Source organism: Pseudorca crassidens, chromosome 4 (genome assembly GCF_039906515.1).
Source record: "Pseudorca crassidens isolate mPseCra1 chromosome 4, mPseCra1.hap1, whole genome shotgun sequence".
Taxonomy (NCBI): Eukaryota; Metazoa; Chordata; class Mammalia; order Artiodactyla; family Delphinidae; genus Pseudorca; species Pseudorca crassidens.
Window position 1 is genome coordinate 1,040,967 of NC_090299.1, and position 60,948 is coordinate 1,101,914.

The 60,948-nt window shown below is 61.6% G+C and overlaps 2 protein-coding genes across 15 annotated transcripts; one reads left to right on the forward strand and one right to left on the reverse strand.

Annotated features, from left to right (window-relative positions):
• The first annotated feature begins 7,211 nt into the window (after nt 1–7,211).
• Nucleotides 7,212–22,566, forward strand: FGFR3 (fibroblast growth factor receptor 3). Of its 12 annotated transcripts, none has more exons than XM_067734844.1 (18): nt 7,212–7,370; nt 7,740–7,950; nt 13,268–13,534; nt 13,678–13,731; nt 15,311–15,483; nt 15,567–15,690; nt 15,767–15,957; nt 16,746–16,896; nt 18,137–18,327; nt 18,676–18,824; nt 19,183–19,304; nt 19,382–19,492; nt 19,566–19,756; nt 19,839–19,961; nt 20,041–20,111; nt 20,323–20,460; nt 20,621–20,726; nt 20,840–22,566. In XM_067734844.1, exons 2-18 carry the CDS (start codon nt 7,839–7,841, stop codon nt 20,984–20,986), a joined length of 2,421 nt encoding a protein of 806 aa, XP_067590945.1. In that variant the 5' UTR covers nt 7,212–7,370; nt 7,740–7,838; the 3' UTR covers nt 20,987–22,566. The 12 variants fall into 12 exon arrangements, with proteins under 12 accessions (XP_067590945.1, XP_067590947.1, XP_067590950.1 ...); XM_067734846.1 differs by having other exon boundaries at nt 18,679–18,824; XM_067734849.1 differs by lacking the exon at nt 16,746–16,896 and adding an exon at nt 17,547–17,691.
• A 3,643-nt stretch (nt 22,567–26,209) lies between these two features.
• Nucleotides 26,210–59,537, reverse strand: LETM1 (leucine zipper and EF-hand containing transmembrane protein 1). Of its 3 annotated transcripts, none has more exons than XM_067734857.1 (14): nt 58,998–59,472; nt 54,760–54,820; nt 48,587–48,998; nt 44,672–44,815; nt 43,917–44,054; nt 43,067–43,270; nt 37,689–37,808; nt 35,903–36,034; nt 35,446–35,589; nt 34,901–35,032; nt 31,847–31,981; nt 30,854–31,044; nt 29,645–29,783; nt 26,210–28,707 (listed from the first exon to the last, which is right to left on the reverse strand). In XM_067734857.1, the coding sequence occupies exons 1-14, from the start codon at nt 59,455–59,457 to the stop codon at nt 28,558–28,560; spliced, it is 2,562 nt and encodes an 853-aa protein (XP_067590958.1). In that variant the 5' UTR covers nt 59,458–59,472; the 3' UTR covers nt 26,210–28,557. The 3 variants fall into 3 exon arrangements, with proteins under 3 accessions (XP_067590958.1, XP_067590957.1, XP_067590959.1); XM_067734856.1 differs by having other exon boundaries at nt 34,901–35,035; XM_067734858.1 differs by lacking the exon at nt 44,672–44,815 and having other exon boundaries at nt 34,901–35,035; nt 58,998–59,537.
• Nucleotides 59,538–60,948: the final 1,411 nt, after the last annotated feature.

Below are 60,948 nucleotides of genomic sequence, written 5' to 3' on the forward strand. Positions count from 1 at the left end.
GGACCTGTGTGGTAGGGGATGCTTCTGCCTCACTCAGGCCGCCTCCAGGCCCACCTGTGTCCTACCCTTGCGTCTCGACCTCCGGCTGTGGTCACCCACTGTGCTGCCCACCCGGTCTTCTACCTGGGGATGAACCGAACCGTGGTCCAAAGATCAAGCCCTGTGGCCCTCCACTACTGAGGTTGCAGGGTACTTCCTTGCCACACGCTCCTGGAGACCGGGACCCTACGGGGTCGTGGATTTGGGGCTAAGCCAGAGAGCCCCAGGGCCTTGGAAGGCCTCCAAAGATGTCCCGGAGGAGGGCGGGGGGAGGGAGGGGCGGGGCGGGCAGGGAGGCGGCAGGACCACTGCGGGAGCAAACAGGCCTGGGGGGCGGGGAGGGGAGGGTGGGGAACGGTGGCTGGGAAGGGAGCCCTGACCCGATAAGCCCCCTTGATCCGCGCTGAGGCAGCACAGACCCTCGTCCTGAGATAACCTCGGCCTGGGGACCCTGGGGCTCCAGCTTCTGGAGGGCTCCCCACCCCCACCCACTCTAGCCCTGGGCTGACCCTGGCCCAGAAGGTGACTGGTCCTCAGGGCAGGGACCCTGGAGGCTGGGGCGGGGTTGGCCTGAGCCAAGAGGCCGCAGGGACCCCCCGTGGGGTGGGCCTGGCAGCGGGAGGGGCGCCTGGGCTGCTCACCTGCCCACGAGGCCACCCCCACCCTGACCTCCCGGATCCAGCCCTCTCTGGCCCCGCTTCTCGCTCAGCTCCCTCCCACTTTCACCCTGAGCCTGCTGGGTGGCCCTGTGTGACCTGGGTTACAGACCAGGGTGGGCACAGGTATGGACCCGGCGACCGCGGCCTCAGTCCCTGCAGGGCAGGCCAGATGGACACCAAAGCTGTCAGCGGCCTTGGGCGCTGGGGCCGGCACGCAGGGGAGGGGGGTTTTGGGAGGCCCCTCAAAGACGTCTCTACTGGGGGGCCGCAGACCCTGCCCCGCCCGGGGCCTCCGAGAGCCTGGGGGAGTGGACCAGCGTGGGCAGAGGTGGCCCCCAGGCCCAGGGCGGACACGGGGCTCACTGGGCACCAGGGCCCCCTGTCGGCCCCTAGGAGGGCGGGCCCACCAGGCAGAGGAGCACACGGAGGCGGGGGCCTGGGTGGTGACGGGGGGTCCAGGCACCTGCTCTCCCTGCCCTGGAAGGCCTCCCTCTGAGGGGACCTCCCTCGGCACCACTCTGCCCCAGGCCCCGAGCACACCCCCGGCAGCCGGTGCTGGGACAGACCCCTCGTGAGGTGCTCCAGGACGCTGTACCTCAGTCCCCATCTGCATGACAGGGCAATGCTGACGGCTTAAATCCACATGCCGCCCCAGTGCCCACGTGCACAGGGCTTCCAGGCGTCAGGGTTTGGGGAAGCTCAGGGCCTGGGGTCCCAGAGAAGCGCCGATTTCCCGGGAGGTCAGGACGGGAGCAGCCTTCCCGCAGGAGTGCGGTCTCGGGCCATCACGATGCCCATGCTACCCGAGACCCCACGCGAACTACAGTGTCTCTCCTTAAAGCCCCCGCGGGGGAGAGCCCTGGGCTCGGGGAGAGGTCCCCAGGGAGCAGCCACCCCCATCTCTCCTTGCAGGGGCTGCAGGTGGGAGATGGGGTACCATGGGGGTCTGGGATCAGGACTGGCAGAGCCCTCCCCTCCCCCAGAGCCAAGCCCCCACTCTGGGATGCCCAGGGACCCCACGGGCCCGTATCCCCCCACGCCCTGCCCCCTCGGAGCACCTTCCCAGCACCCCTCCCTCCTCCCTGCCACCCTCGGAGCGGGCATTATTAGTGCCCCTGGACAGATGGGAGACCCAGGCCCTGGGTGAGCGGCCACTTGCCCAACACCGTAGAGCTGGGCTGCAGGGCTGCTGGGCCTGATCCAGGACTCTGCCCCAGACACCAGGCTTTGACCTTTCACCCCCAGCCCACCCCCAGGCCAAGAGCTGCTACAGCCTCCAGCCCGACTGCCCAGCGTCAGTGGTGTCCGCTGGGCCTCGGGGCAGCCTAGAGTGTCCACCGGCCGCGTTCTCCTGAGCAGAGGGCCCGAACAGTGGCGGTGGAGGGATCGTGGCTCGCGGTGGGCCTGGCTGAGGGGTGCACACGGAGAGTGGGACCCCTGACGGTGGCTGCCCGGCAAGCCAGTGGTCCCTGCCCAGTGTCAGCGAGTTCGCTCTGCAAACAGCCCCTCCTCCACACAGCTCTGCGCAGCCTGTGGGCCGGCCTCCCTACGACTGCGGGGCACCCGCCTGAGGCTGGAGGGTCTAGCCCACTCTCCGGGTGCCCTACACACTGCAGAGAACACCCACCTTTCCCAAGCTCAGCAGAAAGCTCCCCGGGACAGGGCAGCTGCACCCACCTGGGCACAGTGTCCCTGGGCGGGCCGTGTGCCTGCGTCCCCACCTGTCGAACAGGGCTGACGACGGGGCTGGTGTGAGGATCCGGCCCCTGCGGGTTCTTTGTCGGGAGCCGCCATCACCTGAAAATTCAGTCTTTCTGTTCCCAGATCCACAGGGTGTGGGTCGCCCCAACCTGAGCCTTGGGGGGGTGCCCTGGCCCCCGCCTGGGCTGGATGGTGTCTCCAGCCTCCAGCCAGTCGGCGCTGAGGCCCCCACCATCCACTGGGCCCAGCTGGCCACTCTGACCTCGCAGGCGCTGGCTGGAAGCACGGCGGAGGTTTGTCCAGGGGTGACCGGTGCAGGGGCTAGCAGGGGCAAAGCGCAGGGGCTCGAGGCCCCGGGGCGGGCATCTGAGGCTCAGGGCAGAGCTCGCTGGGGTTCCTGGAGCAGGTGACGCCCGCCTGGAAGGGTCAGCAGGACCCAGAGGAAGCGGCATCCCAAGAAGGGTAAAAGGCTGCTCAGGGGCAGGGAGGAGGGCGTGACGCGGGGTTGGCCTGGTGGCCTAGGCCTGGATTCCTGATTCAGCCGGAGCCTGTGGAGTCAGCCTTGTTTATTCTTGGCAGGAAGGTTGGTGCGGAGGGGCGGGGATGGGGGTGCGGGTAAAGCCTTTTCAAAAAATAATAATCATAAAAACGCTCATTTAGCAGGCCCCCAAGATGTGCTGAACTCCAAAAGGGTCCTGGAAAAAGTGCTGAGAAGGTTGAAGTGTAAATGGACCCAAAACACCATAATTAAATTTCCCTTAAATTTACCAGAGTTTGGGGTCAAAGAAAAAATAAAACTTAGGGAAAATACACTTGAGGTTTCAGGCAAATGCCAAGTGCTTAGGAAAATAGATTTCTGAGCTGCTCAGCGGCTACCGGCCTGGCCCCCGCCAGCCCCGGGAGTGTAGAGGCCTTAACCCCTCCCTGGCCAGCGGTGGCCGCCTCTCCACTGCCCTCATTCCCAGGCCCACCCCCTTGGGGGCCTCCCCCACACCCTGGCTGGCCCTCCCCACCCAGACTCTCCCCCTACCAGCACCTCCTGCCCTTCTGCACTGGGGAGCAGCCCTCTGTGCCAGGCTCCAGGCCGGGAGGTGGGCCCCCTGCTCCCAGCCTGGGGTGGTGCGCAGGAGAAGCCTGACCTTTCATCGCCATCTCCCCCACACCACCACTCTCCTGTGTCTACAGACAGCACTGGTCTCCTTTTTTTGCTCATCTGGGAGCAACCACATTTTCCAAACCTAAAGTCAGGATTTGAGGTCTAGCAATCTGAGTGAACCAAGGGGCAAAAAGGCCAGAATGTTTGGACTGGGGCTGTCAGAGCACATCTGAGAAGACAGGCTCCCGACAGCACATGATTCATGGTCTTGCCCTTTTTGCTCAGCCTGCCGGGAAGCTCAGAGCTAAAATTAAGGATCTTGTACAGCAGTTAGTGTTGGCCAACGGACCTTGGCATATTTTCTCTTCTCCATGTTCTTTAAAATTTCTGTTATAATGAGCAGATCAATTGTGCTTTTTCTTTTAATCCTCCTCAGATTTTCTGAGAATGAATCTAAAAAGCAGAAACTACCCACAATCCACAACAGCCATGGTGTCTCTCAAATCTGCTCATTCTTCTTTGGGGGGAGGGGGCCGCCAGCTCAGCCCAGTTCAGCCGGGGGTCCTCTTCCTCCATCCCTTGGTGACCTGTCCTGGTCCCTGGGGCCCAACCCCTGGACCCTGACAGTAGTGGGGGGCTCCAGGAAGACCAAGCAGCCCCCCACTGGGGGTCCCAAGAGCCTCCTGGAGAAGTGGACTGGGCACAGGAGACCTGAAGCCCCCTTGGGGCCTGCGTCTCCCCCATCCCTGCACGGAGCCTTGTGGCAGGGCCGAGAGAAGCTCCCACCAGCAGCCCCTCCCTGGGCCAGGCACTCCATCCTGAGTCCCTGAGGGGGGCTCAGCAGGAAGTTCTGGCCAAGGCTCCCCCTGCCCCGGTTCCCAGGCCTGGCTCTGGCCTCGATGGGCACCTATCGGGCACCGTGGCAGCCGCGGCCTGCCAGGAGTGCTGAGAATGGCAGGCGGGGTGGAGACTCCAGTCCACACCAGGAACATCCCCATTGCTGAGCGCACCACCGCCGTGATCCCAGCGTCAGCCCAGGCCTGGAAGGGGAGGTAAGGAGGGGCAGATGCAGGGCTGGCTGCTGACAGCCTGCTGTGATCCCAGCGCCCAGGGCACACAGCAGCCCGCTCACCACCACAAGCCCCAACAAGCCGGGCCGCCCAGCTCTGACTCACTGACCAGGCTGGGCTGGGCTGGGCTGCCCGTCAGACCCCCACTCTTGCGTCGCCCTCAGCCTCACCTCCGCTCCCCGCCCTGCGGTCCTTGGGAGATGGGGTGGGGACTTCGCTGGGGAGTGGGGGGCGTGTCAACACCACACCTCGGGCTCCAGTGGGCCCGAGGAGTGCCTACCGCACCGGGGTGCCAGGAGGACTGAGCCAGGCCGTTCCAGAAGGGTCTTGGGGGAAGTGCTCTGTCAAGAGGGCCATGATGAAATAGTGGCTACTAACGGCTCCTCTAGAGGCGGCTTCGCCCAGCTCTGGGGAACAGGGCGCAGGCGCACTGAACGACGGCTCGCCCCGTGTCTGGGGAAGGCCCCGCGGAACAACTGGCTCCAGCTGAACGGGCTGGCTTGGAAACAATAATTGTGAACAATAAAATTATTTTGTCAAGAATAACAAAACTGCCTTCAAGCAATTCCCTCCCCCGGTGGCGAGGGTGGGACAAAATGGGCAGCGACTCCTCCGGGGTTCGCAAGAGGCAGTGCTCAGACCCTCTGGAAGCAATCGGGCAGAGTCAGCAGCCTAGAGCCGTGCAAATGCTCCTGAACTTTGACCTAAATGCCACCAGACAGTGCCACTGGAAACAGGCCGCAGCGAAGGGACCACTTCAAACTGTGGGCGGCACCAAAGAAACCAGCCACTGTGGGGTGTAAGAAGGGCAGGATGGGGGCCTCCGAAAGGGAGATCCATGTCCTGACCCCCGGAACCTGGGAATGTGACCTCATTTGGAAAAAGAATCCTTTGCGGTCATTATGTTAAGCTCTTGAGATCAGGAGATCAGCTTGGATTACCTGGGTGGCCCTACATCCGACGACAAGTGTCATTATAAAACAGAAGAGAAGCCATGTGACTATGGGGGCAGAGATCGGGGCGACGCAGCCACAAGCCAAGGGATCCAGGAACCACAAGAGGCGGGAAGAGGCGGGAAGGATCCTCCCCTAGAGCCTGGGGCGGGGCCGGGGGGTGGGGAGCAGGTGGGAGGAATGGCCCCACCCTGATTTCAGACTGCTGGCCTCAGAACGGGGAAAGACTAAATTTCAGGCAACTGGTTTGTGGAAATTTGCGACAGCAGCCCTAGGAAAGGAATCCAGGGTGTCTAGTACCCAGGGGTCAACCGAGGCCTGTCACTGGAGGAACAGGGGGGCTCACACCCACCCTTCAGGAACAGCGGAAGTGCCCATCTCCCTCTCGTGCTGCCCATTGGCCAGACCCACACAGAAGCTGATGATGCCCCTGGCCAGTCTGGGGGACATGGGTTTGACCAGAGCAGGCAACGAGGGCAGCATACAGCAGAGGCGCTCATCTGTCGGGTGGGCACAGAGGAGTGGGACCTTCCAGGGTCCTGAGGTCTAGCCTCAGAGGCTGCACCCGGAGCTGTGGGATGGCAGGAGCAGCAGTTCACACAGGGGCTTTCATTGTCCATTTCCCTGATGAGCAAACTGAGTCCAAGAAGCCACGAGCCAGGTGGGCCAGAGGCAGTTGGCTGGGGCAGCGCAGACCCAAGCCAGGTCACCCTCTCCCCTGTCTGGCTGCTGCAGGTCCCCGCCCCCCTGGGCTTGCCTGAAAGTGAGAGAAGAGCTCTCTTCCTTGCGAAGGGGGACACAGAAGCCACAGCCACACTGGGTCCTCCTGCCCTGCAGCGCCCCAGGACCCCGCACATCCCTGGCAGCTCAGGCTCTGCCACCAGCTCCCCCCTCGGCCTTCCTCCGAGCCCTAGGGTTGGCATCCCCCACCCAGGGGATGCTCTCCATTCTGATGTCTGGCGAGTACCCCATCTCCAAACTTCTTCCTCCTGGGGTAGTGAGGGTAAGTGAGCCTCTTTGGCGAGGCACTCACGCAGCTGAGCTCCAGTCGCTTAATAAAGCGTGTGCAACAGTCGCTTAATAAACGCAGGGGCGAGCCCGCAGCTTCCGGAGTCCCCTAGCGTTTCAACCCCAGGCGGGCAGGCAGAAGTGTCCTTCGCCCCCAGGCTTTCTGTGCTGCTCACGCCTCCGGGCTCAGCCTGTGCAGCTCCTTCTCAGTGAAGCCTCCCGGACACGTTTCACCCCCAGAGACCACCCTCTCTACACCGCCCCCTCCCTCCCAGCCTTCCGGGGCCTGAGCCCCTGGTGGGCGGCCGGGTGCTAACCGGGACTGCGCGCTGTGCAAATAGAAGCCTGCGCTCGGGCTCTCTGTGCGCCCGCCCCGCGCGGGGCCGCCCTCAGCGCAGGGCCCAGCGGTGCGACTGGGGGCCTCGCCGCGGAGCCGGGCTCCCACGCCCTCCGAGACCGCCGGGCGCCCCCGCCCCGCCCCGCCCCCTCTAATCCCCTCCGCGGGCAGAGGCGAGGCAAGCCGCGGCCCCGCCTCCGGACCGCCCCAGGGGAGGGGCGTGTCCCCGCGCCCGAGCGGGCCAGAGCGGGCGTGGCCGGGGCGGGGCGGGGCGGGCGCAGGCCGGCCTCCACTGGCTGCCGCGCGCCGGGCAGCCCGGGCTCAGTGCGCGGTGGCGGCGGCGGCGGCGGCGGCGCGGGCAGCTGGCGCCGCGCGGTCCAGCTCGGCCGGGCGCACGGACGCACCGCCGAGCCGACGGCCGGTGGGACGGGGCGCAGGCGCTGGGCCGGCGGGCAGCGAGCGCGAGCCAGAGCCGCGCTCAGTGAGTCGGGCGCCCGCTGCTGCCAGGTTGGTGCGTGGGGACCCGGCGGGCGCGAGGGGACCAGGCGGGCGCGCGGCAGGTCCAGAGCGCGCGGCGGGCTCGGATCCCGAGCGGTCTCTGCGGCGGGGCCCGGCTGGGGCGCGGGCTTCCAGCTCTGGAAAGTTTGCAGCCGCCGCCGCCGCCGCCCTGGGAGGGCTCTGCAGCAGCCAGGGAGGGAAGGGGGAGGGAGGGACCGCGGCGGGGAGGCGGCGGCCGGCGCCAGGCGGCCCGGGAGCCCTGGGCGGCGGCGGCGGGCGGGGCGGACGGGGATCGGAGGGGCCGGGGCGCAGGAGCCCTGCCACCGCCGCCTTCGCCCCTGCGCGCCCGAGTAACGAGTTGCCTGCCTCCTCCAACAGACTCCCGAGTGGCGCCCTCCCGCCGGTGCCAGAACCGGGCCATGGGGGGCAGCATGCTGGCGCGCGCCGCCTGAGGACGTCGTAACACCCTCCCCAGCTATGGGCGCCCCGGCTTGCGCCCTCGCGTTCTTTGTGGCCGTGGCAGTCGTGATGACCGGCGCCGTCTCCGGGTCCCCGGGCATGGAGCAGCGCGTCGTGCGGAGAGCAGCAGGTACGGAAGGACCCGACGGGTACTGGGGAGGGGCACTGGGCCCCGGCAGGCAGAAGCGTCGGGGCCGGGGAACGGGCGCCTGGGTGGGTGTGGGGCGCCGGAGATCAGAGTGGGCCCCAGGGCTTGCTCTGGGCTGGCATAGCGGGGCCAGCGTCCGGGTTTCTGCCGCCCTCCCTCCCCGGGGATCGGGGCCAGAGCTGGCGCGGCAGTTTGTGGGGCGCCTGGAGCCGCAGGGCTGCCACCCAAGTGCGAGGCTGCGGCGGCGAGCCGGGCACCGCGGTGGCGTCCGCAACCCCCGCCCCCAGCGGTTCCCCAGTGGGGCGCAGCCTGCTCCCGGGCGCTGTCGGGAGGGCTTGGGGACTGCGTTTCCACGATTCCCATTGTTCCGCGGGTTCTGCACTGACGGACAGTTTCTGCTGTTGGTGCCTCTCCCCCCAGCCCCCTTCGGGCCCCAGTTCGTGGCCAGCGTCAGCCAAAGCGAGAGGTTGGACTTTGGAGGGAGGGTATGAGAGTGCGTCAGCCCGGCCCAGCCCCTCAGTGGCCTGCATGACCAGGTGACACCTAGTGCCTCCGTTTCCCCCCACCCAGCTCTCATGACCTGTGAGTTAAGATGACTGCCCCCAGGGGTGTGCAGCGAACGCCAGGCGGGGGCCGGGAGGTGAGAGGGCGGATGTCCGAGCGATGTGGAGTCGCGGAACCCCGCTGGCGGTCAAGGTCCAGGGGGACGTCGAGGGTCTGCGAGGAGGGCCCGTAGAGCGTAGAGCCTGGGCAGGGGCGGGGCGGGAGCGCGTCTTGGCACCGGGCCCTGACCCGCACACGCACAAGGCCCTCGAGGTGCAGCGCGCGCTGACCCACGCTGCGCCCGGCCGAGCGCTCCGGGTGCCCACGCCCCGCACACGCGCTGCCAGGCCCCGGCAGAGAGGGGAGGCCGTAGGGAGCCCGCCCCCTGGAGACCAACAACTCCGGGGCGCTGGCGAGGACCGGCGCGGGCGAGGGGGCTGCGCGCACCGCTGTCCCCAGCCCGGCGGCGGCGCGGAGGGAGACCTTCGCCCGGTGAGCTCACGCCCCACCCGGGCGAGACCCGAACAGCCGCTCCTTTGTACCTCGGCGCGGCCACAGACCGCGCATTGATGGCGGCCGGGCCTCGCGGGGAGGTGTGAGTCGAGCGGCTGCGGGCGCGCAGTGCCAGGGAGGCGGCGGCCGCGGGCTGGACGGAGGCAGATGGCGGCCCGCCCCTCCCTGCGTCCCCCGCGCCCCTTCCTCCGGCGGCGGCTGCGGCCTCCCGGAACAATGTCATTTTTTTATGAATGAAAGTGGGCTCGGCGCTTGAATGTGCGTGTCATTCAGCGGCGTGACAGAGGCCGTCGGGAGGTCAGGGCGCGCTTTTAGCGCTTGCTAGGGCGGCCCCCGCTTCCAGGGGCGCAGAATAGGCGGCCGCGGGGGGAGCCCCGAATTAGCATTCGCATTCAGATAAAGATATTACTCCCTACGGCCGGGGAATGTCAAATAGCCCCGGGGGAGGGGGCGGTGGGCGGAGCTCCAGACCTCCCGGACCCCCTGCGGCGCGGAGGTGGGGCAGTGGCCCCCTCCTTCCCCGCCTCGGGAAACTGGCAGCGCCCCCACCAGATGCGGGCCTGGGGTAGAGCGTCCTGAGGACCCCCCCAGGGGCTGGGGTGCCCGCGCACCGGGGCCCCTGTCCCCGCAGTAAAGTTGGTGAAACAGGTAGTGAGTTGATAGGTCAATAAACCTAATCCGGTTCCTGAAGGAGCTGGGCCACGAGCCAGGCAGTAAAAATACAAAGGCCTCGTGAAATTTACAAAGGTCCCAGCCTGGCACTTCCCGGGGAACATAAATTACGGAGCCGGAGCTGGCAGGGGTCACGGACACTGGGGAAGGTGTCCGCCGCTGGACTGCCCTGGCCACCCCAGGCCCCGCCAGGGCGGCCTCCATCTCCGCACGAAGCCACTGGCGGGGGCCCCCGCCAGGCAGGAAGGTTGATGGGTGCCCCCCCCCCCGGCCAGGAGGGGCCTCGGGGGGTGAGGGTACTTCCCAGGAAGGCGCTGGCGGCACCCTCCCCCACCTGCTCCTCCTCAGGGCTGGACTTTGAGCCCCGCGGGCCTCCGGGTGGTTCATTAACCTGCGCTGAGCCTGAGGCTGGACCTCTGGCCTCTGAGCCCCTGCACTGAGCCAAAGGTGCCCCCGCCCCCCCAGGCCCTCAAGTCCCACCTGGGGCCCTATCTGGGGCCTGGTGCGCCCCATTTTACAGTTGAACCTAGAGGGGAGCTAGAGGTCTCCTTGAGAAGGTAGGCGGGGCGTCTGCCCAGGTACCGGTTTGGGGGAGCGGGTGGCCAGGCCGGCCTGAGTGATTTACAAGTGAATGAAAGGTGAGGAGCCTCTTCAGGCTGGGGGACCGGGGGGGGGCTCCCTGACCCCAGGCCCTGCTGGGCCCGAGGCTGCTGGCTGCCCACCCTGGTTCTGGTTGCTTTCCTGCAGCCTCAGTTTCCTCGCCTGTGCGGGATAACGGAAGGGTTGCTGGAGGATTAGGCTGGATAATCCTGTAAGCCCTCATTAGCCCGCCAGGCCTCTGGATCCCACCCCTTTCTTTTCCTCACTTTGTTACGAAACTTTTCATATTGTTTCCGGGTGGGGAGGGGACTGGGGAGGCAGGAAGGCCATGACTTCACGGTCCCTTTGGGGCGCGCCTCCTGGCTATTTAAAGCATGTACCTGGCATCAGAGACCTTCACCCACATCCAGAGCCAGAGGGCTTTGCTCTTCCTCCGTCGTCAGCTCCAGGCGCCTCCTCTGAATCGGGTCTGGATTTGATGCTTGTTCCCTGGGGTCTCCTCCAGGCCCCTCTCACGGAGGGTGGCCCGACCCCTGCACACCCCACATGCATTGAGTGGGTCTCAACTGTAGTGACCCCAAACCGGGAGCGAGTTCCGCCAGCAGGGCTCGCGGCCCTCTGGAGCAGGCTGGCACCACTCCGGCTGCGGCCTGGTGGACATCAATCCTGGGGTGTAGCCCTGGGGCAGGGGGGTCTCGCGCTCCCTATTTTCACCGGCTCCAGTGCTTTAACTGCTTGTGGTGGCCTCCCTGGCCTGCCAGTGGGGGAAACTGAGTCACAGGGCCCGTGAGTGGCAGATTCAGGAGGATTCTGGGCCTGGGAGACGTGCCCGAAGGCCCGGCTTGGCCCCTCCAGGACACAGTACCCCTTGGCGGCCCCCTCACCGAGCTCAGGCCTTTGGCGGGGGTGCAGGCTGGAACAGGTGCTGTGGGACCCACGGGGGCGGACGTTCCACCTCTGCCCACCCCCGCATGGCACGTGGGCACCCACCATGGCACAGAGGACATTTGTCTTCCCACGTGTGTGGCGCCAGTGCCTGTGTGGGTGTGGACGGGCCCCCTTTTGTTGATCAAGAAAGCCTCCTTCCTGAGGCCATTGTGGTGGGAGCTGAGGAGCCCACAGCCCCTAGGCAGAGTGCCCCCTCGGGCCCTGCCTGTCACTCTGTGTCCCCCCGCCTGACACCACCGCCGCCCCCGCCTTGGCGTTGCCTGGTCTCCCCCGGGTCCTCTGTGGCGCGGAGTGGATTGGATCTGCAGGAAGTGGAGGTGCTACTGCCGTCCCTGCCCTGGTCCGGAGGTCCCCGGCCTCTACGGCCACCTAGTGGAGCAGGGTCCTGGGCAGGTCCGGGGCTGGCCCTCGGCGGAGTGCTGGGTCCTCCCAGCCCCCTGCTGGACCAGGTTGAAGCGAATACTTGTGCGGATGGCTTGACCTGCCTTTGCCACCCAGACCAAACCGGAACCAACCACTGTTGCCCTTGGGCCAGGGCCTGGGGCTGAGGCAGCCGCAGCCAGCCTGTTCTCGGCCTTCTGGGGGGCCTCAGCCGGCTCCCGGCACTGGGTGGTCCCCACATAACACTGTGGCCGGGACTGGGGGTCTGAAAGTCAAGCCAGGAGCCCCCTGACTGTGGGGACCCTGGGAATGCAGACCCCATGGGCACTTCAGGGACCCTTCTGGTGGGCGCCGAGCTTGTGGAACCTCCTGAGGTGGGGGGCAGAACGGGGCCCGTCGGAGGAGCCAGGGACTGGCGTGGCCAGAACGGGCAGCTGGGCCCTCGAATCTAGGCCGTGCGTCGGCAGAATGACAAGTAACGGTGTGACCGACCCAGCTGGGTCTGCGTGGTGGGACCACCCAGCCCTGTCCCGGGCCCAGAGCCCAGGCTGCCTGCCTGCGCTATGCATTGCCCAGCTCTGGCAGGGAGGCCTGGGGGGGCTGGTCAGCCCCTGGGTCCCAGGCCTTGTTGGCCCCTTGGGATCTGGACAGCCACTGGTCGGGGAGGGGCGCAGGGGCCACAGTGGACATGCGCCCTCGGCAAGGACCCTCCACCCCGACTTCTCGGCACCTGCGGGGAGAGGTGGGCCGGGCCTCCTCAGCCTGGCCTGGCGGTGCCTGCTCTGGCCTCGCCGCCAGCCGAGTCTGCAGTCTTCCTCCCCTCGCCTGTGTCCATCTGTAAGATGAGGGGTCCTAGGTCCCCTCACCCCACTGGCCACAACTGGTACCACGTCTGTGTATCTCTAGCCTCCTTCTGGGTATGTGTTCTCTCTGATTTACTGCGGAGGTGTAGTCTGAGTCGGGGTTCAGGCTGTCCATGCTCCTGAGAGCCTCCACTCTGGGCTGGCCTTGCCGGCATCAGCTTGGGGCTCTTCTGGAAGGCTTGGGGGTGTTGTCTGACTGCGGCGCTCCCTTCTGGGGCTGGGCAGGTCCCGAACTGGTTTTGAAGCCAAGATGAGGGGTGGGGGGCACCAGGTGGGCACCCCCTCCTGGGATGAATTGTCTTGTCACTACCCCGCTCGTCCCCACCTCCGAGCCTCTGTTTTAGCTGAGGTCGGCCAAACACAGCACGCCCACCTCCTGCTTCGCTGCTGCCCGTGAGGTCGGAGCGGATGCTGCATTTCTAAATCACTGAAAAGAATCAAAGGAAAATTGGACGCTCTGAAACTGGAGTGTTCCGTGTCTACAGACAGTGCTGGACTGGAGCGGCCCCTCCCGCTTCCTCGCGTGTCCTCTACATAAGCGCTACCACAGCAGGGTCGTCCTCGGGACGGAGACCTGGTGGCACTACGAACAGTGCCCGCGCCCGGCCCTGTGGGACAGTCGGCAGGACCACAGGCTCTTCCGTCTCCTGGGCCCACCTCAGCCCCCACAGGCCCCAGCCTCCCCCCGGCGCGTGCGGTGCCACAGTGTGGGGTGCGGAGCCCCCCGGCGCCCCTGGTTTGGGGGGCGCCTGCCTCATGGGCCCCCATCTTGCCCGCAGAGGTCCCGGGCCCTGAGCCTGGCCAGCAGGAGCTGGTCTTTGGCAGCGGGGACACCGTGGAGCTGAGCTGCCACTGGCCCGCGGGGGCTCCCTCAGGGCCCACGGTCTGGGTGAAGGACGGCGTGGGGCTGGCGCCCTCAGACCGCATCCTGGTGGGGCCGCAGCGGCTGCAGGTGCTCAACGTCTCCCATGAGGACGCCGGGGCCTACAGCTGCCGCCAGCGCCTCACGCAGAGTGTCCTGTGCCACTTCACCGTGCGCGTGACAGGTAGGGCCTGCTGGGGCCCACGACGCTCCCGAGGGTCCTGGTGGCCTTGGGGGAGGGGAGGCCCCCGGAGGCGCCGTCGGAGTGAGGGGCCCCTGCCTGGTTGCAGGGCCACCTCCCACATTTCCCTCTCGCCTGCGCTACAGATGCTCCGTCCTCAGGAGACGATGAAGATGGGGAAGACGAAGCTGAAGACACAGGTGAGGCCGGGTTCCAGGCGCGCGGGGCTGCCCAGGGCTGGGGACCGACCTCCCACTGGGGCCCTGCTCACCAGGCAGGGGAGAGACCGAGGTCTGGGGGCCACCTCCGTGGGGGCCCCTTAGTGTGGGGTGGCGGCGATGCGTGCCCAGCTCTGGGCTCCGGGTGGCAGGTGACGGGTGTGATGGGGCACCGTGCTGCTGGGAGGGGACTGGGGCCCGGGGCTCCAGGAGCAGCCAGGGGGCCGGTGTGGCCGGGGCCGGGGCAGTGAGGCCTGTGGGCGAGGTGGCCCGTCCCACGTGTGACTGAGACAGGGCAGGCGGCAGCGGACAGAGGGGTTAGGGCCGGTGGGGGGCGACTGAGACAGTGCGGGTGGGGGGGGGGTGGCGCTGAGCAGCAGGGACAGCAGGTCCCGGCATATCACTGTGAAGGGGCTGCGCGGTGCTTTCCGGTGACAGGCTGAGGTGACAGCGCCTGGAACAGTGAGCAGCAAGGGCTTTGCCCAGCGGGCGGGGGCCGGCTCAGGGAGGTGGCGTCTGGTTTTGGAGGAGCTGAGTTTGAGATGGCCCGAGATGCGGGACGGGGGTGAGGGCCCGGCGGGCGCCCCGCCGCCTCCCGCCTGTCCCCTGTGTGTCCCGCTCGCCCTGGCCGTCCCAGGCAGGGGGTTGGCGTTCTTCTTCCTGAGTGGGCTCAGGGCCACGCAGCAGGGCTGCTGGCAGAGCTGCCTTCCTGAAGGCATCGCGGTCTCCAGTCTCAGGGAACGGCCCCTCCCTGCCGGGCTCCCCGGGCCACCCTGGGGTGTCTGACACCGGCCCCCAGAGCTCTGGAGGCGCCACCCCCGGCGCCTGCCCACACTGCTCCCCACCCGGGCTTCGGCACCCTCTCGGAGGTGGCTGCACGGATGGCAGCAGGGTCGCAGGGAAAGGCTCCCTCCCTCCTGGGGACACCCACCCAGCCTCCCCGTGGTGGGAATGCAGCCTCACCCCAGCCCCAAGGGAGAAAAGCCAGTTGGGCTGTGAGGGTGGGGGTGGGACGGTCCTGGAAAACAGGATGGGGGAGCAGGGCCTCCCAGACACCCTTTCACCGCGTCCCCACGTGGCGCCCATGGTGTGGAGAGTGGCTCCTGGCCGGTCTCAAGGCTCCGGGTTCTGCGGGTGGCTGGGTCTTGCCTCCTGGTGAGCTCCCGAGGCCTGGCCCTGCCCGTGCATGCAGCCGGGCTTCCTAGCCCGCTGTGACCTGGTCCCTCTGCGGGCTGCGTCTCCCCTCTGGTGGGCCTGCCTGGGTGGGTGGGTGCTCCCCTGGGAGGACACCTTTGCGTCGTGAAGGCTCCTGGGCCGTGGTGTGGCGCCCGGGGTCCTCTCGGCTGGAGGAGGTGCTTGAGGGAAGTGGACGGGAAGGGAGGGGACCTGGCTTTTGAATGCCAGGAGGTGGCCACCTGAGGCCACTGAAGGCTCGTCCAGCCCAAGCAGGGGTCTTCAAAAGGCCGACCTTTCCTACACAGGAGGGGAGACTGAGGCTGGCGCGGGGCAGGCAGGCCTCTACTCCCACCCTGGTCACAGCCTTCCCGCGCCCTTCTGCCAGCAGGGGCCCCTTACTGGACACGGCCCGAGCGGATGGACAAGAAGCTGCTGGCGGTGCCGGCGGCCAACACGGTTCGCTTCCGCTGCCCAGCCGCCGGCAACCCCACCCCGTCCATCTCCTGGCTGAAGAATGGCAAGGAGTTCCGAGGCGAGCACCGCATCGGGGGCATCAAGGTGGGCCCGGCGGGGGGCGCTGGGGCCTCGGTGCCGGCCAGCAGGGCACAGCCCGCCGTCCGCTCACCCGTGTCCACCTGCAGCTGCGGCACCAGCAGTGGAGCCTGGTCATGGAGAGCGTGGTGCCTTCGGACCGCGGCAACTACACGTGCGTCGTGGAGAACAAGTTCGGCAGCATCCGGCAGACGTACACTCTGGACGTGCTGGGTGAGGCCCGGGCTGGCGGGTGCGGGCGGCAAGCGGGCGCGGGTCAGGCAGCCTCTGAGCGCCCCCTGTCCCGCAGAGCGCTCCCCGCACCGGCCCATCCTGCAGGCGGGGCTGCCCGCCAACCAGACGGCGGTGCTGGGCAGCGACGTGGAATTCCACTGCAAGGTGTACAGCGACGCGCAGCCCCACATCCAGTGGCTCAAGCACGTGGAGGTGAACGGCAGCAAAGTGGGGCCCGACGGCACACCCTATGTCACGGTGCTCAAGGTGGGCCCCGCCGCGCCGCTGGCTGGGTGGGGCAGGCGGGCTGGGGGCGGGGGACTCCTTGCAGGTGAGCCATCAGGCCCGGCCCCGCGGGGGCCCCTTTCGCCGGGGACAGGGAGGGCATCCCAGGCAGGAGGCCTGTCGTGTTTAAGGGACGGGGGTCGGGGCACAGGCTTTGGACCTGCGGGGAGAAGCAGCGGGGGGGTCGGCTCGGGAGGTGGGGCCCGGCCCAGCACGCCAGGACCTACAGTGAGCCCTGTGTCCTTGCGCCCTTGTGTGCCTTCAGACGGCCACCCGCCCACCTCACTGGGCCCTCAGGGCAGGACCGCCTGAGCTTTGTTCCCACGGCCCCGGGGGTGGGGGCCCCCCGAGTTGGGGTGATTGTGACACTTGCAGCCCAAAGAGAAACATCTGTTTAGAGACGAGATGGGCCTGCGGGGCGGGAGCAGGGGTCCAGACTAGCCGCGGGGCGGTGCCGGGTGCTCTCGGCCCAGCCGTGTGGCAGCCGGGGCCCCCGCGGTGGGCAGCTCCAGTGCCCTGGGAGGGCCTCTCTGAGCGCCACCAGCCAGGGCTGCGCTCCGGGCTGTTGGGGTGGATGAGGGGAAGGTGCATCCGCGGAGACGACAGCCGCCTCCAGGCAGCCTTCCTAGCTGGCACAGCCTAGTCCGCCCATCCGTTCCTTGGGGGTCTCAGAGCCTCAGAGCCTGGGGTCTAGACAGGCCCGCTCCTGCGCGGCCACTTCCATGCCCGGCGGGGCTTCCGCGCCTGAGCCGGGTCTCTTGTCCCTGCAGTCGTGGATCAGTGAGAGTGTGGAGGCCGACGCGCGCCTCCGCCTGGCCAATGTGTCCGAGCGCGACGGGGGCGAGTACCTCTGTCGAGCCTCCAATTTCATAGGCGTGGCTGAGAAGGCCTTTTGGCTGCGTGTTCACGGGCCCCAAGCAGGTAACAACTCTGTCCCACGCCTGCCTGGCACGCCGAGCTCCAGCTCCGACGCCCTGGCCCTGCGCCCACCCGCACGCCCCGCCGCTCGTGCCCCGTCCCCGGCTCACACTCTGCTCCTGGCGTGGCCACATCTGCGCCGCCGCCTCTCTGGCCTCCGCCGTGACCGCCTGCTTTGAGCCCCCGTGGCCTGTGCCGACCCGCCTGCACCCCCGTGCGCACTCCTCCCCCCACCCCCCTGCCCGGAGGACCTCAGCCCCGAGGCCGGGCCGGAGCCCATCTTCCGCTGCTCTGGCTCTCGCGCTCTCCCTCCATCCCTCTCTCTGGCCCCTGCTCCCGCTGCTGCTCACTTCCTGCCCGTCTCTGTCGCCTGCCCGCCGGCCTCCCCTCCTGGTGCGCGCTAACCCCTCCTGCTGTGCAGCCGGTCGCACGCCTGGCTCACCTGGGACAGAGGACTTGCCGGTGGAGGGACTGGCTTCAGGCTCGGTGTGGACGCACGAGGCAGGGGGCCCTCGGCCGCCGTGGCCGTGGCCGTGGTGGTGGTGGCGGCGTTTTCCTTGCAGCCTGGCTGGATCGTCGCCGCGTGGACTCTGGCTGTGGTGCCCGCGGGAGGTGCTGGCGCTCTCCTATCGCGCTCTGTTCTTTCTTTGTAGACGGCGGGCGCTAACACCACCGACAAGGAGCTAGAGGTTCTGTCCTTGCGCAATGTCACCTTTGAGGACGCGGGGGAGTACACGTGTCTGGCGGGCAATTCTATCGGGTTTTCCCATCACTCTGCGTGGCTGGTGGTGCTGCCAGGTACCAGCTCCTGCTGCGCTCGCTCTGCGCCTGTCCTCTCGGGGCTGCAGCTCGGGACACGCCAACGCCATCGGGGACAGGCAGGGGACCGCAGAGCCCTCGAGCCAGGCCCTGTGCCCGGTATGGGGACAGAGCCCACACGGCCCTGTCTTGGCCCAGAGGGCCTCCCTCGAGCGCCCCATCCCAACGGGGTCCCCCGCAGCCGATACGGTGGCTTTGGTGTCTCCCGGGTGGCGGGTGAGGGTGCCGCTGGCTCCGCTGGGCTCTTTCTGTCCTGGGTCTGCCCCTCCTGGCCCAGGCATTTCTGGCTGCTGGACCTTCAACGAGTAGGCCCTTCAGGCCTCAGCACTCGCACCAGGGGAGCTGAGCCCCCGGCCCGGCCCAGGGCGGCCCGCGGGGGCTCCTGAGAGGCTGGGCCAGGCCCCCAACGCCCGTGTCTTTGCAGCTGAGGAGGAGCTGGTGGAGGCTGGTGAGGCTGGCAGTGTGTACGCAGGTGTCCTCAGCTACGGGGTGGGCTTCCTCCTCTTCATCCTGGTGGTGGCCGCTGTGACCCTCTGCCGCCTGCGCAGCCCCCCCAAGAAGGGCCTGGGCTCGCCCGCCGTGCACAAGGTCTCCCGCTTCCCGCTCAAGCGACAGGTAACAGAAAGTAGATACCAGGTTCCGAGCTGCCCGTGCCCCTGCCCCTGCCTCCCGGGCTCCCACGCTCAGTCCCCTTCCTAGTGTCAAGGCCTGGGGCCTGGGGCCTGCCCGGGGACAGCCCTTCTGCTGTGGGGGGTGCCAAGCCCTCAGTGGTCTCTGTGGTCACCGCACAGAGCCGGGTCACTCTGGGCACAGAACATTTTAGAAGTCTTCGCTCAGTGCTGTGCAGGAGTCAGGCAGCCATCCCAGGCCTGGCCTCGGCCTACGGTCCGAGGGGGCCGCACCCTCGCCCCCGTGCCCCGGCCGTGCGGCCCCGCAGCACCAACCTGCCCCTGCTGACCCAAGCAGGTGTCCTTGGAGTCCAGCTCGTCCATGAGCTCCAACACGCCGCTGGTGCGGATCGCCCGGCTGTCCTCGGGGGAGGGCCCCGCGCTGGCCAACGTCTCTGAGCTCGAGCTGCCCGCCGACCCCAAGTGGGAGCTGTCCCGGGCCCGGTCAGTGGTGTGCGAAGGCCTGGGGCCCTGGCCCGGGGGGGCGGGGGGCGCACACACGGTGGGGGCCGGTGGTGGGGAGGGGCCCCACTCAGACCCGGCTGCATTCAGATGGGAATCAGGTAGGCCACTGCCGGAGATGGGGCTGGGGCGTGGCGGGGAGGACCCGCCCCAGGAAGTGCTCTCACCGGCCCAGAGGCCGGGGTGGGGGGGTGGGGGCAAGGTCCTCCACCAGCACGAGCACGGTCGCCGGGGCGAGGGTGGTGGGCTTCCTGGAGGCGGTGGCACTGCACCTCAGGCTGCCTGGGACAGTGCCTCGAGCGGGCGGGCGTGCTCATCGCTTCTCTGCTTTTGCCGCCAGGCTGACTCTGGGCAAGCCTCTCGGGGAGGGCTGCTTCGGCCAGGTGGTCATGGCAGAGGCTATCGGCATCGACAAGGACCGGGCTGCCAAGCCCGTCACGGTGGCGGTGAAGATGCTGAAAGGTGAGGGAGGGACGTGGCGAGGGGAGCCTGGACAAGGCTGGGGCGGCCCAGCCTGACAAAACCCCCTCCCCGCACAGATGACGCCACAGATAAGGACCTGTCGGACCTGGTGTCCGAGATGGAGATGATGAAGATGATCGGGAAACACAAGAACATCATCAACCTGCTGGGCGCCTGCACGCAGGGCGGTGGGTGCTGGGCCCGTGGCGGGCGGCGGGCGGCCCCCAGGTGCAGCCCCCTCTGAGACCCCGGTGCTCGCAGGGCCCCTGTACGTGCTGGTGGAGTACGCGGCCAAGGGCAACCTGCGGGAGTACCTGCGGGCGCGGCGGCCCCCGGGCACGGACTACTCCTTCGACACTTGCCGGCTGCCCGAGGAGCAGCTCACCTTCAAGGACCTGGTTTCCTGCGCCTACCAGGTGGCGCGGGGCATGGAGTACCTCGCCTCGCAGAAGGTGAGCACCGGCGGGGCCGGGCCGGCCGGGGGGCGGAGGGAGCAGCCGGTGGCGACCGCCTCAACCCCGGTCCTGTCCCCAGTGCATCCACAGGGACCTGGCCGCCCGCAACGTGCTGGTGACCGAGGACAATGTGATGAAGATCGCGGACTTTGGCCTGGCCCGCGACGTGCACAACCTCGACTACTACAAGAAGACCACCAATGTGAGCCCGGCCTGGGGAGGGTGGGGGACTCAAGCCGGGAGGGCGCCTGGCGGTCAACAAGCCCCGTTCCTCCTCCCAGGGCCGCCTGCCCGTGAAGTGGATGGCGCCCGAGGCCTTGTTTGACCGCGTCTACACCCACCAGAGTGACGTGTATGTGGCCCCCAGACCCGGGCGGGGGTGGGGTGGGGAGCCGGGCGGGGCACAGGCCACACCAGGGCAGGGGCCGGGGAGCTGTGGGGCAGAGCCGGCCACCATCGGTAGCCCCCTGCACCCCACTGCGGTCTGTCCTGGGGCTTCCGCATGCACGGGGGACCGCGGGCGGCAGGGTGGGCTGACGGTGCCGCGCCCCCGCCGCCCACAGCTGGTCCTTCGGTGTCCTGCTCTGGGAGATCTTCACGCTGGGGGGCTCGCCGTACCCCGGCATCCCCGTGGAGGAGCTCTTCAAGCTGCTGAAGGAAGGCCACCGCATGGACAAGCCGGCCAACTGCACACATGATCTGTGAGCGCACGCACCTGCCTGTCACCTCGGGACCCCGCTGGGCCCCCACTGAGCCCCGCCCCCGGGCAGGGGGAGGGCCGGCCTCGAGGCTGTTCCCAAGGGAGGGGGACTGGCGCGGTGTGCGGGCGCAGGGAAGGGCCCACCTGAGTGCCGCCTGCAGGTACATGATCATGCGTGAGTGCTGGCACGCCGTGCCCTCCCAGAGGCCCACCTTCAAGCAGCTGGTGGAAGACCTGGACCGCGTGCTCACTGTTACATCCACCGACGTGAGTTCGGGCCCCAGTGCCGCCCCCCGCCCACCCCCCGCCCCGGGCCTGGACAGCTCGGGCGTTGGAGGTGGCGTAGCACTGACCGCAACCCCACCCCGGCCCGCCTGCAGGAGTACCTCGACCTGTCGGTGCCCTTCGAGCAGTACTCGCCGGGCGGCCAGGACACCCCCAGCTCCGGCTCCTCAGGGGACGACTCCGTGTTCGCCCATGACCTGCTGCCCCCGGCCCCGCCAGGCAGCGGGGGCTCGCGGACGTGAAGGGCCGCGGCCTGCGGGCCAAGCCCCCATCAACGTGAGAGCGGACCCCAGCCTGCCGTGCTGCCACTGGTGTGCCGTGACCAACGGGTCTCACCGGCCTGGGCTCAAGACCTGGAACAGGTGGACAGATGGACAGACAACTTCCACATGTGTGCATGTGTGCACTCGTGTGTGCTCGGGGTCCCCGGCGTGCCCGCCCTGCTGTATGGTGACCTCCTGGCCACCTGGGCCGGCAGCACCGGTGGACCGGACGTAGAATGTAAGGGGCTTCTCCCGTGGGGTCCCTCAGGGCAGGGAGCCGGGCCCCTCCCCAGGCTCCCCTGACCCCCGCTGCCACCCCACAGGGAGCATCGGGGTGGGCCGGGCTCCAGTGTCCAGAGTGGGCTGAGGCCCCCCCTCCAAGTGCCCAAGCTGAGCCTACAGGGAAGCCCCCGTGTGGCACACCTCCCACCCAAGTGGCACCTTGCGCCTGGGGTGAGTGTTAGCGGCTCCCCACCTCCAGGCCTCCCCACTTCCCACCTTGACCCTCAGAGACTGAAATTACGGGTACTTGAAGGCGGGAGCCTTTAACTTCTATCCGAAAGGTGTATTCCAGAAATGAGTGTACATTTATATAAATAGATGCTGTGTATATGATATACACATACATATATATATAAATATCTATATGGAAGAGGCAGGCTGGTACAACTGAGGCACGGGGCCCTGAGGGTGCAGGGGCCGGGGTGCCCTAGTCGAGCGGGGCGCCCTGGGGGCTCGCTGTTGAGACGCAAAAACCAGCAGAGGTTGGAGGGGCTTTTCTGGCACCGCAGTTTTGTTTTAAAAATTGTTCCTGGACCTGTATGTTTGTAAAGCTATTTATCGACCCCCAGAGCCTGTGTCCCCGTCACTCCCCAGGCTCCTGGCGTTCAGCCAGCTGCACGGCAGAGGCTTAAGTTTTAACTTATTAACAGTGAGATGGGTTATGCTTTGTTTAGGGGCATTGCTGAGGGTGTGTCCAGCCCACACCCCAAGGCCAGAGCCAGCCCCCGGCACCCTAAAGGGTCGTTAACAGTTCGAGATGATTCCGAGGGGACGTTTTCTTCCCTTTGGCCCTCTTTTGCAGAAGTAGACTTCTATAGGAGTTTTCTTCAGGAGATTTATGTTTTTAGACTTCAAAGCAAGCTGGTATTTTCACACAGGTTCTTCTAATTGCCACGTGTTCCAGGCAGGGAGGCAGTTTCGGGGCGGGGGGGCAGCCCTGCACGCAGGTTCAGATGTTAGATGTTACCAGTTTATATATATCTATATATATAATTTATTGAGTTTTTACAAGATGTAGATTTAACACTTCTTACGCAACGCTTCTAGACTTTTGTAGCCCGGACTGCTACCTTTCAAAGCTTGGGAGAGAAAGCCACAAATTCAGTTTTGTTACTTTTTGTACTGTTAATGGCCCTGAGTTTGGGCGGCTGTTCTCTGCTTGTCAGCGGGCTCAGGGTGGTCTCGGTTCTCAGGGCCCCCAGCCTTGTGGGGGCCAAAGGTGTTGGCCCAAACCAGCAGACGTGCTTTCCAAAAAATAAACAGACAACTGGTTCAGATCCATGCTTTCTTGTCTCCTGTCCTGGAGTCCCGGGCAGCTCCCGGGTACTCACTGCCCACCTGGGGCAAGTCCTGTCATCTGTCCCCCGAGGAGGGAGGGGTCACTAGTTGCTGCTGGAGCAACAGCTGCGGGGGTGGGGGCCCCAGACTAGACTGGCTGCCTGGGTCTTGCGCTCTCCAAGGCTTTCCAGCCCAGGTCTTTGGCTCAGAGACGATGTGTCCTGGGCAGAGCTAGGGTGAGGGTGATCCGGTGTGCCCAGCTGCACAGGGGCCTGACGCTGGCAGGGCGGAACCTCAGGGTCACCAGTGGTCTTCACTGCCTTGGTCGGGGGTCTCCAAGGGCAGGGAATGCAAGTGATGTGTTTGTGGGAGAAGGCAATGGGGAAATCCTCTGGGCCTGCCCATCCCCTATCTGCCCCCAGCTCGTGGAGTTCAGGGGCCCTGAGGGTCACATCCAGGTAACTGTTGCTGGTTCCAAGGCCTCCCTCTCCTCACCCTGCCCCTGGTGTCTGCCTACCCTGTCAGCTGGGGGAGGGGGACGTTTTTAGGTGGGTCCCCCCCATGGAGCCCCACGTAAACCAAGCCCTCACCTGGCGCCCTGAGTCAGCCGTCTGCACTCCTGGCCACACTCCTGCTCCTGGCTGGCTTCCCACCCCCTCCCGGGCCTGGCATCCGCCTTGGGCCCCACCATTGTCCCCTGCGCTCCGCCACCGCCACTCCTTCAACTTTGGGCAGGTGCTGCACGCTGATGCTCAGCTCGTTGGGGTGCTGAGGACCCAGTGACAGCATCTGGGCCCGTCTACTGCACAGTTCACAGCCTGAGGGAGAGGGAAGACCGAGCAGGGCACCCAGCCAGCAGTGGTGGGAGTAAGTCTGGGAAGGCTTCGTGGAGGAGGCAGCAGTGCCCAGGCCAACTGGGGGACTCGGGTGGATTCAGGGACAGGTGGCTATGCAGACTCACGCCCTCCCTGGGACCCAGCGCTGCCCAGGGCTGGCTGTCCCTCCCCCCCAGCCCCTGCTTTGCCACCTGGTGCCCCTCCCTCTGTCCCTCGTGCCTCACGGTCTTGGACGGTGTGAACTTTTACTGTGGCTTCTAAGAAACTCGCTCCCCTTATTGCTGTGTCCAACTCACCTTCCAACTGAGGGGGTTTCTGGGGCCTCTTTCTGGAGAGCCGGGGAGGTTGCTAGGAGCTTGGTTCTGGATAACGATGCCGCCCAATACCTGACCCAACTCGGGAAAGCGCTCCCGGCCCCCAAGCCCCTCCAGCCTGCCAGAGACCCCGTGTTTGTGTCCAACGCTCGGGAGACACGCGGCGATAGTGACGGGGATGGCAAGGAGGCCAGCGAAGGCCAGAGTCTGGAGGGAGGCCAAGGCCAGGAGGCGGGGAGGCGGCGAGGCGGGCGCAGTGCGGGCGTGGTGCGGGGCCCTCTAGCGCTGGCCGGGCCGAGCCCCAGCTCTGCCCCCGGCCTCTGTCCTGCCTGAACCCGGCTGGGCTCCGGGTGCGCGCTCTGGACACCGAGTGGATTGGCTGTGGGTGAGGCGCGGCTTTCCGGGACACCGGACGGAGACCCGGAGGGGGGGGCGCTGGCCGGAGAGGGACGGGCCCAGGTGGGCAGGTTGGGGGGCCCGACAGGGGAGCTGCTCAATCCTCCCCGGAACCTCCCCGCCCAGCCCCGCCCCCTCGCCCGCCTGGCCCCGCCCCCCACCTCGGCCCCGCCTCCACCCGCGGCCCGGCGTCTTCTCAGAGCCCCAGGGCCGGTGGGGTCCGGCCCAGGCCCGGGGGCGGGCTGCTGCGGGGCTTAGGGAGCAAGGCGCCAGCACTCCGCCCGCCCTCAGAGGGTCCGGAGCCCCCATTCTCGGACCTCTAGGTCCGGCCTTGCCCTCTGCCTTCCCCTCGCGGCCTGGGGTGACTCGCCTGGTATGTGCGTCTGCACCTCTGTCCTGGTCCCCTGGCCTCCGGAATCTTGTTCCCACCCTGCAGTGTCGCCAGGCTGGACAGCGACCTCTCGGTGTCCTCTTCCCCAGGCGGGTGCCTGAATACACTCTCGGCCCCATGGTCTTCAGGGGGCCGCATCACCACGTGTAAAAACACGTGACGCCACCGGGAACAGAACGTCCCCAGTCGCCCCCCCACTGCAGTTGATGCAGGTTTTAAAGGTTTTAAATCAGGACCCCATCTGGCTGTCCCTCCTCCCGCTACGTGTGGCTTTTGGAGGGGGATGGCCATGGACGTGCTGGCGGCTCCTGTGGGGGGTCATGAGACTTCCCCGGCTGGGTGTCTGGGGCAGTGCCTGGGGCACACAGCCAGCGGCCCCGCACACCCAGCTCCCCACCCCCGTGACCCCAGGGTAGCCATCCGGGTGGGTTCCAGTGTTTCTCCCGTCTGTCCACCACCTGGAATTCTCCCTGAAGAGCTTCCTGGGATGGGCTCTATTTCCTCCTGAGAAAACAGGGTAGTCCCCAATTCTTTCCTGTCACCTGTTCTCGCTGTTTAAGAATCTCCATCAGCAGGGAAAGACTTTCCTGAGGATCAGCTGGGTGTGTGGATTTTTGTTTATGATCGATTTTGTCTTTTTTTGCTACTCACTCTGTCCTCGCTTTGGCCCGAAGTGTCCCTTTAGGTTGGCTGTGGTGTCCCTGGACTATATATAGCCCCCTTGCCTGCCCCCGCCCTGGGTCAGCCTTGCCAGAGCCCTTGGTGACCCTCGATGTGACCTTCTGAACCACAGAAGTGAGAAGCCTCGAATCCTGGGGCACCGGCTGGTACCTGAAGACTCGCACGGCCCCGACCCCGGCCACCTTCTCCCGGGGCCCGGCCTGAGGAGGGTCCAAGTGCAGTGGACACACTCAGTCCTCAGCATGAGGGGACTAGGTGCCTGCCGGGGGTGAGATGAACCTGGACAGAAGCCACTGAGGCCCAGCAGCCCCAGCAGCCCCCTGCCCGCGCCTGCACCCCCAGGGACATCTCCCTTCCACACGGGTCACGACCCACGTGCGAGCCCGCAGAATCCCTGGGGCAGACTGTGGCCAAGGCCAGGCTCAGGGAGAGATGGGGTGCAGGTGAGGACGACCCTGGGCAAGGGGTCGGGGCTCAGCAAGGGTAGAAGGAGCCCCCACAGGACCTGGGGCCGGTGCAGGGGTGAGGCCGCCTGAGACAGGCTGGACGTCCCAGCTCACGGGGGGCGGTCTGTCCACGCTGGGAGGATGGGGAGGTAGGACCCTCTGCCTGGCGGCCCTCCCAGCTGGGCCTCAGCTCTCTGCCCAGGGTAGGGCCCCCCTGCCCCTGGAGCCCAGAGATGAGGGCCGGAGAGGCAGTGGGTGCGGGGCGGGGGGGCGCTGCGGGCTGGCCCCTGGTCCGCACACCCCGTCGGCTCTCTGGGCCCTGCCCTGGTGTCGGGGAGACCGCAGTTCCTGAGGGCCCCCTCAGACAGTGGAGGGCACAGCCCTTAGGCAGTGCTGTCCCTGATCCCAGGGGCCCTCAGTCTCTCAGAACAGAATTCCACCCCCTAGGGCTGGCCAGGGTCCCAGCCCTGCCCACCAGGGACCACCCCCCACCCCGGGGCCTCTGAGGGTCGGGGAGAGGAAAGCCTGGTCAGGCAGTGGCTGCCGCGCCGACCTGACAGACAGACCGTCACAGGGAAGACAGGCCATCACGACAGCGCTTTATTCAACCTTCTCCTTACATCAACTCGAGTGCCTAGTCACCAGCACAGTCTGAGGGGACAGGCAGGGCACGCGGTCACAGCACAAGAGGACACCAGAGGCCAGGACCAGAGCGCTGGAAGGCCCTCTCGTCACGCTCTCCTGCCGCGAGGCTGGGACCAGACGCTCAGACATCTCTGCCATTTCCCACCCTGACTGCCGGTGGGCCACACGGTTCACAAACCTGGTTTTGAGCTGTTACAGGAACACGAATTTGATATTTTAATAAAAACACTATTTCTAAAACAGGTGTTTACACACAGCCCGAGGAGGCGGCCCTCAGGCCAAGCCGGCCCTGGGCCCCTGGCGGACACGCAGACAGAGCCGCCAGCGGCCCAGGGCCCGCCGTGAGGAGCACCGCCTAGAGGTTCTTCTCTGCAAGTTACCAGGTGCCCTTCCTTCTCAAAGTCTGGATTTGGATATTCCAAAGCGACTCTGGAAGCCACGTGCCAACTTCCTGAATCCCTAATGAAGAAACCGGTGTTTAGGTGGAGCGAAGGAAGAATTCCCATTCCGCGTCACAGATCCCGAGGACGTCACAGATCCCGAGGACACAGGCGCCCTCTTGAGAAAGCTCGGGAAGGCCGGGCACAGGCACCGGGCACTCAGTCAACAGACGGCGGCCCTGACGCCTCGCTCGTCACATAAGACTCTCGTTCCCAGAGCCGCGTTCCATACACCTGCACCCGGGCACCCCTGTCAGCGGCAATAAATAAAGTTCAGGACAGTAAAAACAAGCAACGCGAAGGGGGAAGCCTGCAGCAGACCGTGGCCCACGGTACAAACACCAGCGAAGGGTCCCGCTGCACTGGGGGCGCAGACACGCACGATCCGGGAGGGCGGGGGGGTGCGGGGTGGGTGTGCGATGGCAGCGACGGGGACGCCCCGGGCGCCTGGCGAAGGCAGCGAGGTGAGGACGGAGGCGGCAAGGACGACCCCTTCCGCGGCACGCCGGCTACCACGAAGTTCACGAGCAAGCACGCTTCCGCAGCGGAAAACCAGGCCGCTGAAACACGTGTGAGAGGACTCGGAAGTATCAACTAAGCGTGGGGAACGTGCCTCGAATAACCGAACGAGGAACCCTTTAGAACCACTGTCCCTTTACGAAGGTTTACATCCGAGAATGCAGAAGCTTATGTTGTCGAGTTTCTTCTTTAGTGGCTGGGTAGAAAGTTTCAAGTAACTTGGAAGCGATCATCTCGTCGTCGTCCTCCCTCAGCTCATCTGGCCACTCTAGGCCCACGTCTTCCGATTCCTATGTCTGTTTTCCCCCAAAGAACGTTCTTGCCGTACCTGACCCAGCCTTCGCGTGGGCAGCCGGACAGAGCTGGGGCCACAGGCCGCCCAGCACCCCCACCCCACCCCGCCACGGAGCACCGGCCTCCCCAAGCTGCCGGTTGTGGACCCATCACCGGACACGCGGTGACACCCGCTCCGAACACCCCAAATGAGGACACTTCCTAAAAGCACAACAAATGACTGCACCCGAGATGCTTCACTGTCCAGGGCTTCATTAGCACTTCTCCTGGCATAATTACGTTGGATTTACTCAGGTGGGCAGACTGTCATGTGAGGAAATTCTGTACCAGTTAAGTGGTTAGGGTTAGGTGAGAATCAAAGAGAACTCAAGAAAGAGCTCGGATACACACGTCAGAGCGAACTTCCAGGAGACCTGACATCCGCGTCAGAGAACGCGGCCCTCCAGAGGCCACGGAGATGACGGGCGTGTTGCTCACTCGCTGCAGGTGTGAGCTTGGGAGCGCGCACGAGTGGCTCCTATTCACACTGCTCTGTGCGAATCCAGGCCCACGACTCACGCAGCGTCCTCTCCAGGCCGAGGCGGCTGTGTCTGCGCGACTCCAATCCCACGCCTGGGGCTCCATGGGCACGGGGAGTCCACGCGGCCGGTCCTCTCTCCTCCCGCAGCAGACACCGCCAGGGGACAAGCGGGGAGGTCCGAGCCGCCTCAGGAGCCCAGGGGGCTGTGCAGGGCCACGACCCCCGCTGCCGGCAGGCCGCACGCTTGCCTGCCACAGCTGGGACCACACCAGCACTGGGCCACCGCGTGAATCCAGAGCAGACTCCCTGGAGGGGTTCAGGGATCCAGACTGGCTGAATCTTCGTGGAATGATGGAAATTAAAAATTACCGATTATGAAGTCTCTGATTTATTCCAGACAAAATATTAGATCTGTCTCTAAGAATCACTTCAAAGCAATAACTGTCACGTTAGGACCGCCGCGGCAGACACACAAAGGGCCACCAAGGCACCTGCGAGCCGGCAGGCCCTAACTCTTCACCTCTGCGGCCTCCTTCTCGGCCTTCTCCTTGGCCTTCTCCCTCTCCTCCACCTTCTCCTCCTTCCCCAGCGTGGCCACAATCTCAGCCACCTGGCTGGTGGAGATGTGGATGTCTTCTTTGTCCACCAGCTCGATCACCTGCACACACGGGAAGGGACGAGGGCCTCAGAGGTGGCTCTGCCCCTTCACAGCATGAAATCTCCCCTCAGGACACGGAGGGCACACGGCACACGGCCACCAGGCTGGGATGGCCTTCGGCACCCATAGGCCACGCTGTCCCGCCGGGGGCCCTGGGTCCTCCATCTGCCCGGGTCTTCTGAGGGCCAGACCCCCACCCGCACGGAGCCAACAGGCTCCACAGCCCCAGCCCAGGCTATGAGCCGCCAGGGAGCGGGCCCAGGTGAGGGCGCCAACTGTGCCTCCCTCGGGTCGCAGGGCTGCAGGAAGGTGGGATGGACGACACAGCGAGGCTGCCGGGCCGGGCCCTGCTCGGGCAGAGCGCCGTGGGCACCAAGGAGGGGCCCCAGACGACGGGCCCCGCCCAGCCACTGCTGCCGCCAGGGTGATGGCGCTCGGCCCCCGAGCGGGGAAGGCCGCGCTCCCGACCAGAGTGACGTCCGCTGACATTCTAGGTAGACGTTTGAGTGGAAAGTCCCCGACGGGCCGGAGAGACCCTGGAGCCATGAGAGCTGCCGGCGAAGGCGTGCTCTCCACAGGAACGCCAGAGCCCACGGCCGTCCTGTGGAGGCGGAGCCCCGTGCAGGTCGCCTGGGCTGCCCAAGCTCCCGGCACCCTCTCAGGCCTCCGGCCACCCCCAGGGGTCCCGAGGCCCAGCCCCGAGGGCCACAGGCATCCCCTCCGGGCTGCCATGGCCCAGCCCCCCCAACACCATGCTCCGCAGACCCGGCCAGGGCTGGGCCAGGGGAGGCCAAGCAAGAGCCGGTGGCCTGCTCTGGACGGACGGCCTCACTGCCCTGACTCCACTCTGTTTGCGGCGAGGGCAAGACCAGCCCCAGGGGCCTCTCGGGTGGACGCACAGGTGGAAAAGGCTGCCAGCAAGACCCCCACGACCCACCTTGACGAGGTCGTCGATGTTGACCTTGCCGTCCTTATTTTCGTCCAGGGCCGAGGCCAAGCTGATGAGCTTGTTTTCGGGAATGTGCTTGATTTGCTTCATGGCACTGATGAGCTCAGCAACGCTGATGACGGTCTCCCTGGGGAACACAGCCCGCATGCGGCACAGCTGGCGCCCCCTACAGCCTCACTGGGGCCCCGTGGGTCAGACCTGCCCTGGACAGCCCCTCCCTCCAGAGCTCCCTCGCCCCGTCCTCTGGGAACACCCAGCCAACTTGGACACAGAAACAGAAACCACCGCCCCGTCCAGGGTCTCCTGTGTGTGCGCAGCCGCCCAGCGAGCCCGGCCTCTCCAGTGGGGACGAGGCCAGTGGGTCCCTCAGGCCTGCCTGCGCCCTGGTCAGGGTGGGAGGGGCTGAGTATGGCCACACTGCCCTCCGACCAGGTGGAGGGCAGTGGGCCCACACAGCACAGCAGGTCAATCCAAGCGGGGACACTGGCCTCGCCCGGGGGGAAGGGCCGCTGACCTGAGGACAGCGGGGGCCCTGCAGCCAGCCCGCCTGCCTGCCCCCTGGAGACGTGGGCGCTCGTGGTGCGGTGTCTGGCCCACGGGAGCGCCGAGTGTCAGTCGCTACCACCTGGGGGGGTTTCATTTGCCCGGCAGCCACTCACACGACACTGGCCCCCGCTGGCCGCTGTCCCAGGCATGTGGGACACACCAGTGCAGAGCCGGCCCCCACGCAGGGGGTCATTATTGAGTTGCCTGTGTGTAGGGGTTCAGGAAGAGGGAGGAGGCTGGAGGAAGGGGAGAAGGGACAGGGAGAGGCTGGTGGTTCCCAAGGGAGCTGTGATCCGAAGGACACTGTGGAAGGACCGGTGACAACAGCCTGGAGAGAGCTGGGGGAGGGGCGGTGGACACAGGGAGAGCAGGCAGCCGCAGCCCAGGTCCTCCAGACGTGGGCTGACAGCGCTGCACCGTGTGTGCGTGCGCTTGTGTGTGTGAGCACACGCGCGTGCAGGGAAGACCCAACTTGGGGCCGCTTCAGTGACAGTGTCGTGGAGAAGTGGGGACACCTGGGTTCTGGCTGCAGCCGCTAGGTCAGAAGGGGGGGGCAGCTGGTCACCAAAGCTGAGAAACGCGCTCCGGTCAGAAAGGCCCTGGCCCCCCCCCCCGGGCTCCAGGCCCCCGGCAACCGCGTCGCACACTCACCCTGCAGGCGAGCCCTCGGCGGCCACGCCCAGCTTGCCAGCCTTCTGATCGGCCTCCAGCTGCGTGAGCAGGTTGTCGATCTGCCCAATCATCTGCTGTACCCGCTTCGTCAGCCTCTTGCTGGCTTTAGACTCTTCCACGTAGATTTCTTTGCCAGTCTTTGAAAGTTCCTTCTTGATCTCCTGCAAGTCCTAATAAAATTGTTTGCTTGTAAAAAGACTGCCTTAAAACTAAAAAAGAAACCTTAAGTTCACCTTGCAGAAGTACTGGGTTAACCCAGACTCCATCATCAAGGTGGAAGGTCTAGGCTGTGCGCGGAGCAGCCCCATTAACTGGGGCCACGAAGCAGCAGGCTTACTGCTGTCTATCATGCAAATGGGTTCTCACTGCAAACTCAAGCACTGTTTTTGTAGCAAAGGAAATGAACTCTGTCCTGAACCCCCGACTTTCTTCCTGACGGTGAAAGAATCCAGGAATGGTGAGTGCCTTCTTAAATTCCAACTTGTGGTTTTCCCTAGGAGCAAGCGTTACAGGGAAGAACGGGAGGTGAGGTGGGGACTGGAGAACCCACACAAGAGGGCTGCCACGACAAAGTTCAGAAAATAACAGATTATTTTTACCAATCTTAAAATACATAAATAAATAAATAGTGTGTAAGAAAAAAGTCTCTTTTGGGGAATCATGAACAAAAATAAGATTTCATATACCAAGTGACCAGACTGTTCATCTGATACCTTCATGTGTTTAGAAACTAAAAAGATATATGCGTGTCATCGACAAGGGCGAATGGCCAGCATTCCAGGGGAAAGTGACAGAGTGGGATGACTAGAAAAGCTACTGAATAAGATTTACTTAAATTCAGTTTTCTCTCCAAAGACCATTTGGCCTGCTTTTCCCTTATCTGACGAGGCATCACTGAACACTCGGGGCGATGCAGCCTGGGTTTACTCTGTGTGTAGCCTCAGCCCCGCCCCGCCCCCCCCAACGCCGCACCTCGCTGTAGTCCTGGACGTCCTCCTTCAGCAGCTCCAGCTCCTCCTTCTCTTTCGTCAGAGATTTCTTCTGACCCTTCAGTTTCGAGCAGGCGTCACTGAGTATGTCAATTTCCTCCTGAGTTATTTCCTCTTCCTGGAAAGAAAATAAACAAGCAAACCGAAACCCTACATGAAGGGGAGTAACTGGCTTTCCCCCGAAGGCTTGGCCACTTTTCTATCCGTGTCCCGTGTCCACACTGCGCGTGCCAGTCTTGGGCTCTGGGCGAGGCGACAGGCACCTGCAGTCACCGTCTTCGCTCTCCGAGGGGCCTCCTGCACCCGAGCGCACCTGTGCAAATGTGTCCGGCAGACGTGCATAGCCACGGAGCGACCACCACCCGACAGAGAAGTATCGTCACCCTGAAGGTTTCCTTGTGCCCACGTCCCCACCCCCACCCCACTGGCCTGCCTTCTGCCACGACAGCCTCGTTTGCTGGAATTCTGACAAACGGTGTCACATGGCTCGAGCTCCGTCACCCTGAGATTCACCCACGTGACGGTGTGTTCCTTCTGACCGCCGTGTACAATTCCATCCGCAGATTCGCCAAACCTGCTTCTCTCCATCGTTGTGGCTATTCTAGGTCCTCTGAATTTCCGTATATGTTTTAGAGTAAGTCTGTCAATGTCAACAACAAAGCCTGCTGGGATTTTGATGGTGTTGAATCCACAGATTGGCTGGGGAGAATTAGCATCCTACCAACACCGAGTCTTCACATCCACGAGTGCAGTGAAGCTCTCCGTTTAGTTACTGCTTTACTCCACCTCAGCAACACTTTACAGCATCCTGTACAGGTCTTCATACCTACTTTCAAACTTACCCCTAAGTAGTTCATTTTCTGGATACTACTGTGTGATATGCTTCTTAGAATTTCAGCTTGATTGTTCGTTACTAGTACAAACAAGTACAATGACCTTTTAGGTGCTCACGTCATCCGTGAATAGCTTCGCTTCTGTGCGATTTTCCTTGTTCTTCTCTAACCATCCTGGCCAGTCCCGCAGTCCGATGCTGAACCGGTGGTGACAGCAGACGCCCGTGCTACCGTTAGGGATCCTGTGGCCGCAGGGGCCACTCTGGCTGCTTTAAGTGGGGTTGAGAAGGTTCGCTCCCGCTCGTTTGCTGAGAGACCTTTTCAATTGAGAAGCGATGCTGAATTCTGCCAAGCGCTTTTTGTGCATCTGCTGAAATGATCGTACATGGGTTTTCTCTTGAGGCTGTTAATGTGCTCGTTACATTGACTGATTTTTTTGTATTCCTTGGACAAACCCCACCAGGTCACAGTGTATTATCCTTTCTACAGAACAGCTGCGTTTCACTTACTGGAAACCTGTTGAGAATTTCACACCTGTGTTCAGGACAGATGCTGGTCTGTAGCTGTCTCGTATCCACCTGGTTTTGGCATCAGGGGCCGCTCATCTCAGAATATGCTCTTCTCAACTTTCCGCCAAGAGCTTGTGTAGCACGGGAAGGGTTTATTCTTTACACGTTTGGACTCACCAGCAACTTCACCCCTGAAGCCATGTGGGTCTGGGGCTTTCCCTGTGGAGAGGTTCTTCAGCCACCAACTCAACTTCCTAGAGCTATTCAGGTCTCTGTCCGAGTAAATGGTCAATACCGGTAAGACCCAGCCTTGTGCTGCAAATAGGAAACGGCGGTGCCCCGACTCTCTGTGGCATCTTTCCAACAAACCAAGGTTCTTCAGTGTAAGTTTTTAAAGGTTTGTGCTCCTTGCTAAGAAATCCTTGGCGATCCTTAGTTCATAAGCTCTCCGGAAAGTTTAAATGTCCTTTCACATCTAAGTCTTAAATCCACTGGAAATGGAATGCATCTGTATCCATGGAGACAGCCAACCATCCTGGCCCTACTGCTGACGAGTGACCCCTAATCCCAGACCACGCTCCATGGGCCCGACCAGGCCCCGCCTCTGTTCAGCTTCCTGGCCTCAGCCCCAAACTGCCTTCAAAATGACCCTGGTACCTCGGTTCCTGACCCTTCCCAGGGTCACCCTTCAAGCCTAGGTCAGCCCAGGCTCCGGGACCCTCCTCCTCTCAGCCTCTCCTCAGTGACAAGAGCGTGTGGGTCTTCATCTGTCTCCTGGGCCATCACCAGGCGAACAGAGGCTCACCCGACTTATCCCAGGCTACGCCAGCCCCTTCCCACCACACCACACCAGCCCTGCAGCCCACAGCTCCCTTCACCAAGACCCCCGGTGTTGATGCTTTATGCTTTCTCTTCTCATACGCACAGGACTGGAGGAGACTCCTCCCTGAGGCCCTGCAGTGGGGCCCTTCCCTCCACCTCCAATGACCCCGCGGGGCCCATCAGGGCTCAGTCCCCATCCACCCGGCCCTCAGGACACGTGACGAGGCCCACCCCTCCACCCAGGTATCAACACACTCGACTTCACGCACACCCCCCACCACAGCCTCGTCCCCCCTCTGACCCCTCTGAATGCGGTGGTCCCCCACCCGCCCCACCCCGGGACCTCGCTGGGAATCCCCAGACATAAAGCTGCCGTCCTGGTTTCTGTCTCCTACTCCAGCTGCCCGACGCTGCTGCCGCCCATCTAGTAAACACCTCCTGCCCCCAACACGCCTTCAGAAGCTGCTCTGCCCATCATGCTCCGTGTGCCAGGGGCCACCTGGCGGTTCCCCTGGCAGAAGGCGTCTCATGAGGAACATGGGCTACAACCACGACGGCGAGGCTGCCGGAAGCGAGCACCCCCAGCGCGCACCGCACATCGGGCCCCCTGCGCTGGGCAGCTGGGAAGGGGACAGCAAGGGGGACTTCCCCGCTGGGGGCCCTGCCACGCAGAGCACAGGGGCCGCAGCCAGGGCAGGGCCGCCTCACCCTCCCCGGCCTCGCTCTCCTCGCCCCTCGACCATCCACCGTCACCCTGAGAAGCCAGGCTGCGGCCTTCCGGCCCCGCTTCCTCGGGAGCCCCCACCCTGCAGGCGGGCTCGCTGGCCCTGCGGTGCGGCTCCAACACCGCTCCCTCCAGGCGGGCGCCGTTACCTTCAAGCCCTTTAGGACGGGCGCGCTGTCCGTCAGGGCCTCGGACGGCAGGGTCACATCAGGCACTTCCGGCTGCGGCTCGACCACCAGCCTCCCAGGGGCACCTTCTGCCACCACTTCAGGCTCCACTTCCTTCTGAAACGCAAAGCCGCTGCCGGCTCAGCACCACCCGTCAGACCGTGGCCTTCCCAGGCATCCACACCGGCAGACGTGCCGCTGGCCAGAGGGCCGCCAGGCGCGGGGCAAGGTCTACAGAGCCCGGCCGGCTGGCAGTGGGGTCTGCCTCCTCCCGGTTCCGCCGCAGGACCCTCCACGTGGGCGCAGCGCGTGATGAGCGCAGTCACGCAGCTTCTGCATCCACGCCCCAGCACCTACGGGCTGCCGGAGGCCTCGGTCAGGTCGCCACAGCCTCGAACCCCAGCTTCGGGGCCTCAGGGCCGGCCGCTTGCGCTGACTGGCGCCCGAGCCACAAGAGTGCGTCTGCCTCCCCGTGCCCCCACCCCACCCATGGGCCCAGCCCTTCCACCGCCCCGCTGCCCGCTCACCGCCGCCTGGGACCGCCTCTGCAGCTCTTTCTCGCGATGCTCCTGCTGGATGGCCGCCTCCTCCTGCAGCGTGGCCTCCAGCTTCGCCTTGTTGTCCACCTGCTCGCCCTCCACCTCGGCCACCTTCACCTGGGCCTCCTTTGCCTTCAGGGAGGGGACACCCGTGAGCGCACTTGGAAGCGGGGCAGGCACACCCCCACCAGAGCAGCCCACACGGCGCCCGGCCCGGGTCTCGGGGTGTCTTGGCCATCAGGGCTTGCTCTCCGAGGAGCAGGAACCCCGGCTGCTGGGAAACGCCCTGGGACCCCAAGGGTCACCTTCTGCACGCACCGCAGGGCCCTCAGCGTGCAGAGGGCAGACAAGAAAGGAGGGGGCGAGTGGTGGGTCCGGGGGCTCCCCCAGAAGGGAGAGGGCCCCCGGCAGAGTGAGCAGCAGAAGGGGGCCTTGTAACACGCACCACAATCTCCGGAAGGGTCTGCAGGGTGGACTTGAGCTGGTCGGCGGGAGAGAGGGTGTCAGGAAGGTACATGGCCCGGGACAGGATGAGCAGCGACGTCGGGATCTCCTGGTGCAGGTGCAGCTCCAGCCACTGGAAGTGGGAGGTGGAGACCCAGACTCACCTGCCGGCCTCATCCCACCCACGTTTCCTGTGACCCGGGCAAGGGCTTCTGGCCCTGGAACTTCCCTCTCTGTTCTGGTTTGCGTAGGGGAGGGGAGGAGGATGACACTGGTGGCAACAACCACAGCGGCACCTGAGTGGGCGGACCCGTACGCCCCCCCGAGCGAGTTCTCCCGGGAGAGACCCCGCAAGCTCCGAAGGGCCTATTTACCGCTGTGCTAACGCCCACTGCCCGCCTCAGTCACGTGACACCCCGCAGCGAGGCCGCTGTGCTAACGCCCACTGCCCACCTCAATCATGGGAGCAGGAGACACTCCGCAGTGAGGCCGCTGTGCTACGTCCACTGCCCGCCTCAGTCACGTGACACCCCGCAGCGAGGCCGCTGTGCTAACGCCCACTGCCCACCTCAATCATGGGAGCAGGAGACACCCCGCAGCGAGGCCGCTGTGCTACGTCCACTGCCCGCCTCAGTCACGTGACACCCCGCAGCGAGGCCGATGTGCTAACGCCCACTGCCCGCCGCAGTCACGGGAGCAGGAGACACCCCGCAGCGAGGCTGCAGGGCTTATAAAACACTGAGCGAGACGGCCAGGTCCCGTTCCCAAAGTTCTTCACTTAACAATGGCACAGAAACTCCAAAGGTGGCGCTGGTGAATTCATTCGGCGTTTGAGGTTTGCACAGCTACCGTGAGCTGGGCACTGTTTGAGGCTATTTTAGTGACAGACAATGTTCAAACTGACAAAAGAGACCCCGACAATGCTTGGACACAAGGTAGACACAGAACAAAAGATGGGGCGAGAAGAACTCTCAGAACGGGGAGAAAATGCCGAGCACAGGTTAAACGACGAGAGAAGGAAGACACCTGAGCCCTTGGAAACCGAAACCCCCCGAATCCTGACATCCCTCGGGCACAGTGCCCCACACTCGAGTGCCCCAGGTGTGCTCCAGCCCAGGCGGACCCAGGGCACCCCCCACAGAGGAGGGTCTGCGAGAGGACCCTGTCGGAGACAAGGGCAGTGAAGACAAGGACGAGAAGGCACCGCCCACTAAGCACCGTCTGTGTCAGCAGGGGGGGCAGCGGGTGTCAACAGATCTCTGTCTACACTGGGAAGACAACCCGAGGGGGTGCCCAGCTGGCGCCCTGCCCCTTTTGATACGAAGGCTGCGTTGCTGTGAACGTTGCCTACCCATCGTCGCATCCACTCAGACCCATGCCGGCGGGGCAGGCCTGTGGCCCTGCAGAGCCGGCCCCTGGCTTCTGCCCGAGGGCCCCCTCTGAGCGGCCGGAGAAGCAGGGTCACTCAGACCCAGGCTGCCAAGAGCAGGGGCTTCGGAGGTCGGCCTGGCCTGGGTCCTACTTCCCCAAACACCCCTGGCCTCAGTTGAGAGTCGTACTGGAACTTCAAAGGAAGCTGACCTCGTCCTCGTGAGTCCACAGAAGACGGGGCGGAGGCAAGAGCAAGCACAGCAAAGGCAACCAAGAGCTGGGGAGGGAGATGGGAGCGGCGCCCAGGAGCGGCGAGCGGAGCGCACACAGGCCCCGGCCCAGGCGGCAGCTGAGCCGGAGCACCTCCCACCCCCTGCTGGGACGGAAGGGCCCCCCACCACGCCGCAGGTACGCACCTGCTTCAGCTGGCCCCGCAGACGGTCTTCCGTGACGCCCAGGGCCCGCATGCCTCGCGCCCGACACGCCGCCTGTAGCTCCTTGACGTTGAGGCTGTCCACACCCTCCTCAGCGATCAGCTGTCAAAGGAAGCCAGCAGTTACCTCCTGAAGGGTCACTACAGGTCTGTGCTGTCTGCATTCGCACGCTTGGGAACTAAGTGTCTGATTAGAAACCACCTTCCTGGGCTTCCCTGGCGGCGCGGTGGTTGACAGCCCACCTGCCAATGAAGGGAACATGGCTTTGAGCCCCGGTCCGGGAAGATCCCACATGCCGTGGAGCGGCTGGGCCCGTGCACCACAGCTGCTGGGCCTGCGCTCTGGAGCCTGTGAGCGACAACGGCTGAGCCCGCGTGCTACAGCTGCTGAGGCCTGTGCGCCTAGAGCCCGTGCTCTGCAACCCCCCGCTCGCTGCAACTAGAGAGGGCCCGTGCGCAGCAATGAAGACCCAATGCAGCCAAAAAAAATAAATAAAATAAATACATTTATAAAAAAAAGAAAGAAACCACCTTCCTACTATGCTTTGCCAAACACAAGATAAACCCCCACTACCAAGGCCCCGATTCCAGGTTTGCAGTGATCAGACCTTCTGACAGAGGGTGGGACCTTAGGGTCAACAGCCAGGACCCACCTCGAGATGCGAAGACACCCACTCAGGGCCTGCTCTCTGCCCAGGGAGCAGCCCTGCTGCCCGAACCCCACGCTTCTCCCGTCCGGCACTGTGCAGGGACGAGGCTAGAGGAGAGGAGGAACAAAGGGCAACAGTGCCACCTGCTCCCCCCATTTAAACCCCCCAGTGACCCTGTGAGGAGGACACGACCGCTACCTGCGTCAACTGTGAGACAACCGTAGGTGGACGTGCAGCCACACGGCTCCTCCCCGTGGCTAACACCTTGCAACGTGCAATATCAAACCACCGCCGGGACGCGATGCCGAGCCAGTCCAGGCAGAAGACACCTCTGTCCCCACGAGGACCTCACAGACACTCCCACCCCGTCTTGACCCCTGGGAACCAACCACCAATCCGCTCTTCGTCCCTGTGATTCTGTCACTTGAAGAGCATTACAGGGATGGGACTGCACAGCGCACAGCCTCTGGGGACTCCTTGAGGATCCACGTGGTGTGTGTAGTAATAACCCACTCCTTTCCTTCGTGAGTACACTGCCTGGTACAAACATCCTGGTTTCACCGTTCGCCCGTGAAGGACATCTGGGTGGTTTGGTTCCTTTCCCCGTCTTCCCGTGGGGCACGTGGATCCCATCTGCACTTGTCTCCTGCGCTTCTGAGCACATGTCTGCGTCCATTTTCAGGGGCTGCTCTGGTATCACATGAGGCACCCACCTCATCATGGAGGGAACGTGGTGGCCTCCCCCCTTTATCCTCCCGCGCTTGTCAAGCTCATCCTAATGTCACCTACTGACACAGTGCCCCATCTTCGCCTCCACCATCACACTTTACTTAGAAGACACACGAGCAGAAGCAAAGCCTGGTGCTTGTGTTCTTTCTTCCTGACGCCCTAAGGTTCCTCTAGGCTCTGCTGGTGGCAAATTGTTGTAGTTTTCCTTCACCTGGGAACGTCTTGATTCCTCCCTCGTTTTTATCTTTAATTTTTATTTTTGCTGAATCTAGGATTGAATTGACCGAGTTCTTTTTTTTCAGCACACGAAAAATACTTTCCAGTTCCTTCTGGCCTCCATGGTTTCTGATGAGAAATGCACTGTCATTTGAATTGTTTTTCCTGCAGGTAAGATGCCATTCTCTCTCATTGCTTTCAAAATTATTTCTTCTTTTTTTTTAAAATAAATTTATTTTTATTTTTGGCTGCATTGGGTCTTCGTTGCTGCGCGTGGGCTTTCTCTAGTTGCGGTGAGTGGGGGCTACTCTTCGTTGCGGTGCGTGGGCTTCTCACTGCAGTGGCTTCTCTTGTTGCGGAACATGGGCTCGAGGCGCGAGGGCTTCAGCAGTCGTGGTGCACGGGCTTAGCTGCTCCACGCCACGTGGGATCCTCCCGGACCAGGGACCAAACCTGTGTCCCCTGCACTGGCAGGCAGATTCTTAACCACTGGGCCACCAGGGAAGCCCCTCAAACTTCCTTCTTTGTCCTTCACGTTTGCTCATTTGACTATGGGTCTTTGTGTGGTCTTCTTTGTGTTTATCCGGTCTGAGGTTCCCTCAGCGTCTTCAATCTGTGGATGCATGCCTTTTACCGAATCTGGGGAGTGGCCCACGGTCAGGACGGCGCTGGCACCCACTGCTTGTCTTCTTTTCATTCGCTTTGGGGTCCTCCTGGTTCTCAGCACGAGGAGTGGTTTTCAGCTGAAGCTGGACGTTCTGGGTATAACTCTGGGTATTGCGCTAGGCGACCCTGGCGCTCACTCCCATCTTCGGCCCTAACTGGCTTCCTCTTGACAGCGCCTGGCAGGGGGGTGCTCTACGCAGCATTCGCAGGTGGGGTAACTGACAATCTGGCATCTACTGATCCAAACCAACGGACAAAGTTGTTTACGTCTCCCCTGCTGCTTGGCTTTCCTGGGCGTGCTACAATCGTATTTCAAATCCTCCAACCACAAACTCTGACCTCTGCTTCACGTCCTGCCCAATGAAAAACGCCTCCAGCTGACCACTCCCGCTGACCAGTGATGAAGGCTGTCTCGACTCCTCCCTCCCCTCACGTCCTGGTCCCCTCTTCTGGGGAACTGTGAGCACAGCTTCCTTCCAACAGCCCTGAGCTCTCTGTGGCATCACTCAGTCATTGTAAATTACATCCTGGAACGGATGAGATCTGGCCTCCACTGAGGCCAGGGGGAGAGGTACTTCTGAGTCTACTGGGAGGGGTGGGTGGAGTCTGGCCTCCCCACTAGGCTCTGCATGCCTCCCTGGCTGGGAGGGGCGGGAGAACCTCTTACTGGCCCCTCCTGACACCACTCCAGCAGGGAAGTATGGAGAGTGCCTTGAGACTGTCGGGTGCCGGTGGAGGCCAGGCCCCCTGCTGGTCTCTACTGACACCACAGGGGGCAGGGGGCAGGGGGCAGGGGGCCGGGGATGAATGAGCCAGCTCCTCGCGGCCTTCCCCGATACCATCCCAGCTGCTACAGCCTGAGGGTGGCGGTCCCAGCCCCACCGCCACTGTGTGTGTGTTGGGGGGGGGGGTCCAGGGAGGGTCGGGGTGGGGAGACACTGTTTCCTGTGGCGTCTGGCTGGAGCAGAGCCATCACTCTCTGAAGTCTTCTGTCCTGCTAGGTGGCCCCGTTCCTTTCCTCTGACCATAGGATGGCGATTCTGGCTTCTTCAGCCCCATGGCTGGATCTATGAGGCACAAAGACCTCCTGTGTCATTCCTGGGGTCCCAGGGGCTTCTCCCCACTTTTCAGAATCTTCTTATGTATGTTTTTTACCATTTAACGTCCACGGGAAAGTATGCCCCCTCCACCTTCTCAACAGCAGAGGTCTGGCCACCGCCCCACCTCATAGGAATCTGAAGCACTGAGGTGAGGTGACTTGTTCAATTTCACAAAGCTAGTGAGTGGCGAGGACACAACCCAGGCCTCCTGCCTTCACGCTGCCTCTCCCGAGGAGGGGCAGCCGCACGGCAAATTCTCCAGCAGAGCAGAGAGACAACTTGTCTTCATCCTTACAAAATGCAGTGATGATCTGCTTCTGGAGAACAAGAGAGACAGTTTTACCTGCAGACGGAAATCTTGGAGGATGGGTTTAAGAGTGATCAGACCAAGAAGAGAGGATAAGTAAACCACACGCACAAAAGGATGTAAAATACAGGAAGAGCACATGTGATGCAGGGACCGTGAGCGGTCTAAGGGGAACATAACCCATGTCGGGGGGGTAGGGGGGTGTTTAATGAAATGATGGAAGCACCACAACCAGGAAATAGGATAAGCACAGACACAGACACGCCTAGGGACGCTACTGTATAGCTGCTAAAATCCAAACAAGATGTAACAAAACCCAAACATCTCGGATGCTGCCGGAGAAAGATGGACGCCTTCGAAGGAACGATAACAGGCCTGCCAGCTGACATGCACTCAATGGCATCTTTTTTCTTTTTTTTTTTTTTTTGCGGTACGCGGGCCTCTCACTGCTGTGGCCTCTCCCGCTGCGGAGCACAGGCTCCGGACGCGCAGGCTCAGCGGCCATGGCTCACGGGCCCAGCCGCTCCGCGGCACGTGGGATCCTCCCAGACCGGGGCACGAACCCGCGTCCCCTGCATCGGCAGGCGGACTCTCAACCACTGCGCCACCAGGGAAGCCCTCAGTGGCATCTTTAAATGTAGAAAAAAGAACTGCAAGCCTGGAGTCCTACACCCAGCAATACCCTGCAGAATGGAAGGTTAATACAGACAAATCCATACAAACGCCACTGAGGGGACTCCTCAAGCGGAGGAAACGGTCCGGGTGGAAACGCAGGAAGGAAGGAAGGGGGTCAGGAGGGTAAATACGTGGTGCACACACCAACTCAGCAGCAAAAGCGCGTGCGACGCAGAGGCGGGGCCGGCGAGTGCAGCTGGGACCTGGCGCGTGGCAGGAAAAGCACGCAGTCCCATTAGACTCCTGTGTGTCGAGGAAGCTCGTTGTAAACTCCAGAGAAACTGCTAAAACAATAAATAAGGAGCAAGCTAATGGAGAGCGGATGGAAGAGTAAACGTTTGGTTAATCCAAAAGAAGGCAAGAAAAGAGATAAAGTGGAACATGAAACACACAGGACAAACAGGAAAAGAGTATGGACTAAATACTACAACTGTAAGACAGAGGGTCGTCAGAGCAGATGAAAACAGTAACAAACACAAGGCAGAGAGGATTCAGGAAGCCTGTAGGTAACAAGAGGGAAGATCAGCCCCGAGGCAAGCTGGTGGAGCTATCAGAAGACCAGGCGCCACAGACTTCAATGCAGGCAGCGTCATTAGGGAGAACGAGGGGCACTTCGTGACTTCCTGAGACACACACACTGCACGGGGACAGGCAGGCGGCACAGCTCCGGAGCAATCTGGTCACGGGCCAGGACTTGCTTTTGGCCTCCTGCACTTTTTACTCAGGAGCCGCCATTCTAGGTCACTATTTTTATAGGACCTATCAAAGATTTGGGGCATAATTCACATTAATAGGTATTTATTAGAGGCTTCTTTAGGGTAGCAGATTAGCTAAAGTGACGGTTAATAAACTAGGACACGTTCATATAATGAAACATTAGGCTGCCTTTAAAATCCACCTTTTCAGCGACTACGTCCCACCACGGGAAGGTGTGCTGTCACGGCGGCTGGAAACCGTGTGATCCCAGCACTCACCCCAGGAGACACAGACGAGCCCCGAGCAGGCTGTGGGTGCTCACCTTGTCGTCGGCCTTGATGGAGCGCAGCCTCATAGTGAGCTGGAAGCGCAGGAAGTTGTTGGTGCCCATGGACTGCAGCTCCAGCAGCTTGCACAGCGCCACCAGCTGTAGGCGCGTGAGGTTGTCCAGGGTCAGCTCGTCCTCAAACAGTTTGGAAAACCGCATGATTTCCTCGTTGCTGGGTCTCTCACCCGTCTCTCGGATCTGCGGGAGCCATGGTAAGGGTCACCACGGGTGGGCCGTGTCCCCCGCACCCCCACGGCCTCGGGTCACACGCCTCAAGTCAGGAAACAAAGCAGAAGGGGCCACCCACACCCTCCCTCGGCTCCGCTCACATCTCCTACCGGGAGTGGCCCCTGCGACCCAAAGCCTTGAGCGCTGCCTGGCTGGGCTCCTGCGAGCGAGGCGTCCGCGCAGGGGATGGCATCCGGTCCCTGGCCCTTGTCTGCTACACCAGCAGAGCCGAGGCGGCTGGCCGGGAGGAGGCTGGGGCCTCTCCATGCTGGGCTGGGCTCCCGCACCGTGGGCGTGGCTATGGGGCAGTCTGCCCCCTCCTTCCCAGCCCAGCCCCCTGCTGGTCACAACTGTGGGGTCTTAGGTTCCTGCTAAACTCTACCTCCCCCAGGGCTGCTGCAAAGTCCGGAGACCCAGGCCAGGGCTTGTGAACGTAAGTTCACGTTCTCGGGGCAGCAGGCTTGACCTCCAGGAGCCCCGCCCCCATCGTGCACAGTGAAAAGGAGGGAAGAAAGGAGACAAGGCACGCTCCCCAGATAAGGCGGGCAGCCCAGAGGTGCTAACCAGCACTGGGGACCGACAGGGCAAGGCCTCAAGGGACGACGCATCACAGCACCTTCTGGAAAAACATGGCGAAGTCTTTGGTGGCGTCCCCCTTGGCTGCCTTGTTCTTCAGGGCCATCTCCTCGATGGTGTCCTGCAGAAACTTGGCCAGCTCCAACTTGACCCGCAGCTCCTTCTTCAGCCTCTCTTCCTGCGAAGTCAGAGAGGGCACTGCACTCCTGGGTTCCCGCCCCGCACGGCTTCCTGGACGGCGCCGGTCCGGCAGCTGCTTCGAGCCCCAGCACGAAGTGCATGTACACCCAACCCAGCGCCGCCACACGCCTCCTGAACAGCGCTTCCTCCACCCACGAGCTCTGTGTGACCCTCCCCCCACCCCCGCCAGAGAAGGGCCGGCGAATTCCATAAAGGGCTGGCATGTAACGCTTTCAGGCCCTGCGGGCTGAGCCGTGTGAAACGTGGAGGCCACAGACAATACACACACAACAGGCAGGCATGTCCCCAGAGGCCTTACTGACCAAAATGGCCCGTGGGCTGGAAGTCTGCCAACCCTGCCCTAGACCCGTCTCGTCCCCCACGAATGGGTCTCGACCTGTGGCTCAAGGAACACTGGTATAGAGAAACTAGAATTTAAGACCCATTTTAAAGAGAAGCAAACCTGAAACCAGCATCTATTAAATAATCACAGCACAGCATGACTGAATTATGAAGAAAACATAAAATTTAAAAACATCTAACATCTGAAATGTCAGTCATAAAACAATGCGGCCTTGTAACTGCTTTCAAACTGGGTCAAAACGGGCCGGTCACCTTGATGGACTGGGTCTCGAACGTGGACGGTAACATGTTGGGGAAGAGCTTTACGGCAACAGGAAGCAGGAACTCCATGAAGGGCACCACCACGAAGACCAGGAAGGGCACCAGGCGGAAGAGGTCGGCACAGATCCGGAGGAACTGGAAAGGGGTGGAGGGACCAGAGGGTGACTGGGGAGCATTTCTTGCACAGTCGTCCGCAGGAGCAACAGCAGGCGCCTCGCAGGGAGCAGACAGGGCTCCGGAGGCCCCCTGAGGCCAAACCACAAGGTGACGGCCTTCAGAAAAGCTGGGTGAAGCTACCTCCCTGCGTGGAGAGGCACCCATCACTGGATGCTGCCAGTGAGCCGCCCCCCAGGGCGTCTGCCAGGTGCCCACCGGCCTGGCAGACAGCTGGACGAGACTGACAGACGGAGGACTGGCCACTGCTGGCAGCAGCGAGGGCCTCCGGGGAAGGCTGCGGCCACAGCACACACTCCAGGCGCTCTGCGGAAAGGAGGGCCGAGTGTTGGCGGGGCACTTCTCTTGTGTTCCCCGACACAATCCGTTAGATTTAAGACTATGTAACACAGCAATGATCAGGGAAAAAATCCAAGTGCCTCACTGATGCAAACAAACCACTGCTGAAGACATTAAAGAAACGTGCGACGTGAAATAACCGACAACCCCTGGGAACAGCGGACACTGCCAGGCCTCCAGCAGCTCACCTGCCCCTGCGCCAGTGCCTGCTCACGCGTGCTCCTTCCACTCGGAACCGCCTGCCTGCACGGCAGCCGAGACTACACTCCCCGCATCCCCAGCTGTGTTTCCACCGTGACTGACGAGACCGTCTTTGGAGGAGTGACGTCATTTCTACTAAGGGCCTCGTTTCTGGCTGGCACCACTTTCCATGATGGTTGCCCTCCCCGGGGGTCAGGCGCCACCCACCCTGCGACAGCGGTCACTGTGATCACCTGGACAGGCTGTTCTCCCCACTTGTGAGGGAACGCCCTGAGAGCACGCAAATAAACACCCATCTCTCTCCCTAGACACACTCATCACGGTTCCTCCCAAACCAGCCTCTACTCTGATGGTCACAAAACGGCAATTTCCTAACTCAAGCCCATCTCCCCATTTATCGACCTCGCTTTGCACCTTCATTTTTCTATTTATTACCAAAATGGACTCAAGGATTCCCATGTTTTTCATTTGTTTATAATTCATTATCATCTATATTTTTATGCTCAAATGATCCCAGATATGACCCTTCAAGTTGGTGCCTATGTTTTTTAACATTCTTCCATTAAATTATTTTTAGCAGTTCTATCGAGGTTTAATTTACGTACCGTAACATTCACTCATTGTAAGTATGTAATTCAATAAATTTTGGTAAATTTATAGACTGAAACCATCTCTAAAACCCAATTTTAGAACACTTTCATCGTGACAAAAAGTCCCACTGTGTCCATCTGCAGTTAACCTCCATTTCCACTCTGGGGTCTAGGCAAACAGGGATTTGATTTCTTTCTACAACTTTGCTTTTCCTGAAAATTTTCCATGCACAGAGCCAGCGTCCAGCTTCTGTTACCAGTGTATAAATGTCTAGGAATATCATGTCCTCTTGGCAACCTGACCCTCTCGTCACCATGAGTGACCTCTTCTGCCCTGGTAATCCTGCTCTAACGTCGACGCTGTCTGATATTAACGTTGGCTTTCCTGGACTAGTGTTAGCACCACTTACCTTTCTCCATTCTTTTACTTTTAACCTATTTGTGCCTTTACATTTAGATGTGTTCCTTGTAGAGTGCACAGAGTTCAGTCTTGCTTTTTTATTTAATCTGACAATATCAACCATTTAGTTAATAAAACTAGAAAAAGAAAACACCATACGACCATCTAAATAGACACAGAAAAGATAAACAACAAGAATGTACTGTATAGCACAGAAAACTATATTCAATATCTTATAATAACCTGTATCATGAAAAATAATCTGAAAAAAATATATACATAATTGAATCACTTTGCTGTACACTTAAAACTAACACAATATCGTAAATCAACTATACTTCAAAAAAATTAAAAATAAATAGTAAAAAAAGTAGATGCAGAAAAAGCATCTGACAAAATCCAAAATCTGTTCCTGATAAAAAGTCTGATGGAATTTACAAAAAAGATACTAGAACTAATAACTGAGTTTGGTAAGTCTGCAAGATACAAGATCAATATATAAAAATCCACTGTATTTCTATATACGAGCAATAAACAAAAGGAAAATGGAATTTTTAAAATTCTATTTACCTACAACAGACAGAATGTGGAAGCAACCCAAGTGTCCATGGATGGATGATGGATAAACGAACTGTGGTCCATACACACAACAGAGTACCATTCAGCCTTAAACAGGAAGGAAATTCTGACACCTGCTATGGCGAAGGTGAACCTTGAGGACATTCTGCTCAGTGAAACCAGCCAGTCACAAAGGACAGATCCTGTGTGATTCCACTGCTATGAGGTCCCTGAAGGGTTCAGATTAAGAGAGACAGAGAGTAGATGATGGATGCTGGGGGCTGGGGGCCAAGGGGTGGGGAGCTGTTATTTAACAGGTGCAGTGTCAGCTTAGGAAGATGACAAGAGATGAAGAGTTCTGGAGACAGATGGTGGTACCGACTTTACCCCAGTGTGAATGTACTTAATGCCACAGCCTGTATACTTAGAATGCTTAAAAAGGGTAAATTTTAGGTTGTGTATTTCACCAGTGAAAAAATTCCATTCACAATACCATAAAAAATATGAAGCCACACACTATTGCTGAGGGAAATGGAAAAAGTCCCGTCTTATTCCCCACTGGCCATCCCCAGAAGGGCCCCCGTTGTTTATTTTCCAGCCTTTTCTTATTTTCTGACACAGGTTATTCTAGTACCACTGCTGTCCCAGCCCTTGATCAGTTATGCTTCCAAACAGCCCCGGTTCCCATTCATGGGGGTGGTTAGATCCAAGGGCTGGGAGTCAAGGGTGCTCACTGCTGCTAGGTTGGGGCCCCAGACTGAAATGGAGCAGAAGGTTTGACAGCATGAAGGATCAAGGATCTGACGAGAGCAATTTAACAAAGGCAGAAACTAAGTCACAAAACAACAGCTTCATCTGTGACAACTCAAAGAAACTGGGGGGTAACTTTCAACAATGCACTTGGCATAAAAGGATGGATTAGCAGTTTAATCATTCTAAAAGAATCACTTATATGGTGAGGGTGCCAATCCTTCAACATGCTACACCTTAAGCAAGCAAGTAAAGCTCCAAAGGAGGACTTCCCTGGAAGCGCAGTGGTTAAGAATCCGCCTGCCAATGCAGAGGACACGGGTTCGAGCCCTGGTCTGGGAAGATCCCACAGGCTGCGGAGCAACTAAGCCCGTGCGCCACAACTACTGAGCCTGCGCTCTAGAGTCTGTGAGCCACAACTACTGAGCCTGCGAGCCACAACTACTGAAGCCGACACGCCTAGAGCCGGTGCTCCGCAACAAGAGAAGCCACCACAATGAGAAGCCCGCCCGCACACCGCAACGAAGAGTAGCCCCCGCTTGCCGCAACTAGAGAAAGCCACTCGCAGCAACGGAGACCCAATGCTGCCAAAAATAAATAAATAAGTTTATTAAAAAAACAAACAAAACCCCCCCACAAACTCCAAAGGAGGAGCCGTGAGCACACTTCAGGCAGAGAACAGAGCCCCGGGGAGCCCACCAACGTGGTTATGGCTGCACCTCCTCTACAGAGCTGCGTCAGCCCCAGCGGAAAATCAGGAACCCTGAGGCGTCTGAAAGAAACATTCAGCTAACTCAGGCGAGAACTAAAGCTACTGCAGGACAATCTCTTGCTGTGACTTTAGACACTTAAAGCAACTGACAGGTGACCCCAGCAGGGGCACACGCCCATTACCTGCCTGCGCTCTCGGCGGGTCAGGCTGTGGCCGTGGAGGATGCGCCAGAGCATGCGCGCGGCGATCTTGGTGTCGATCCAGAGCAGGCGGAAGCCGTGGTAGTAGTGCTTCAGCTCATCCAGGACCCGCTGCCCCAGGGGCTTTCTCACGGCCGCCTCTGCGGGGGGGCTGTACACGGGGCCTCCTTCTTCCAGCTTCTTGCTCTTGTCCTTTAGGGACCGGAGGGACTTCTCCACCACAGAGTCATCGCCCAGCGGGGGCGACGAGTGCCAGCAGCGCACAGGAAGGAGCCTCGGCCCTGCGACCACCACGCACGTGTGCTTGGGCCTCAGAGTCCAGCAGCCGAGGGGATCGCCTCGCAAGGAAAGGTACACGGGGTGGATGGGACTGCAGCCGCCAAAAAGAAGTTTCCTTGAAGAGGGAAAAAAGAAGCCAGTGGTGAGGGGCCAGCCTTGCTATGACCTCCTGGCAGCAGCACAGACCACAGCCGGATCAAAACCTCACACCCAACGTCCCAGCGTGTAGGACAGACTCCCTGCCCCTTCCTGACGCCAGAGAAATACACTCACTGTGGGGAGCCAGTCCCCACAGCCTCAAAGGAGCAGGTCAAACACAAACAACCAGCAAAGGCTTCACCTCCAGACAAGACAGACCCAACCTCTGGGTGGGTCTCCCAGGCCAGCCCTCTCCCCAGCAGGTGACTTTCTACAAAGACCTGCGGTTCCTGAGCAAGTCTGTCATGAAAACCAGGGAGGATGTTCCAATCGGGGTGACCCGGATCTGTGCATCAGCTGACCGAAGGCCTCTGGGCAAAAGGACACAAAGCCCAGGCCTCCCTCTCCTCCCCCTGCGGCTCACTCGGCTCCCGCACTGGCCTCCTTGCCCACGCGCGGCGGCAGACCCCAGGCCCAGAGCCTCTGCAGCCATGCCTGCCTGGACACCCCACAGGTGCTGGCTCCGCCCTGGGCTTCCTTGGGCCCCCCAACCTGCGGGGCTACCCTGATGCCCACCCCTCTCAAATGCTCACACGCGGGCCACCTCCCACTGGACCATGGGCTCCACGAGGCCCAGTGGGGAGCCGCCTCCACACCACAGCGGGAAGCTGCAGGGGCTTCTGGAAGTGGGCACCTCAGAGCCCTCTCCATCGGCAGCCTAGCAGGCCTACAGGGCTGCCCAGACCCCCGGCCGCCAGAGAAGGCCAGTCTGCTCTGCCGGGCCCCAGGCAGCTGTGTCCTCGGTGTCTGCCTGCAGGACAGCCGCTCGAGGAGGGCCACTCGCTGCAGCCTGAGTTTCTGCAGCCAGGACCCGGCCCTCCCCAGCTCTCGGTGCCCACTAGACCTGGCACAGCCCAAGGTCTGGGCATGACGAAGAGGTCCCCTTCCAATGGCAACACGTGATGGAAGGCCATTTACATCCCAACACTGGAACAATTTACCCACACAATTCTCCTTCCGTGTTTCACAATCTTCTCATCTCACGTGTCGCTTCAGAAACCTCTCCCTGCTCACGCACGAATCCACCACTGGGTGGCCAAAGGCCCACTCACTTGAGAGGCTGTTTATCACTGACACACCCCAGCTTCTTCCCACCTGTCCAGTCATCCCTGTGCACCTGGCCTGCTGCCAGCAGCGAGGACCCGAGCTCTGAGCAGACCATCCCAGGTCAAACTCCAGCTCCACCACTGACGGCTCCGTGACCTTGGACAAGCAACCTCTCTGCTTCAAGAGCACCCCTCGTGGATGTGTGCGGGCTAATACACAGGAAGTGCCCAGAACTGTGCCTGGGGCACGGCAAGCCCCGTTAAAGCGGTTGAGAAGCCACCAGTCAGGGCTGGAAGAAAGCTGGGACATGTCTAGTTTAGCTGCCTTTTTTTTTTTTTTTTTTTTTTTTTTGCGGTACGCGGGCCTCTCACTGTTGTGGCTTCTCCTGTTGCGGAGCACAGGCTCCGGACGCGCAGGCTCAGCGGCCATGGCTCACGGGCCCAGCCGCTCCGCGGCATGTGGGATCTTCCCGGACCAGGGCACGAACCCGCATCCCCCGCATCGGCAGGCTGACTCTCAGCCACTGCGCCGCCAGGGAAGCCCTAGCTGCTCCTTTTATGCACGGGGAACACTGAAGGACAAGCAGGGACGGCCCACCTTGGCTCTGGCCTGTACAGGTGGAGACAGCTGGCAGATGGCACCCCCCGCCGGCCTCTCTTCTGTCCCGAGCCCCTCGGCCCCGCAGTCAACACCTAAGCCAGGAAAGGCGGGTCCCTCGAGCCCGCCCTGTCCTGAGTCCTACAGGCTGGGGAACAGCCTTGCCCAGGGCACGGCAGCACCGCTGGCTCAGCCATTACTCTCTGTGCCTCAGTCTCACCTCTCAAAGCAGGAGATGATCATGCCCACACCTCCTGTCTTCATCAAGCTTAATTAACCAGTTTTCCAACCCAGTTGCCAAGGAAGCAAGTGACTTCCTCGAGGTGTGATGTCAGTCACGAGGGGCAGCCAAGAGGCAAGGACAGAGACCCATGAAAACAGACCAAGCAGAGAGACATGGGGCGCGCCCAGCGAGGGCCATCAGGGCCCCCAAACCTGGCTGTCATCTCGCATGTTAGAGAGACTATTAACCGTCTAGCCAGAAAGATTCAGCTGCATTCCAAAAGCACAAAATAACAAAACTAACGCGGGCACTGCTGCCTTTCCTCGGGGAGCTGGGACAGACAGCATCTTCGAGCAGGCAGCTCCTGCTCTGCCCTGGCCCACCAGAGCCCAGGCGTCAGCCTCCTGGAAGTGCCCGCTCCCCTGACTGCCAACACATGGGAACGTCCCTTTCCCAGGGGGACAGCATGCCAAGACAGCAGCCTGAGGCTGGGCCAGGGAGGACGCCGACCCTCCACGTGCCCCTCAGCTCCTCAGGGCAGGCAGGAAAGGGAAGGCGGGATGCAGCAACAGGCACCGCGACCCAGAGGGTGTTCCAGAAGTGCAGGTGCCCAGAGACAAGAGGGGACCCCACGACTGCCTGCAGGACAACATGCCCCTCAGCTGGGACCTGGAGCCCTCGGGGCCATAGGACATCCATGCGAGGGCAGCACCGTCACCAGCAGCTCAGTATGTCCGCAACGAACCTTACACGCGCTCCCGCTAAGGGAGGCTTAAAAACAGAAGCAGCTCATCAGCTCAGCTTTTCCCACTGAATGGGGTTCGGCGCCTGCGGGGGTCTCAGAACCGCCTGCTGTTTCACGGTCTGACGGCTCATTCGAGTTGTGGGTGCTTCCTCTCTGCCTTTGTTTCTATGATAAGGGAGGTGAGAGCAGCTAGACAATGTCCACGATGTTATCTTGGATCAGAAACCCCCCCACTCACCCTTCAGGGGTCTGGACTGTTTCCATTGAGACTGAGATTGCAGGGCTGCCCTGGTGGCGCAGTGGTTGAGAGTCCGCCTGCTGATGCAGGGGACACGGGTTCGATCCCTGGTCCGGGAGGATCCCACGTGCTGCGGGGCAACTAAGCCCGTGCGCCACAACCACTGAGCCCATGCGCCGCAACTACTGAAGCCCGCGCACCACAACTGCTGAAGCCCGCGCGCCTAGAGCCTGTGCTCCACAAGAGAAGCCACTGCAATGAGAAGCCCGTGCACTGCAAAAGTAGCCCCCGCTCGCCGCAACTAGAGAAAGCCCCAGTGCAGCAACAAAGACCCAACGCAGCCAATACTTAAATAAATAAATTTATATATAAAAAAACCCCTGAGATTGCAAAATGACTGTTAATAAAAACTAATACAAACGAGTACCACTTACAACCACTTATCTGTGTGACTCAAGATTTCTTACGTCGTGCGATCAAAATAAACAATAAAAATTCCTGGATGCTGAGACTGACATAAGACTTCAACTCTCGTCTATAATTCCTAACCTGGAGTGCGTGAGCTCAGGACGACAGCCTTACAGTTCTCCCTGTTTCACTTTCTAATCAAAGTGTTTAACTTTCTAAACACTGTGAACTTAGAAAACACTAGAGTCTCTATTTTTTGCTGTCGTGATAATGCGTGAATGACTACAGCTCTCTGATAACAGAGCTGGCTACTGAGATGAAAGAAAACTGAAGCAAACGCACTGGGAAGGAAGAGACAAAAAATCACTGCTGTGCACTAGGCAGCCAATTAGAGCTAAAACAATCAACAGAGCTGTGTGAAGTGGCCGGGCACAAGAAAGCGTACCCAAATCAGTAACTTCCACGCCGCCAACAATCACTTAGAAAAGATAATGAAGAGCGAGCCCCCTCAGCCCCACCAAGTACAGCGCATCTGGGAACTGTCTTAAAGGCCATGCACGTGGCCTGCATAAGGAACACGACAGACCCTTTTCCGAAAGAGGGAAAACAACTTACAGGTAGAAAGACCACGTGTGATTTTAAAAGTTAATATTCCCCAGTGATGTTATGGGTTTAACGACATTCCAGTTACAATCCCCAAAAGACCATCCTAGAATGGAAATAATTCAAAAGTTGGTCTAGAAGGACTGTGGAGAAAGGAGGCAGGGGAGGCCTGGCCCCCAGCAAGTGACAGGTGCAGACTGTCCCCTGCAGGAGAGGCAGGCACGCCAGCCCCGCAAGCGCCGGGGTCACTGACCCATGTGTGGCGCCGCCCCACCACCTGAAGAGCTAGGCCACACAGCAGAACTAACCTGCCTCAGCGCTCAGTACTTTAAAACCAGAGACTTCACACCGAGACCCAGACTTCCAGCTTCTCCTGAAAAACCCTGACAGTTGACCCTGCGGGACCACATCCTTCACGGCAACCATGACCGCACCCCCAGGTCACCGGTCACCCGTTTCCAGCCACCCACTGGGCCCCAAGCCCCTGAAACGCCAGCCGCCGATTAAAGAGTTCACTTAGAACTCTGAAATCCAGAAAGAGTAAAGATGTTCTACACTCATACGTTAATGCCTCCACATCACAAAAAGAGGTTTCGTGGCGACAAAGTCTGGTGACTATCAGAAGAGGAGCCTAATTAAAATCAAAGCCCAGAGCTGGCTGGGAGCGCTCCGGCAGCAGGTGGGGGCCTGCAGAGGCTGCTGCTGGGAGGGGCTTCTGAAAATACTTTGTCGTGTCCCCGCCAAACACTGCCCACGCGCCCATTCTGCTCCACGAAGACACCTGCTCATGGGTGGAAAGGCTGGGCCCGGCTACTCATTTTAGGACTGTGTAAGAGCCAGAAAACTGGAAATCCGCTTACATACGCTTTTGCTTTAACAGCAATCCAGTCTTCACGTACAGCTTGTGTACTGTTCGCTTTAGGGAATGAAATCTGTCCCAGGGAGCATCCTCCAGAAGTTTCATAGCCAAGATGAGGCAACACATCAACGATCTCAAATGAATGAGAAAACCCGAGGAGCCCACAGCTCTACGGACAAGGGGTCGTAAGGGCCCAGCACTCTCACAGAGGAAGGATCGGGCGTGTCGAGAGGCACGAGCTCCACTCCAGGTACCCGGGGCAGGTGGACATGGACCCGGTGCTGACAGCGGTCTGGGTGCCCCACCACACAGGTGAGGGCGTCAGGAGACTAAGCTCAGGGGCTGGGCAGGGATGATGACTGGCGAGGAGAGTACAGCAGCCCTGCGGGAAGCTCAAGTCCATGGGTGACAGTGGACAGGGGAGTGTGGGTGCCACTCCCTCCAGGAAGCCCTCCAGCCTCTCAGCAGTGCCACAGAGCTCCCACCACACTCCAGATATGGCCCCAGGACCATCAGGGCAGGTCCCGTGGCCAGCGGTCCATCCACATGGCCATCTCCGAAGGACCGAGCGCGATGCCAGGGAGGGTTTGTCTGTGTGTTCACACGAAAAGCCACTGGAAATGGCAGCTGTGTGAGTGTGGAAAAGACTCGATACTGTACGCAGACTGTGGTTACCACTGCATGTTTCAAAAAACAGATACATAAGGAAAAAAACCAGAATAAAATATACCAAAAGGCTAATAATTTCTGTAACAGGTACTGGGATTATGAGTGTTTATTTTCCAAATATTCACTAATGTATGTGGTTACGTATTTCAAGATGAAAAGATACAGGTTTAAAAGAACAAAGAGCAGGAACGTAGGCTCTACCACCTCCCCAAACCGAGAGTCGCGCGTCACTTGAGCACTTTCAAGCCCCCACCTACAAACGGGCAGAGGGTGACGTTTATCTACTTACATGCAGCTCGTCAACCCCGCGGTGCTGGCACACCTGAGGCAGGCACGATCCCCCGCACGACCTGCGATGAAACCAGAAAAAAGAAGTCAGCCTCAAACCAGGAGCTTCACACTGGCACCATCTCTTGTAGGCTAAGTCTCCGGAAGCTGAGCGAAGGCTCTGCCCCAGCTGGAACGCGGTGTCTTGGAGGCAGTCCCGGGGCGCAGGCACCCTACCCTGGGGCCCAGGCCCTGGCGGCCCTTCAGGCCTCCCCAGCTGGGACCGCCCCCCACCAGCCCCGGCTGCCTCTGGCGGGCAGACGCAGGGCGCACGTGACCCCCAGCACACAGAGCAAGGCAGGGCCCCGTCCCAATGTCCCAACACGCCCCTGCCCGCACGAGCGGTGGGGGCCGTGAGAACTGCCAGGACAACCGACGCCAAGAGTGAACCAGTTCTTGCATAAACAGTACTGAGGAGTGCGCGGCACGTTTTCAGGATTTTCACACGCTTTTGATGCTTTCTCTAACGCTAGTTCTCAAGCCCTTCCTCCAGCTGAGGCGGATCCGCTTTCCTTGTTCCCCCAACAGAAGCCCCCCACCTCGAGACCTTAACTCAGAAACGGGCCCCGCGGCAACCAGACCAGCTGCCGCAGCGCCCAGAGCCCCCTGGCCTGCCTGCCCCCCGCACGCCGCCCTGCCGGCCCCTTCCCATGCCCTCCCACTCTGAAGGCCTGGAGAGCAAACCCGGGGGTGGGCTCCAGGCTCTGCCCGCCCCCCGCCCCGGCACAGAAGGTGGTGGGTGTGCCACCCCCTCCTCCCGAGGCCCTTCTGTGTCTCTTTCCCGACAACCACCCTGAACTCTGACCCCAGCTGGGTCTCCTACAACTCACTGCTACCCTAACTCCCCAGAGTTAGTCCTGGGCCCACAGACGGCCCGCCACTTCAAACACCAGTTGCAAGTGGGGTCCCCAGGCTAACCACACTCCTGCCAACTACAAATTCGGAGTATCCATGACCCTCTCGGTTTTGATAATTTGCTAAAATGGCCCACAGAACTCAGGGAAGTACTCTATTCACTACTGCAGTTTATCATAAAGGATACAGATGAAACGCCAGACAGAAAAGTATATAGTGCAAGGTCTGGGAGAGTCCTTGAGCACAGGGGCTTCTGTCCCCACTGACTGGCACGTGCCACCAACCCCAAAGCTCCCCAAGCCTCCCTGTTCAAGAGCTCCTATCTTCACTGCCTAGACATGACTGATTACATCCTTGGCCACTGGTAGCTGAACTCCATCTCCAGACCCCCTCCCCTCCCTGGAGTTTGGGTGTGGGTCTGGAAGGTCCAATCCTCTAATCACAGGTACCTCATTAGCATAAACTCTGGGGTGTGAGAAAGGGACTCATTATGAATAACAAAAGATATTCTTATCATTCAAGAAATTCCTAGGGTTTTAGGAGCTCTGCCAGGAACCCACGATGGGGCAAAAGAGACCAAACTTATTTCTTCCTATCCCACACCATTCTTAACCTGGCTTCCAGTACACCAGGCTCTTTGGGTTCTCCTCCCTAAGCTGCTCCAGGGAGGATCCTCCCTGCCCCATCTCCAGATCCTCCCCAGGCACTCCGTACCTGAACACCTGAGGATACACGAGACCCAGAAGTCCGATGGGCACCTCGCACTCAACAGCTCCAAGAACTCCCGGCCCCCCCAGCCTGCTCCTCCCCCGTGCTCCCGTGTTTCAATAATGGCCAGACCAATAATGGCCATTCAATAATGGCCTGCTCTCACACCCAGTCCTTGGCAAATCTGGTCAGCCCACCTCTACAAGTCCCAGCCCACTCCCAAGTCCGTGCCACACATAGCAACTTCCTCCCAAAGAGTACAGTGTGCAAAGGGCAGGAAGCAACTCTGGAGAAGACACCACCTTAGCCCAGTGATTGAGGTCAGCACAGCCATGGTCTTAACACCTGCAGGCACCCTTGACAGATGTGATGAGAAGGACACACTTCACCTCTGGAGTCTTCCTCCCCAAAACCCTTAACCCCAGTCTAACCATGACAGAAACATCAGACAAATCCCAATAGATGGGCATCCTACAGTATATCTGGCCAGTCTTCCTCAAAACTATCAAAGAGTCTGAGAAACTGTCACAGCCAGGAGACCAAAAAGAAATGGTGACTAAATGTAATGGGTGTCCTGGATGGGGTCCTGGGACAAAAAAAGGACATCAGAATAAAGTGTATACAGAATAAGGGAAATCTGAATACACTGTGGACCTCGGTTAATAACAATGTATTAACGTTGGTTTACTGATTATGACAATGACCCAAATTGATGTAAGATGTTAATAATGGGGGAAATGTTCTCCAGAAAAGGGCTGCCACACCCAGCTGGGAGCCTCATTTCCAAGGGTTCAAGGACTGGCTCCCCACGGTCCAGCCCTGGGTCTTGCAGGCTCTGGATGCCCTGTAGGTCCTACAGAAAATCAGTCGTCTGACCAACACTCAGCCCCTTAGTGTCTGTATAAAGAACAGTGCTAACCATGGGACACACCTGTGTTCCTGGAATGATACAACCACAAAACAAATTCAGCTGATTTTTAAACTGTAAACATGCTACAGAAACCTGTGTGGAGGGACTTCCCTGGTGGCCCAATGGTTAAGAATCCGCCTGCCAATGCAGAGGACACGGGTTCGAGCCTGGTCCGGGAAGATCCCACATGCCGCGGAGCAACTAAGCCCGTGTGCCACAACTACTGAGCCTGCACTCTAGAGCCCGCGAGCCACAACTACCAGCCCACGTGCCACAACTACTGAAGCCCATGCACCTAGAGCCCGCGCTCCGCAACAAGAGAAGCCACCGTAGTGAGAAGCCTGCACACAGCAACGAAGAGTAGCCCCCGCTAGCTGCAACTAGAGAAAGCCCGCGCAGCAACGAAGACCCAATGCAGCCAAAAATAAATAAAATTTTAAAAAATATATATCAAAAAAAAAAAAGAAACGTGTGTGGCCAAAGTATTTTTTTTTTTTTTTTTGCGGTACGCGGGCCTCTCACTGCTGTGGCCTCTCCCGTTGCGGAGCACAGGCTCCGGACGCGCAGGCTCAGCGGCCATGGCTCACGGGCCCAGCCGCTCAGCGGCACGTGGGATCTTCCCGGACCAGGGCACGAACCCGTGTCCCCTGCATCGGCAGGCGGACTCTCAACCACTGCGCCACCAGGGAAGCCCCCAAAGTATTTTTATCACCATACTTAAGAGGCAAGAGATATAGAGAGCCCTGACAGCAGAGGGAAGGACTAAAAGCTGGACTGGGCAACCAGACTACCGTTCACAAAGGAGTGCTTGCTGTTGCATGCCCTTCTGCCGGCTCCAAAGGTCTAAGCAGCTGATCAACCATTATTGTTAAAAAATGACAAGAAGCGTGTTTTCCAGGGTGCCTTTACAAACTGTGAACACCTTGAAACACATAATTCTATTTGACAACTTCAATCTCATAGGACAAATAACAAGCCACAAACTCAGAAAGGTTAACGTAAAAAGAGACATGGAGTGAGGGTCACTGCAGGCACCCTACATGCGAGCCCCTAAGAGCCCCGCGTTATGTGTGATCTCCGTGTCACAGCTAGGGTCACTGAGGCTCCAGGTACAGCGGGACCTGCCTGAGGCCATGCGAAAAGGCCTGGGGACCCTGCACGACGCCCGTAACACCATAAAGGTATCGGTCCCAGGAACGTCCGCCCTTCAAGCCGGCAGAGCCTGCTCGCCAGTGTGTGCCAGACCCCGCCGTGGCCCCCGCCATCTCTAGAGCCCCGAACGTGGCCCGAGGGCAAGAGTGTCCTCGCGAGTGGGCGCCAGGTCCACGGGGCTTAACCACGAGAGGAGCGCCGACACCGTCCCAGGGCTGGCTGTCAGCGCGCTCCCTTCAAAACTTTCCCAACCCCGCTCCCGAAGCAGCGGCCGGCGGCAGAGCAACTAAGGTCACGGCGCGGATGAGTCACACGCGGTCCCCGCGGGAAGTCACGGCCCGGCCGCTCCCCACCCCCCGGCGACCGGCCGGCCAGGGCGGGGCGGACGGGCAAGGCCGTGCAAGGCCCCTCGCGGCGTGACCCGGCTCCGGGCTCGGTCCGAGTGCCGCGATCCACCCAGCGGGGAGTCGCCCGGACCTGAGGGTAGCGGGGGGCCGGCCCGGAGGCCCTCCCCGGTCCGCCCAAGACGGCCCCGGCCCCGGCCCCGTGTCATCGGCCGAGAGCCGGCCGCTTACCCCTCGGAGCGGCGGCGCGGGGCGGCGGGAGGCGGGCGGGCCCCCGGCCGCGGCAACTCCTCAGTAAAATGGACGCCATGTGCCCTGCGCGGCGGCCGCCGGCCTTCTGATGCTGCTGCTCCTCCCCCGCGGCGGCCGCGGCGCCTCCGCCCGCCAGCGGAAGAATGAGAACGGTAGTTGGTTGCAGGTGGCGGGCGCTCAGCTCAAGGACCCGGCACCGGCGGCGGCCATGTCCCGGGGCCGACGTCCGGTGGCGCGGGGCGGGGCGGCCTGGCCGCCGCTCCCATTGGACCCTTAGGCGCCCGGCGCCGGCCAGGTGAGGGGCGGGCCCGCGCCGCCGCGGACTGCCCGTCCCGGCGTGCCCCGGGCGGCTGCCCCTGCAGCGCGCTGCATTCTGGGTCGCGGCTCGACGCTCGGCCCAGCGTGCCGGCTGCAGGGACTCGGGGAGCCGGCGGCGCATGCGTGCTGGGCCCTTCCGCGTCCGGGCGGCGGCGGCTGCGTAAGGCTTGGCGTGCGGGGGGACGGAGACCCGCACCGACTGGCGGCAGATACCTCCGGGACGTTTGGGGACCGTCCCCGCCGGGGGCTGAGGGGCGTCGGCGGCCGGGCCTCTCTGGCCGAGCCCCCGGTCGGCCTCCGCCCCGGGCCGCCGCTAGTAACGCTGAGGGCCCCGGCTTCCGGGCGGCGCCCCCAGTGCCGCTCACCGCTCGAGCGTCTGCCCCCGGGCGGGAAGGACCCGGCAGCCGTCATCTTTGGGCCCCACCTTCCCCTTCCCTAAAGGCGGTCAGTTGGTCGTGGAGGGTCGATGAGGTGATGCAGGGAAAGCACGCTGGGGGAATGTGGGGCTCGGCGGCTCCTGGGGCCCCGTAGTCGCCTCCCCAGCAGGTCACGCCCACCGGCCTGCACCTCAATCCTTCCCCGGGACTCCCCACCCTGCTTCCCCAGGGCCTTTGCCGCTCTAAGGCCCTGCTCCTCCTGGAAGTGTTTTGCAGTCCTTCTCTCGCCCTCTGCCTGTCTTGTTCGCGGATGTGATCCCAGGGCACTGCTTGGCGAGGTCCTGCAGTGCACACGCAGCGCGCATCTGTGTTGTGCGGTGCGGGAGTGTGGAACTCCTGATCGCAGCAGGCGCCCGTCTGCAGGGGCTGCTTGGATGGCAGTCTCCCTGGGAGGCTCCCGCAGCTCTAAGCCCTCACTGTCTGGAGGAAGTAGCCTGCCTGCGGTGGTTTTCCTGAACCTCCCTGAGCCAGAACTGCCAGGTGCTGGACCGGGATAGGCCTAGAGTCCCCGCCTCAGGTGGCGCCAGTCAGTGCAGGGCCTTTTAAAGATGACATGAAGTGCCTGTATTGGCCCTGGGCAGTGAGCGCTCTAGACTTAGAATGCAGGGCTAGTCTAAGCTCACAGATGCCTGAAACCCACGCCCCCACTGCCAACAAACCATAAAGCCTGGCTCCTACCTGGCTTTATGAGCCTCGGAAGAGGGAGGGGAAGGGGGGGGTCACAAGGAAGGACAGTCCTTGGGCTAGGCCTGAGCCAGGGCCAACAGGCGCTCAGGGTTGGACAGGACGGGACTTTTAATGTCCAAATTGTAGGAGTATGCTGGTCTTAGTACTAGTAACTGACATTAGCCCTGAGCTCCTGAGGGCTCTGTCCCAAAGCTGTCGAGGGGCAGAGAGGGAAGCCGTACAGGGGGCCCGAGGATCAAAGCTGGTCCCTGATAATGCTTCAGGGTTCCAGCTGGCCCGAGACAGGGCAGAGCAGGAGGCAGTGACCGACCAATGGGCATGAGTGTCCGTCTGTTTGCAGGACTTTGAATAGCAACACTGCTCACTGCCCTTGGGTGACTCACCCCTGCCCAGCCAGGTGGGGTGAGAAGGAGAAACCAAAAATCGGGTCTTCGTAGAGCGGTGAGGGTGCTGTGTCTGGGGCTTCTGGGCAACCTGGGCAGGGTGGA

What these genes read in the sequence shown, in the direction of transcription:
- FGFR3 (XM_067734844.1), top strand. Translation starts at nt 7,839, where the DNA reads ATGGGCGCCCCGGCTTGCGCCCTCGCGTTCTTTGTGGCCGTGGCAGTC. An exon ending in CGTCGTGCGGAGAGCAGCAG is followed by an intron (nt 7,951 to 13,267) that starts GTACGGAAGGAC and finishes TCTTGCCCGCAG; the next exon opens with AGGTCCCGGGCCCTGAGCCT. An exon ending in GGCGGTGAAGATGCTGAAAG is followed by an intron (nt 19,305 to 19,381) that starts GTGAGGGAGGGA and finishes CTCCCCGCACAG; the next exon opens with ATGACGCCACAGATAAGGAC.
- LETM1 (XM_067734856.1), bottom strand. Translation starts at nt 59,457, where the DNA reads ATGCGCCGCCGGCTCCCCGAGTCCCTGCAGCCGGCACGCTGGGCCGAG. An exon ending in GCGGGGTTGACGAGCTGCAT is followed by an intron (nt 48,999 to 54,759) that starts GTAAGTAGATAA and finishes TCCCTCTTCAAG; the next exon opens with GAAACTTCTTTTTGGCGGCT. An exon ending in TGCGGGGCCAGCTGAAGCAG is followed by an intron (nt 36,035 to 37,688) that starts GTGCGTACCTGC and finishes TCCCACTTCCAG; the next exon opens with TGGCTGGAGCTGCACCTGCA.